This window comes from Clinocottus analis, unplaced genomic scaffold, assembly GCF_023055335.1.
Source record: "Clinocottus analis isolate CAN_PGR_092001 unplaced genomic scaffold, fCliAna1.0.p SCAF_14, whole genome shotgun sequence".
Classification (NCBI taxonomy): Eukaryota; Metazoa; Chordata; class Actinopteri; order Perciformes; family Cottidae; genus Clinocottus; species Clinocottus analis.
The window spans coordinates 5,352,087-5,413,034 of NW_027175865.1; the positions used below are offsets into that span (position 1 = coordinate 5,352,087).

The 60,948-nt window shown below is 42.5% G+C and overlaps 1 protein-coding gene across 5 annotated transcripts; it reads left to right on the forward strand.

Moving 5' to 3' along the window:
* Positions 1-37,429: 37,429 nt before the first annotated feature.
* On the forward strand, positions 37,430-60,033 carry LOC137784750 (adhesion G protein-coupled receptor B1-like). 5 transcript variants are annotated; one of them, XM_068575643.1, is made up of 31 exons: positions 37,430-37,915; positions 40,825-41,696; positions 42,561-42,821; positions 42,937-43,101; positions 43,490-43,654; positions 44,452-44,616; positions 44,737-44,901; positions 45,003-45,104; positions 45,218-45,324; positions 45,463-45,657; positions 45,777-45,845; positions 46,868-46,976; positions 47,498-47,641; positions 47,733-47,802; positions 48,030-48,132; positions 48,556-48,599; positions 50,819-50,945; positions 54,283-54,386; positions 54,516-54,618; positions 54,755-54,905; positions 55,037-55,106; positions 55,212-55,278; positions 55,396-55,481; positions 55,660-55,831; positions 55,966-56,061; positions 56,181-56,220; positions 56,414-57,036; positions 57,159-57,194; positions 57,322-57,426; positions 57,644-57,694; positions 57,924-60,033. In XM_068575643.1, exons 2-31 carry the CDS (start codon positions 40,994-40,996, stop codon positions 58,119-58,121), a joined length of 4,596 nt encoding a protein of 1,531 aa, XP_068431744.1. In that variant the 5' UTR covers positions 37,430-37,915; positions 40,825-40,993; the 3' UTR covers positions 58,122-60,033. The 5 variants fall into 5 exon arrangements, with proteins under 5 accessions (XP_068431744.1, XP_068431746.1, XP_068431745.1 ...); XM_068575645.1 differs by having other exon boundaries at positions 56,184-56,220; XM_068575644.1 differs by having other exon boundaries at positions 42,940-43,101.
* Positions 60,034-60,948: the final 915 nt, after the last annotated feature.

Below are 60,948 nucleotides of genomic sequence, written 5' to 3' on the forward strand. Positions count from 1 at the left end.
TTTGTTCTGAACATGTGCCATGATTTTAAAATAATTTGGCAAATTACAAATAATAAAACACCTCTTCACTTTCAGTGACGTATTGCAGTTTTATTCAAAGTTATTTAGGGAGTGCGAATCTCCGGAAATGTTGATTATGGACTTGTAATGTGCAACAGAATGTCTTTTTAAAGAAAGTGTTGTGTTTAGGTTGTGATATAAAAAAAATACTACACAATGTCAATCACTTACATTCACTTTGACATTTGGTCCTCAGACCTACATTGATTAAAATTCACTAGTTGGTGTTAAGGTTATACTTTATTATACCTGTGATATCAACTTATTTGAAAAAAATATAGTTAATTTACTCAAAATGGATTCAAACAGCTCAACAGAATGACGAGCAAACATTAAAACATGTTGTCCCGGGTAAGCGTGTCTAACAGGTCATTTCATAGCAGTTTTGTTTTTCAAAACATTGTTCAGGAAAAATGTGATTATTGCAATAAATAGATAAGAAAAGCAACAAAAGTTCACAATTTAATTTTTGAATCACAGAGGCTGGTTTACGAGCCCCCTGGTCTATAGTTCACCAATAATATCATGAATCAAGAGTATTATTTTACTTTGATGTATAATTTTGTCATTTGGATGGTCTATAAATGTATTTTATCAGTCTGTTCTGTACGTAACATCTATTGAACGGCTGTTGTTCTGGGAGAGAAATCCCTCCTCAGCGGCTCTTCCTGAAGTTTTTTTGCAGTTTTTGACAAGCTGCAGTGAGCAGAGATGTGTGTGCATGTACAGTTTGAGCAAATATGTTACGCAGCTTTTGCAACACTTGACTGGACTGTAAGCGTGTTCCAGTTGAAAAGTGACATTTTGAGTCACAATTTTCAACTCTTGTTTTTGTTTTTCCCTATGAAACCACTTTTCAGAATAGAGCGCAATTAAGTCCAAGATGTATTCATTTCTTTTTCTTGTTACTGTCCGTGTGCGAGTAAGGTCAGGGAGACTGTGTAAACACTGTGACAACCCCGAGCTGTTGAGATTGTACGGGATGATAACTGTTCAGCTGAGACTGAAGCTCTGCTTCAAATGTCAAATATCTTTTTTGTATTTGTTAGATAACCACATCATATGTACAGTCTGGTAGTCTGATTAAATCCGACCTTTGACACGGCGATGACTAATCAGCTGATAAACAAGCAGATGTTTTGGTCAGTGTGAACTGAAGTCTGTGTGTCAGAAGTTAGCGGTGTATTCTGGTTTTTTTTTTTGATTGTGCATGTATTATCATAGAATATGTATTTGGTAAATAGGACCACAATCATGCTATTCATAAGTTAAACAGGAGGCGAAGATTTTTCACATACGGTCCATCTGAACTTTAACAAATGGGGAAGGAGAGAGCAGCCTGAGAGCCGCAAAGAGTTACTCACTGGTGGGAGCAGATTGAGCTAGAGATGTGTGTGTGTGTGTGTGTGTGTGTGTGTGTGTGTGTGTGTGTGTGTGTGTGTGTGTGTGTGTGTGTGTAGGTGTGTAGGTGTGTGTGGGTACAAAGCTGGTGCACATATCATGTTCATGCATGTTCATACTTGCTCTCACACACACCCATCTCACCTCATCTCTTCACTTTTGATGATAAGAAAATCCAAGTTCAACTCCACAGGACACCATTAACTAAAAGGAGGATGGTTCGTTTGAACAAAACGGTTCAAATTCTCAATCCATTACGTACATTTTGCTCGATAGCCTGCTGGGAACAGTTTGACTCAGATGAACACTTAAATCAATTCACAGTTACTTTTAAGGACCCCTTTCTTTCTTTTATTCACACTCATTTAAGAATGTAAGCCAGGCAGGGACCTCATCATTTAAACAAATGAAGGAGCAGAGTGAGTAGGGATGATGTACCGCACATAACACAATAGAATATGAAGCCAATATGAAGCCACTACACCTAAGAAATGCACAAATGGCAGTAAACAATGACGGAAAAGCCCATCAGCTGAAAATGTATTTGTCTTTGGCAGCACTTGATATTGCCTATATAGAATATGCACTCGTCATGAAGGTAGAAGCAATCTTAGACCTTGTCTGCTAATATGCCTGAAAGTCTTTATAAGTTGCTGTTTTGAAAACCTTTTAGTGAAACGTTTGCTACACGTTGCAGGATTGTGCTATAATGGGTTGCTGACCATCTCTTACCTTCACAACTGTCGCCTCACATCATTGGTGCTACAGACCCAGATGGATAAGAGATATAGGAGAATAATCTCACTGAAGAAGAGAGCAAAAGGACAACGCTGACCTATGACAATTCCCTGTTGTCACAAGTGGTCTTAACCTCACCAGAACACTCAATCCTGCACAGCGGTCCAAAACTCCTCTCCAGCAGGCTGCAGCTCCTTTATGCATCCCACTTGTTTCTCTTGTTAATTTGCACATTCAAGGAAATACTTTTTTTTTTTTTTTTAATGTCCAGAGCACACAAGGTATGTTTTCATTCACAAATTCCATCGGCATGACTCACAAACAAAAGACACGAGCTGCAAGTTCTGTTGGCATGGTTGTTTCAGAAGGTGACATTTCAAAAGCTGAATTGATAACATTTCAGAGGCAGCTACATCCAGTTCCTTCCTATGTTATTTTAGAAGCCACGACAATGGACAAATCTACCATATCCCACTCATGGAGTGATTCATATATATTTATGCATATTTATGAGGGAGTAATCCCGTTAAACGTGGCTCTAATGCTCTACTGAATGTATTACAAACCCCCAAAAGCTGCTTTTCTCTTAAATTATGTAACCTTTTGAGAGTGAATATCCGTTCGGCAGGCATTATGTTAATGGCACTAGATTACAAAACAAGCAGTGATGCACCGTTGGACAATTTAGCTGTTAACTCAATTACAACTCCAGAGGGACGATTAGAACGGCAAGCAGGTCTCCACAGGGAGGTTTTTTATCCTTTTCAATGACTTTATCTTCAAGCAATTCATAACACTTTATTTTTATTGTTTTATGTTATGTCCCGCCACACTCAAGAGAAAATACAGTAGTGATATTATTGTATTATTATTATCCTGCATTGTTTCCTGCACACAATTTCGTGTGGCATGCAGGTCTACAGTCATGTTGGATGAGTGCACATTTATTATTGTAAATGATTTATACACGTTTATACAACTTATTAGCTGCAAAAGCACTCTTTTGGAACAAGTGTGCATGTCAGGTCGCTGCAAATGTGATTTTAGGTGTCAATGATAACTCACTGTTGCTTAAGTGAAAGATAAGACAGGTTGGTGCTGTGTAGAAGGAGAAAGTGCTGCTGGTTTTGCAACTCTTATTGTTGGTCATTGATACAAGTCATACAATTACTTCGTAGCCTTTTAACTAAACACATGTAAAATAATTAACTTTACTGAGAAATATTTCATTAAAAGTTCCAAATGCCAATATTAATATCCCATAAGAAGGATTTGTGTAACTGTGTCTGCTGTATGCCCACACCAGTGTGAGTAATTATGGAGCTATAGATCTTTTAGTTGGTTTTATTGTATATTTGAACATTCATTGACAAGCGTTAGCATTTTGCTTCTCTGGTCCTCCATTCATTAAACAAAGTACTTTTTTTCCAAGTTTAGCCGAGTTTAGACAAACTTCCCTTCTTCAAAGAAAACTGTTAGTCTGAGCCTCATCATATGAGCCTATACTCAATATTGACTATTTGGTTGCTTGTCAAGAAAACATAATAGTGAGAAGAAAGATATTTAATTTTAACATGAGTAAGTTTAGTTGTTTTGGTCTCACTTGTCTTTATCATTCCCATTGGACTAAGAATATCACTAGATGTATTTCCGCCCTCGCTATGACGCAGGAAAGCTCCATGAAGCAGGAGGGGTGTTGGCAGGCTTGTGATTCTAGCGTAATTTTATGCTATTTCCAGACGCCAAACCCAGACAAAGTGCGTATGAGTGAAGGTTTAGGGGAGATGATGTGAAGATGTGGGCTACAATCGTATGTGCTGTTCTTGGCTGAAGCTAATATCCGCTTGGCTGCTATTTGAAAGAGACACTAAATAGTAAATAGGATGGATTATGAGGGCGGTAGATGATACACACAATTGTTGTCGTACATTCATCCTTTTTTTCAGATCTCGTTACCTGGAACAGCCCGTCTGCATCGATTCCACTCAGTTTCTTTTGTTTTGTGCAGGATTTAAAGAGATTCAATGACAGTATATATGTATATGTATAATGTATAATATTGTGTCATCGGTCCAAGCAAACATTGCCAATCTATTTTTTAATGTTTGATTAACCAGAGGAAGTTTAAAATCCACTTATTCATCCATTTTATTTGTCCTCTAAGAAGCAATTTGAGGCAAATGTAACGCATCTGAGCAAAACGCGGTCAAGTAGAAATGAATAAGTTGTAAACAATTGATCTATTGAGTTTTACCTTACGCTTTTAGTTCTGTTATTACACACTGCAAAGGTGTTTTACCCATGAGTAGCCATGTTAAGGGGAGAAGTAGTTATTCCACGCTTTGTTGCAACTAAATTATTGTCACGTTAAGCAAAGGGGAATATATTGATGTTTCCATTGTAAGCTTATTTTTATTATACACCATGCTACTAAAAGAGAAAAAAACATTTTGTCTCATGTAGAGTTCTTAATCATATACTTTGCATGTTGCTACGAATAATTAAGTGAGTTATCATTTTAAGTTTAAACGAATCAAAATCGCAGGTCTGAGTGAGAAGATCCAGAGCAGAAGATCGATTCCAGTCGACGGCGAGCCTCCCAGCTTGATTTCCAGGAACCTGGATCAACATTTCCACTGGATGAGGTTGAGATGAACTTTCTGTTCTGGGGTAAGCAGCAGGTGACTGAACTCACTTGTTATGGTTGTGCTGCGGGTAGACAAAATGTTCCTCAGAACAAAGTTGGGTTACACAAGGTGGGTTAAAGTGGGTTACACAAAAAAAACTACAAACTCACTTACAAGGTTAAAGACAGTCCAAAAATACAAAATATGATAATGTAGTAAAAGAATAATCAACTCAACATTTTAACCAGGATTATTGGTCTGGTCTGCCCCAGGCTTTATTTAAACTTACTGTTCTGAACAAAATAATTATTTTGAGAGGCCCTCAGGCAGCAATCAGTTTCTACTTATTGCAGCACAAGATGATCTTCCCTTTAAGCAAAATCTTGTCTGAGTCTTGTTAAAAAAGAAACCCAGACTAGTCTCCATAAATCAATCCACAATGTGTCAAAGCTGGACATAATTCATCTGGTATCGCACCATTTATTACATAGCAAATGTACTTGAAACTGTGCATATATATACGACTATAAAATGTGATTACCACGGAAAATATGAATTTGATGTCAGATTATTATGAATGCATTAAACCAATCAGTTTCAGAGATGCGTCAAACCAAAAGTCACAACATCATTTCAGGAGTCAAGGGCATCGTTTTAAGAAATTATGTAAAGTGTAAAATAAAAACATCTGGGTGAACAACACATGACAGATGCTTCCTGCTTAGAGATGGAGAATGGCGAGTGCATCTCACAGTTCAACCGACCATTTACACCGTGGCTAATATTGCAGAGTGACCTTCAACAGCTGCCTGTGTTACTTCATGCAGAGTGACACTTTGCAATGAAGTGCTGGTGAAAAGAATCATATGAGGAAATGCCAAGACAGTTCAAGGCAACAAGATAGAAAGATCAATGCCACTCGCATATCTGTGTCTTCTAAATATGAGGCTAGAGCCAAAATATGGTTAGCATAGCTTAGCGTAAAGACAGTAAACGGGGAAAAAGTCATGGCTTTATGACGTGGATGACACAATTCATCCACCAGCACCTCAAAAGCTCGCTAATTAGCATGTTATATCTTGTTTGTTTAATCCGTACAAAGACTGAAATTTAAAAAATGACAAGTTGAAGTTTCACAGTTTTTTGCAGGACTGTTTCTTGGTGCGGAGCGGTGACTTCCTGTCATCCTAATTCGCCGCAAGGAAGTAAATTATTCCTTTCATCGAGTATAGTAGACAGAAGAAGCAGAAAACATAGATTTTTGTAATGATCACACATGAGACTCAGGGAAAGCAGGTTCCCAGAGGTAGTGCAAGAGAGCAGTCCAATACGAACTGTGGACATGGCTATGATGGGCCCCGAGTATTATATCACTGCACCGCCCGACGCATGTGCTAATGCTAATCAGGAGGAAATGGTTACTGATCTTTTTGTTCAACCGTTTGTACTCTCCTGCTTTGATCTCGGCACTGTCGACCTCCCTCTTCTGGTTAACACCGGTTAATCTTGCGTTCCTCCTTGTTGCTCCGCTCCCATCCTCCGCTCTCTCCACTTCACCCACATCGAGGGCACTGTGGTTCCCCCCGCTTCTGACTAATCCCACGTCCTGGTGTGTGACTCTGTACGAGCAGAGAGTATGCATATGAAGTGTCTACCAGGGGACGGATCAACGCAGTCCACATGGCTGCCCACTCTTTGTTATGAGGTTTTTTGTCTGTTATTGACCCCGTGGCAGCAACATTACCGGCGGGTCCCTCTGGGAGATGCTTGGGTTTAGCAGGCTGGACAGCAAGTGATAATGGGAAAGACTATCAAAAAGATAGGTTAAAAGAGAGGTCACATTAGACTTGAGAGGACAGGAGAGAAAGAGATGGATAGTGGGACAAAGTGTTAGTCACTCCGTGGCCCCTCTTTCATAATCATAATCAGGCAGGAAAAGTGGCATAATGAATATGAATTGCAGTGGAATACATTAAAGCAGCCCATCTATCCCACACACTGCATGGACCAGACACACACACACACCGCTACACACATGCGCACGCATTCACAATGATGACAGGAAAACAAAGGTAGCATATTCAGGGTGTGGGAGACGGACGTTGAAGAGCCTGGTCTTTGTTATCTATGTGTTATACAAATTATGGAGCCCACCCCAAAGTTGTTGGCCCCTTTAATGGCATCGGATGTGCTCGCTCACCTCTGCAGTCTGAATGCGCTGTTGTGCGTCAACTAAAAGCACATGTTGTGGCACTAGTTTTATGCAACTACATTGAATCTTGATATGATTTATGTCATGACTTTTACAAGGCCAGCAAAAAGAGCGACGGGGACGGACACAAGCGCAGAGGGACACGGGAAAACAGACGGATGTTTAACAGTGATTTTAATATTCAAGAAAATGTTCAACACAAATCTTGCAGGGGGAGTCGAAAAAATGGGCAAAACACAAAACAAGATGAGGTAATAAGAAAAAGGCACAAGAGCTCCAACCAGAGTAGCCAATCATCACATACTCACTCCGCGGTTATTATCTAGCATTTCACTACTGTACTCCGCTTGTTTACCACCATGTTTACCCCCATGCTTACTGTGCTCTCTGAGAGATTGTCCTCTTCAATTCGAGCCATCTGCTTTCTGTTCAAAACCCTGGCAGCCTGAGCAGACTTTGCAATGAGCTTCAGTGATTACCGAAGGTTAAAAAGTAAACAGGTCTTGTATGTGTACGGCTGGAACGAATGTGTTCATGAGGGCGAGTGAGCGCATAAACGCATGCATATTTGAAACGCAGAGAACGATGAAACACATGAAGAGGTCAAGTGAGTCAGACGTGAGGGGTAGAAATGAAGGGTGTGAAAGATAAGAAATCGGCTGATCACATTTGCAATTATCTGCTGTTCAGAATGAGGGGGTCCTGAACAGTGAGTTTGCGGTGATAGTCTGAGGGAGTAAAGGGTGTCGGTTCTACAAGTGAGTGTGAAGGTTGAGTCTACTGACTATGCCATAAGGCTTTAGTCACCAGGCGGAGTGTGAAGGTCTTGTGGGAGTATCCAGATGTTACTGTGAGACCCTCGATCCAACTCCCCCATTGCCTTGACATTTTTAATGGTTCATTTGCACAATTGGATAAATACATGTGAAAAGAAATACAAGACTGTATACTGCTAGGACAAATAATTAGATGATCAACAGTCTGTAAGGCTTCTTGTCGCTCTTTTATCGCGATCAGTACATTTGAAAGTTGTAACTGTCACTAGATTTGATGGCAAAGATTTGTTGTAAATTCATCACTTGAGAAGTAAACTTGAAAATTCACCTGTTTTCCAGACATATTTACCTACATAGTAACCTTGTCTGAATTACAAAGAGCCATATCTTTAACAACTAAATGAAACAACCGATGTTAGATACTCCATATCTGTGGTGTGGTGGTCACACAATTTCAGGAAAAGCATTGCCTTAAAACTCTTGCTGACAGTGGCAACTTAGAAAACCTGTTGTACTGTGGTTTGTTGGGATTAGTATGCATTTCCATGAACAAATAGGATAAGAGTTGATGTCTCGTTGGGCCATCACTGAGACTCTAATTAAGAGGGATCCACTTAAGGACAAAGGTTACAGAGCTCGTGTCCACCTGTAGACTCTCTAGGACTTCATTGTCAGGGACCACAACTCATCTGAGAGTGAAAGTCTCTGATTACATATGTATTGCTGTTGGATGAGAGGTTCAGTTTCATTTGCACCGAGCCGCTGCGATCACCGTCCACAAAGTAAGGTGAGCAAGCAGGACGAGAGCAGGTTTGATGGATAGTTAAACTAAGTTGGCGTAAAATCCCATAAATCAACGGTCCCTTATCTCTCACATTAAGTTCACACATTGCATATATTGTAGACCAATCAGGAATACAATACTTAAAAGGAGATTACGGGATTGATAAACAATCAAAATGACTTTTTCATTATTAGCCCATGAAGAATTATGACAACTCAGATATTAAAAGTGAAAAGCTGAGTTGTTTGTCATTGATTAAGATTGCATGACGAGCTTGGAAAAGGCCACCACGGTGATTCCACCGCTGCCAATAAGTGGAACAATCGGAGCAAAAAAAGACTGTAATCCCGTCATATCCTGTTCCTGACACTAAGCTCGTGACATGATTCCAGTTAAAGGGCAAGCTTTCATTGGATTCTACAAGAAAAAGACAACATATTGCTGTGAGGCTCAGGGAAATGGTTGACGCCATTCCGACGCAGGTGCACAGAGTTGTCATGGCAATAAAGGGATTTCCTGTTCTCGAGCACGCACGTATTATCATCTGATGGGCTCTGCTCCCCCACAGGTGATCCCCTGAAAAGTCACCTCCTACACGCAGAGAAGAACCCTTCAACACATGGACAATCCCGGGTAGTTGCCATGGACATGAAAGCATTACTTCACCTCCTCCCACTGCAGTCTGTTTGGCACACAAAGGGTTGCTCATTAAATTAGGATTTGTTAGCTTTGCTTTAGTCATTCCTAGCGAAACACATGATAACCAGTCGACACTTTGCTGTACCTCTTCTATTAACAAACAACCCACTTGTAGTCCACCTTTATGCTTATAATTGCAAAGTAAGACAAATGTTTATAAAGTATAGCTGGACTGAGGGCTTGTCGATAATACATCCATGGTCCGTGTGCATTTGGTTTGTTTGAATAAAGTTACATCAAATTAAATTACATGTTTCTAGCCAATGAGGCATTGCCGCCTTGTCAGGCTTCACTCGACAAATCAAAATGTATTGAAGAAGTTGAAGGTCCAAAATTCACAACATGTTTTTGGAACAATATTTCTACCACAGTCCATAAAAGTGTACTCTTAAACTTTCCCCTTAAACACAAAGGGAGGCATATTGTAGGGACAGCTGTCGCTCATGGGGAGAGTGCTAGAGCAGGAGAGTGGTCCGCCTGAAACCACAAGGTAGCCAGTTCGATCCCTGGTCTCCCCAAAGTGTCCTTGAGCAAGACACTGAACCTGCAGTTGCTCTCCGGGCGCCTCACGGCAACACACTGCTCCTTACTAAGGATGAGAGCGAGACCTACTTTTCAGGGATACTTTATTTTTTCTTTCTGTTAACAGACATTCAAAGCATAATTTGAAACCTTAATAGAAGCTTTGAACACAAAAACATTCAACATTCGATTCAGCCCTCGTTGCTCCGTCCGATCCACTTAGTTTTCCATTCACCGAGTTAGGGCTGGTGTTTTTAGTTTTTTCTTTTACAGCACACACAACAGACTGCAAGCAACAATATTTTCTGAATTTGCCTAAAGGTGTATTAGATTGTTCCGGAAGAAAATGTAAATACCAACTATGTCGGTCAAAACGACGGACAACTAGAAAGTCTAACGCAACTAGAAAGTCTAATGCAACAAGGCCAAACATCGAGATTATGAAAGAGAACACCAGTGTTGTTTTGGCCATCTCAGATTTTTATTTCATTGTTTGGACCCAGTGGTAAAGCTGAAGTGATTCCCTTTATTTGTTTGGAACATGTGGCCATGTTACCCATTGCACCTTTATTCACAATGCATTGGTAAATATAAATACAGTGATCATCAACCCTTAGTGTTGGTTCTCGAGGACATTTCCAATGTCTGTGAGTTCTTATCACTTCCACCAAAGAAAGATTTTCTCTCGAAATACATAAAAATAATTAAATCCAATGTTAAGCAAAAAGGATAAAAATCCTAAACATTTAAAGTCTTTTTTTCTTCTTCTTTGCATACCTCTGTCATTTTTGAACCTGTACTAACAATAATCCAACTAATCTAATAATGTAATGTAATATATCTGATAGGATTTTGAACATTGTGATGCATAATGCTCCCTATGGTATTTGTGCACTTCCTGAGCTTACTGCATCACATTATTACAGTGTATTTCTAAAATTGAGTCAACTAAACTCACTAAAGTAACTTCCGTTCATTCAGCTTTAAAAAACAAAGCATTCTAAAGCCCAGATCTTTTTATACTTGTAAAATGATGCCCCTCTTATCTGAGAAAATGTTATTGCAGTCATTATCCTCTTAAGTTGAACAGGAAGTGAGTAATGCAGCTGGATGACACAACCAGTACTTTTCTTCTTTGAGCACTAAACTGAGCAGTAGCTTAGAAAAAGTCAGTCTGAATAACATATGGAAATACAGTAATCTGTATTTGAAATCATCTATTTGGACGTGTCACAATTGGTAACCAGGCCATACAATTAACATTACTGACTGTGCAACCCCAAATATTTTGCTGTTGCTCTCATTTGGTCAGCCATTAACTTTTAACTGAGAGGAAAAAATCTCCTGCGACATTTTTCAGCCTTGCATAAATATGCTAAGAGGCTGGGGAGGCGGTGTTAGTGGAGGGTATCAAAGATGTTGACTTTGTGCCTGTCAGGACGTAGGTTGTGGCGCGTCTGGTGCCAGCAGATCAGACAAGCTGAAGACCAGACTGTGAATCCAAACACTTGTCTGCGTCCTCTCACACAGGCGCAGACATTTTATGCTGCAAACACAGGAACAACTAACGACCTGGCAGAGGCCACGTCTGTCGTTCTGCCTGCTGTTCTCATTAAAGGCCTGCTCGCTTTGCCTCAGCCCTTTTCTTTAACACTTTCATATCTCTTTGGTTCCTCAGTAAACCATTCGTGACACAGTCCTGCCCTGGTGCAAACATACAAGAGTACATTTAATTCATTGTAAGAGGACAGCTTTGTAGTTACTCAAATGCACTTTTATTAACCTTGCACAACGCATGATTTACTGTGGTTGGTTTTATTACAAGTTAAGTTCAAGCAGCTAAAAGAGAGGATCACTTCTAGTGACCAATCCATAGAGAACAGCTGACTCTGCAGTTACCAGCATTATGGAGCATTTTTAGCCTCTTTTAGCTCCTTTTTTTGCTTCACTCTAACTTTTCTGGTGAACTTAATCTCCAGACAATGCAGGCAGCTCTGATAACTCTCCTGGACACCAAACATGCAGACAGACAAACAAAGTGATAAAGTATTGAACACAGAGGAGCATTTAGCAGCTATACAGCCAGATATTTCCCTCTGGAGTTGGTGGAGATCAAAACAGAGTTTAATGAGTTATTATTGAACTTCCATCATCAGGTGACCAGGAACAGTGTCATTTCCAATGTTGTTCTGTATCTGCTGAATCTTCAGTTGCTTCCCTGATTGTCATATGAATCCGATACGGTGACAATACAGTATATCAATGTTGTTTTGGCCAAAACATAAATGAAGGCAGTTAAGTGAAAGTTATTTTTCCATTCATTAAAATCATAAACACAATTTTTTTTTGTGAGAACTACCAATCGGATAAAGCATATTAAATTATCCAAGCAATTAATTACAAAATATTGTGAGAATATGTTATTGAAGTTACATTTCACCATTCACTGCATATCAACCACTGCATCATTGGATATTTTTAAAGACTCGGCTGTAAATCAGTCATTAAAATCCTTAAACTCTGAGGTAGCACTGAAGCAGAATTTTTGAGTGGTTCAAAGTTTCAGGATGGATTTAAATCAAATCTTTTGCATTTAATTGGACCGCTAAAAAGTGAGTTTACTTGGATTTTAGCGTTATACATGTCTACAGAGGACTGTTGCCTCCATACACCTCACTCGCCTGTTGTGAGAACGGGTGGAGGACGAGGAAGAGATGAAAGGGGAAACTTTTCCTATTTGCAACGTGGAGCAGCACATGCAGATCAAAGGCCGGCCTCCCTTCATGCCGCTAGCGCCTAAGCTCCCTGCTACAAGCTGACAAAACTCCATCGGTCTTATTGCGTCATCCCGCAGACTTTCCTCAACATAAACTGCCTGTGTAGCAGTGACGGAGACGGTTGAGAATGCTTCCCTTTCATGAATCAGTCCTCAGCCACATTGTTCCGGAAATGGCAACAAAATGTTTGCCCGCTGATACCCAAACACACATATTTTCCGATCTCTCCATATTGCTCAGTTAGCTACGAGCCACAAAGGCTGAAGTGTGACTTCATATGACTGGTGTGGCGAGCTCATCGCCCACATTTGATCAGACGACCCTTTTTTGCAAACGCCGCCGAGTGCAGGACGCATTTCACGACAATTTCGTTGGCATATAACAAGAAACAAATTAACAATTAACATAAATACATAATATTTAAACTAGAATTTCTTTTGCTTCTGCATGCTGCAAAGTATTATCTTCCTTTTCTTTGCAGAGTGGACATCATCATTATTTCATTAAAGCAGGTATTTTTGTCTCGCAGGCAAACTTTACTTATCTTGGGTTATTTAACTGATTTTGTTTTTTATTCTGAGGCTAGGCTAGGCCTTCGTCATTCGGCTGGACACGTCAGCCACATGTTTACTTTGACCTATTGAAAGCCTCAAGAGTAACGAGCATGGAACCTTTCATATTTTTGATAAGCTGACTTTGCTGTTCCAGGAAGCTCTCCTGCTGTCTCAACTCGTCATCAAGTTTTATTTTTACATTATTTTTGTCCCAGTTGGCTTAGCAACTGGAATATGAATAACATCCTAGCAGTTATTTTTAATGGACTTACCCTAATGGTATTATCATGTTGCCTAGCAAGAGGTTTATAAAGGAGCCAGCACATCATTTTTTGCTCACCATATGAGATCTCTCATCAGTCTCATGTTTCCAATTGATAATCTTTTGAGTCTACTAGTGCATTTAATCACCTCTCTGAATGGAAAACCCCTTGTCAAAGAACATTCATGCATTTTTTGTTTAGGCCTAATACCTCTATTTACTCAAACTCTAAATTTAAACACAATATTTAATCATGACGACTGAAATGGAAGAAATGGAGGCATGGTGACTCAGTAGTGTTGACTGTTGACAGTATTGTTGACTTCCAGCGAGCAAGGCGGGAGTTTAAACTTCTCCAGGGCTCACTGGAGGATGAAGCTCTTCAGTCCTGTCCAGTCAGTAGATTAGTCAACTGGTTGTGCACTGGGTTGATTCAAATTCAAGTATTTAATTTAATGTACATCACAGCATTACCTCATGATTTTTTTTTTGCATTTTGCAGATTTTGTCAGCATGCTGGTCACATATCCAGAGCCTTCTGGATAAGTGAAGCAAGGTCATCGTTCTCCTCGATGTGCCTCGCCGGACATCAGTGTTGTGGAACTGTGTGGATGAAGATGCTTATTTAAATTTGAAGTGGCAGACGATCATCCCTCGAGCACAATTAGCATTTTACTGTGACGCACTTGTGACAAATTGCTCATTTAAAAACTTCAATTGTAAACTAATGTGTTGTATTACTCATAAGAACAAAAAGTAACTTTGTTACACTTTAAGGATGTCATTTTCCTGAGAATATTTAACAAGTCGCAGGATTCAATTACAAAGCAAAAATGAAAGCAGAGAAGTGAATTCTCACCATGATGCAGTAATGAATGACTTGATAACACATCAAATACAACAGCTTCTAGGGACAAACAGCCTTACACTTTTAAAGAAAGCTGCTGTTGGCAGATCAGGTGCTTCTGAAATGTTTAAAAAAAAGGAAAAGCCAAATTCACACGTGATGCTCTTCTGATAGATACGTGCTGTGAAGAATACTTATTCTGAGATGCCTTCTGGTTCTTTCTCACCACAGACTGCCAAGCAAGAAGAGAAAATATTATTCATACTGTAAACTTGCCAGTTCATGCAAAATGACCATGCATAAATCTTGTGAAGTTGTCATGGCAATAATAGAAGGAAAAGATGAACTTGTAGAAATAGAATAGAAGTAAAATGGACATTGAACTGTTTTGCAGGGTCATTTGAGCAGACCAAAAGAAAAGGGTGATTGTTGTTCGATTGTTGTTCCACATAGATAGATAGATATGTACTTAATTAATCCCCAAGGGGAAATTTGATGTGAAAGTAGCAGCGCCACACACTTCACAGACACCAAATGTAATAAACTAAACACACTTGTTAGCAGTGGCGGGCCGTGGATTTTCTACCTACGCATTCAGTGGCCTCCGTAACCCTCTGTGCGAAAGGCGTCATCAGTAATGCACCAGCAATTCCAAGAGTCTAGGTTCTAACTTCTAACTTCTCTTCTTCTTCTTGGGTTGTAATGTGGAGAGAATAATCCAACAAAAGGTGCATTTACCGCCACGTACTTCCCTGCGCCACTGACCAATCACAGCGCACGTTAATGGTCACGGCGGGCCATGTGCCAAAACACACTTCCATAACGCTAGCGGGCCTCCCTGCGTAGTTTAAGCCGCTCTCTATTCTATAGAGAAACAGAGAAGAAGTGAGCTCTCATCAACCAGCTGCAGGGCCGCACAGCCGGCCTGAAGCAGAGCAACCGAGGAAGATCGCTGTGGCACTCTGACCATCCTGCGACGAAGATTTAAATGGGAATGTCCACGCTCCTCTTTTTCTAGTTCTGTGGATGAACGACCGCTTTGCTCTTACACATGCTATTGTTCCGCATCTAGAACATTGCTAACAGATATCGGAGGACACCAAAAAGGGGATTGTTATGAATGAATCACCAGGAAGCTCCCGCCATGCTGTCGTTTTGTAATCTTCCCTCGCTGCCAGCGAGCATGACTGTGATGTCATTAAAGATGGCATCAACTGGAGATTCCATAGCAATCTGCTGAAGGTCGTCTTTCCCTCCCACAGCCTATCTGTCTTGCTTTCTCTGTTTCAAGTGGTGCTCCACGCTACTTCTGCTCCTCCACGCTGATTGCCACATTAAAGCGTAATCACTGTTTCTCAATGTTGCCCCTCATCGTGACAACAATCACCAGGATTCACTTTTCCTGGTTTTGTCTCCTTCTCATTTGTAGTCCACCCTCCATGCGTTGATATATGATGAAAAATATTCTGTCTCTTGAGCTTACAGACACTGTACTATCCTGGATCTGCCGCATGGAAAAGAGGATACTCTCTACTGTGTGCCAGCTGACCCCGTCACCTCTTCTTCCCTTCTGCTTACCGCCTGCTTCAACACGCTACTCCTTTGCCCGCCCTCACACCACATAGTGGGCATCACATGAAGGCGACCCACACATAAGCCCAGATATAGTTAGCACACATCTATGACGAAACAAACCGTAAGGATACCTCATGATAAATGTATGAATGGAGGAGGGTGGGAGGCAAAAAAGAAATACCACCCTGGAATTAAACAGAGTTGGTGTGAGCCGGATATCTCTTTGTGTGGTGGAGTCTCCTACACACATTCTGCTCTTCAATGACTCGCATGTGTATGTGAAGAGGAGGGATTCCTAAGTGACTATTTTAGATATGTGTATCAGATAAATCACCAACTCCCTGACATGATATTTAAAAAACACACAACACACACTAAGGTATGTTATATAAATGATCTGTTGACCTGCAGCAAGTAGGATGTCATGAAGGGAACATGAATAGTGCACAGGGGTTTTAAAATGGTTTATCATTTTTGGCTTTTACCAGAACACACAAAATAAAGAGTCACTTTCACCCCGACAAGACATTTCATTTATTTAAATCAGTTCATATATTTCTTGTTTCCCTTAATGAATTAAATGTATGTATGTTTTTTCGGTTGGCATATAATTAGAAAAAAATTACATTATATATATATATATGTATATATATACATATATATATATATATATATATATATATATATATATATATATATATATATATATATATATATATATATATATATATATATATATACATATGACACATGCTATGTCCAGAATTTCACAATAGGTACTAATTCTGAGGAACCTGACCAAAACACAAAAACACAAAAAAAAGTCTTTAAAATACTTAGAAATTTTGCAATTGAGATGACCCGATAAGGCCTGCAGATATGAAAGCATATTTGAAAATGCACCTATGAACAAGTTCAATACACACTGCCTAAACCATGAGATATAGACAACTTGAGCAACTCTTATTTTAATGTGCATCTTCCTTGTTTGTTCTTGCGTCCTCCATGATGCATTTGATATAGTCAGAATCATTATGACTTATTTGCCAATCACAGATGCATCAGACGTTAATCTGGCAAGCACAAATTATTTTAAACTCCTAACATTCATTAAAAGAATGACACATCATGTTCTCATCATGCCACAGTCTGTGGTTTGCTCATGGTTTAAGCAGATTGGGCACAAGTAACACTGCACATTTGTCTGAGTATTGTTGGTCTCAAAATGCAAATGTGTGTTGCACCCACAGCTGTGAAATGTGTGATGCTTCTGGCACCACTGCTTGATTTGACATAGTGTAATGGGACATTTATGTTTTAGGCTTTTACACTTTACCTGATAATTATTCACAAGAAAATGACTTTACATGCATGAATGTATACATAAAGATCTGATAAGACAGTAAAATTACGGTTACATTGTAACAATGACAATGTTTTATCTGTTATTATTGTCAACAAATCCCATAAAAAAACAACTTCACTGATGTCTGGCTCATAAATAGCTGCACGAGAAAGTTGGAGAGAGTTATAAATCAAATTAACGCTGGCCATGTTTATTGTATTTAGGGAATACATCACAAAATTCCACATTGGTTGTTAAATGTTTTTAATTGATGGCAGCGGAGTTTATTGCTTTATACTTATGTTAGGCTTTGGATGCACAAACAATACGTGTCACCAGGATTAAGCCATTGTTGTTGTTTTTTATGAAATAATACAAAGATAAAATATTGCGAGCCTGATGATTTAAAAATAGTTTGAGGTTTTTTTTGTGAGTTAACACACAGCAATGAAAAGATGTGCGGTGACTGAGACATGCAAGTCATTTATAGATCAGAAAAGCCATTATCAAAAGTTGAACAAGTAAAGTCCTCTTTCAAAAATGATAATTTTACACTTCTTTGTTGCACCTTTCCCCTCTGGGTTAAGTTTAATCACTCTGATCGAGGTGATAATGAACGACAGCTTTATTATCCTTAAATCAGAACTGGAGTCAAACGCTGGGAGTGAGTCCAGCTGGCAGCAGATGTGAACGACTCCGGCGCAGGTCCGTGGCACATTATCCTGTTTGCTACCGCTGCATTTTGCTCCCTGGTTAGTGCTTGTTGACAGCCTTGTTTTGAGAATTGGACAGATCTCAGCACAATGACTGTACGCCACTTAATAGGGCTTGGCAGTTAGTACCATGTTACCACAAGTAATGCTCTACGGCTGGACTGTCACTAAATCATTTGGAGCTTTGTGTGGGAGACGAGCAGCTAAAATCAATGCAGAGAGTGTATTATTGCAGATATATTGCTTGACACCTCGATTAAAGGGCATTAATGCAATAACTTCACAATAAAAAAGTTAAAATCAATACCTGAGCCCGTTAAAAAGAAAATAGGGGACCATTATCATCACTATTTAAGACCATCTTCAGAACTTTGCCATGGAAAGTGGATCGTGATTCCTATTCGGAAATGAACAGCTCTATTAAAAAAGAGCATGTGGGCATCACAAAAAGACAGAAGTCACGAGTCTGAGAGAGTAGGTACCCCAATTTCATGTCAGTACTGGTTTTGATATGAGCGCCACGACCTGTAATTCAAGCACAGAAAAGCAAAATCATTACAGGTAATCTTGGTGTAAAGCTGAGGCGGTCCTGAATACACAGACTTCACATTGACTACACCTTATCTTCCTGGAAAATGAGGGTAATTACTGGAATTATCGGTCCTGAGGTTATTTAGTACAGCAATTACTTTGTACCACTAAAAAAAAAGGAGGAAAATGCAAAATCAGGCTCAGCTTTAAAAGTAAGCTGTTGCACATTTGAAGGGCTTCAGGTTTTCCATTTTCACGTTAACCAAATCTGCTTCATTATTTTGATTAGCGACTTAAAGTTTTTTAATCCATCCTACAACTATATCTATGACGCCAGCAAATATGATTGCTTCTTGTTCCACGGAACAGTTGGGATCCGTTTCTTGGATCCATTTCTCGATTATTAGTTCTGACATAACTGACACAGAGCAAGGACAAGAGGCAGAGCAAACAGGGGCAGCCAGCTGTGGAAGAAGCCGTGAGGATTAAACAGATTATATTGATAAACTGAGTCCAACTGCTCCTTCTTCCAACAACTGAATTACATCAAAGTCTCTACAGCGATGGCCTTTGAATATCGGCTTAGTGTTTGAGTTTACTTTGTACTCCGTGTGCGTGGTCGGTTGCACAAGTGGGTGTCGGTGATTCGTGTAGATATTCAAGTGCCGGTATGAAAGTGTGCACAGGTGTGGGAGTGCAGGTTGTACTTCAGCATGCATCCACCTTTTCTTTTACCACGATAACACCAGACATAGTCAACACACCGTTTCGCAAAGCGGGGCGGCCCACCTACATTTAAACAGGTGGACTCTTTGTAAGTCGCAGTTAATTCAAACACACATTTGGAAGGATTGATTGCACTGTTGGACACCCAGACTGCTTTGAGGGCGGGGAGAGGCTGTCCTGTTTTTAGAGGAAAAGCATGACATTTTAGGAAATACACTTGTATGCTTTCCTGCTGAGAGTTGGATGAGAAGATTGATACCACTATGAGGGAGTGCATCGATCTTTTCATTTTAGTCTTGACAAGAAAGTTAATAAACTTCTTCCAGAAATGTTGAACTATTTCATTTCACTTTCAGTTGTATACATCAACTATTTTCTATATGTAATATCTATCAATATGGACATTACATGCTCCTATTTGTGTAATTTTCCATAGTCGAGCAGCCTCTGAAGTCCTCCATCTTGCTTGCGTCCCAAAGTGAGAGCATTGGGTGGTAAATGAAAAAGCAATAAATAAATCTTATTCAGGTCCCCCAGAAGACCACGTTGATGACTACACGAATACTGAATACAACCCTGTGACGTCTTGTCTACCCAAATGAGTCCATATTGGAGCCACTCATAGTGACTGTGTGGGTGGGAGGCCCCTGCCTTTGTTTGCCAAACCCACTGATGATTCAACCCTGATGGCACATTCTCCAAGGAAGTCGACTAAGTTAGAATGGTCCCTTGCATCAGGGACCGGTCGTCACCATCCTGTTCTGGGCGTTTGGCCGAGTTATCGTTCTCAAACCACGTGTATCGTACAAGTGGTATTCTGGCTGGGATGGACAGTCAGGCCTGAGACTTGGACAGTGTGGGAAGAGGTACAAACTAAATAATGCACTCCCCGCTGTGCTATTTCATCACCACACGGAGTCCCACGGGGAAGACTTCTTCGTCACTGGTTGTCTGAGTAACACCTCACAGTATGGCCATGGTGTTATTTTGGGCAGAGGTAGGATATAATCCATTTACAAACTGCGTAAATTACACAACAGTAAAGAGGAGGACTACAAGTGTAGGTGATGGTGTCAGGAAGGTCAGAGTAACATAGGACATCACAGAGCTGGGGAAACAAATCAAGGACCCCGAAGGTCATTCAAGAAAAAGTTGTATGGTTCTGAAATTTTAACAGTTCTACTTGCAATTCATAGTGTTAAATGAGGTTTGGTTCAAAAACTGCAACGATGTGGCATTGTGGTTTTTCTTTTGTTTCTGCATTACTGTCTTACCAAACAGAGAGGAACCCTGCTGAAGAGGGTTTTTTACAACTGGTAGCTTAATGTTTTGTTTGTTTTTTTTTGCCTTGAGTTGGTTTCAACTTATGCTGTCCTCACTGAAGGTTGTTGCAAGAGAAGTATTTTTCAGCTATACAGCCAGCCTCACAATATATTTATTCTCCATCACCGTATTCGCCAAAGAACAGACAGGTTGTTGTGTTTGGCAGAATTTAATGTTGATTCGAACACACAACTATTAGCTTTGTACTGGATTCATGTGTTTATTTGTAAAAGTGTTTGCATTTCCTGTGTGTGTGTGTGCTTGTGCGTCTTTTTCCCCAGCTACTTGCAGAGCAATAAGATCAAAATTAGACGTAAAAAAGGAATCATTAAGTTTTCACATTATATGCCTTGGACCACAAACAAGTCAAAAATACTCGGCCCCCAGCTGAGCTGTGAGTCATTTTCCTTTGACCCTGCAGCGAACGGATGGCGACTGTCCCTGATTGAAAACAGCAGACCGATTGCGCCAAAATAGACACAAACAACACATTCATTTTTGACGTAGGGTTATGGGGAGAAAAAGTCCTGCAAAAAAAAGGTTGGTCTTGCTATTACAAGTGAAACACACTAAAATCTAAATACTGTGACAATGTGAATAAACTAATTGAAATAGCTTCTGCTTGTCCATCGATCAAATTGCTTTTGGCCTCTTTATCTTTCTTCAGACCAAACTGAATTCCTAAAATACATAGTATTTTTATCTGTCCATAATACACTTTTGATACACATAATACATACATATACATTAACCAAAGTGTGTCATTGCACAGTTGCAGTGAGTCTAGGAATACAACTTAATGCTCTGAACTGTTCAGAGCACAGTCAACTGTCCGAATGATACGTAAGCAGTAAATGGGTCTGATATTGATCCACACTGAGCGAGACAAGTGGCCAATCATGCATTTTGTATTACCAAGCTGGTAAAGCTTTCATAAGTGTGTGTGGAGGTGTGTGCGTGTAGGTGTCTGTGTGTGATCTGGGTCCTATTCACACCTTTTACAAACCGACCACGAAGAGTAAACATGAAGTTATACAGACTGAAACTAACTTGTTCATTAGACAGTTTTGGCAAGCGTCATCCTGCATTATCAGACATTTTGAGAAATCAATTTGGCTCAAATCAGTGTTTCAAAGCTCATTATCAGCATTATGAGTTTTATTAGACTATACATAGGTTGCATGTTGTGATGAGTATTGACAAACAGGGAGAGATAGGAGCACCTTTGCGTTTTCCCATTTGCGAACGTTGGACACGCGGATGAGTGGAATCGCTGTCCCAAACTTTTTAAATGGACTTGATGAAAAGATGTACACTGAGTACAGGTCCAGCTCTTGACTGATTAATCATAGAAAATCTCCTGGCTGAGTGCATATGTGTTGAATTGGCATAAATAGGTTGTAAACCTGGCCTTATACAGATCAATAAGATCGTTTCCTGAACAAATGTCACAATCACCACATGGATTTTTTTTTGGGAGTTTCGCTTTTGTAAACATGCTCAAATCACATATCTGCTATCATAAAATCCAAATCTAACCAGGCAAACGCACCTGAGTTAATTTGAACAAACCCAACCAGGTGTGAGAGCACCCTAAATATAAACAATGTCAGTTATATACAGGAGTTTAAGACATTTTGGTATAAGATAACATATGTATTGTTACACCAGATGATGAACCCAATTAAAGAGGCCAAAAGTGATCAAAGTGTATTAAGTGTTCAGAAGTGTTTCGAGTGTTTGTGGTCTACTGTAAGCTCAGCTTGTTGTGCAGCCTGACAGCAGAGGAAAGAAATGACTTGCGGTACCTCTCCCTCAGACACCGGGGATGAATCAGTCAATTAAATTAAACCAATTATTTGAAAGTGTAGTTAAATGGCGCCCACACTTCAGATTGACGATGAACCTGCATCACATCCGTAATATGCTGCTGCTCCCTCAAGGCCCTTTGGACTATAATATACATCTCTTAATCTTTTTTCTTTGTGACTACATCAACATTACTACCCCAACATCTGTTGCACAGAGAGCACTCTTTCCCAGTTGTCAATTTTAAGCAAATAAATCTGCCTATCATGACGCACATTTCCAAGAGCCAACGGTACATTTAAACAGGAACAGGCATGGTGAGCTCTATCTGGCTGCCGAGGTGAACTCCCTCTCTGGCTCTTTTAAAGATGCTGTCGTAGCACTTATTGCTTCTGCTTCAATCGGGGGGTTTAATGGCCGTACATACTCCCATTCTCTGCAAGAGTATGTGCGCACATGCAGGAGAAACTAGATGAATCAGTGACGGCGTGAGAAAGCCTCTGTGTCTGGAAGTACACTCACACTGACATTACAGTATACCAGAGGGATTTTGTAATAATCATTTCCTCTGTGTATGTAAGTGTTAGTGGACAAAATATCGGAAAAACATTTCAATTGAAATGCTTTCAGAACACCAGCACCATTAACTACAGAGCAGCCTCAGAAATGACTATTAAATCACCACCTTTGGGATTCTGTCGCTTTACTTTGTGCATGAATTTACTTTTTCATCAAACAAATAAATCATATTTGCTGTCTTATTTTCACTTTTTAAACGCGAGGCTTCACATCGACCACTCTGATTGAACAATTATTCCTTCACTTGATAATAACTTTTACTGACAGCACAACATTCTTGCAAGCACGAATACAATAGTCAACAAAAAAACTTAAGCCTACTTTATATTTCTTTGAAAAAACGAGCGTCAGGCCCCACGACACTGCAGCAGTTGGATCGGACATCAGAGCGAGGTGACGGTGGGTTTTCCGAACAAATTCAAGTTTTAGGCCTCCCTGGTTATTTATTTAAATTATTTACATTCATTTATAGCGTACTGATGTGAGGCATACTCCGGAAAACGTTACAAACAAATGAAGTTGTCCAGCCTGGGAGTGCACTGGTTGCACTGAACTAACTGGAGACTTGAAGGTCACAGGATACATACACAAAAAGGGACTGAGCACAGTGATGGATAAGTAGCTTTTATGTAAACTCTAGCGCGTCTTCATCAGACTCCGATCTTTGCCCTGGTTCATCCAACTATGGGTTTCAGTATCCACTTTGAGATCTGTTGTCTGAAGACCTTAATCTATGAGATCACATTGCTGATGCTCATGCTAAAAACGGCAATTATGCATGTGCTTTGGCAACCTTGCCTCATATTAAAAATGTCCTCTCCCACTCTTTCTTTCAATTTGTTCTCATAGCCTGAATGCAGGATGTGATTAAAATTGCATTCACAATGTTTCTTAATGCATCCTAACAGAAATGAATGTAACTGTAATGACCTAATAAATGCAATTATACTCATTTCAAATGAAATTTGGTGGCACAGACAATTTAAAAGGAGTCTGATGTGTTTTATTAGTCTCAAAATGTAAAAAAAAACAACAAAAAAAACACATTCATTGTCAACATTTTTATCTACTAGTGCAAAGAGAACAAACAAAACGCAGGGGGACCATTCCCTATTGTTTCACAAACAACATGCTGAGACAGGATCTACAGACAGAAGACCTTTGTTTAAATTGGATAAACCACGATGCTCCAACATTTTCGCATCCATTACTGGCTGATGTAAGAGACAGCTAGCACAGTCCTGCTTGTGTTCTTGTGTTCTTGTGTTGATGTCCAGACACTTTCTTTGTTTTGTTGTTGTTGCATCTTTTCTGCAAACTAAACATGTTATTTGAAGTACGCCGTTTCAAGGAATATGTCTGTCTCTGAAAAATGAGTATGCAGAGTAATTGAATTGCCACCACTTTGTGCCATCAGTCGTAATGTTTGTTGTTACGTCTGAAAATAGACAGCAGAACATTATGGAGACTTGATTTCTCCAGATAGCAAGGTCAAGTTCACTGTGATTAAACGGACCTTGGTTGAGCCATTTAGATGTAAACAAGTCAAAAGAGTCCAACCTTTCTTTTGTATCTTACTGAAACTACTTAAAGTAGACTTTCTAAAGTTCATTTTTCACATATAAATAGTAAAACTAGTATACAGACAAACAAGTCTGTTTCTGTTGTAAGGTGCTCCCTGCAGACCCTTTTCTTATATTTGTCTTTGTAAACAAAAAAAAACATGAATTGTATGAAACTGGAGGTAAAAATGGCACCCAGTAACGTGTTGGTTAGAGACATGGGATGTCAAACGAAGAAAAAGAGAAAGTCACAATAACAATAAACCCAGCTGAGCAGGAGGAAGGGGAGGGGATGACAGGGACAAAACAAGAATGTGATTGGAAAATAAATAGTTTGGCTTTGTCAGACAGACATCTTTTCTCTGCCAACACACTTCAAACCCGTCGCTGTGAGTGGGTTTGAAGTATTGCGTCTGTGTGTGTGCCACACACAGACGCAATATGATCAGATGACTGAATGTATAACCATGATGAGTAAATGATGGGGGGGGGGATCCACAATCAGGTTGTCAACTTAAATATGTTACTCTCAACGGCGAGTGAAAATCCCCCGAACACGCATGTTGAGAAAAACAGGGATGGTAGCATGGAAACACGCCTACCTTCGATGATGTCAGTGAGCAGACTGAGCTACCCACGGACCCACGCAACTCAGAGAGCAGCAACGCTATGACTCAACTCATTGTTGACTTTTTCTCACAAACAGCGGCCTTCTTGGTGAAATTCCTGTGTGTTTGACCTTTCCCACCGCTGAGGGGTTGGCCAAGCTGCAGCATTTGATGAGATGGGAGTGGGTTGTTTTAATTGTGTTCAATCGATATTGTTATATCAACAATATCCTTTTAGCATCTCAAAGCTTATTGATTTTACAGCCCACAACATTTGTATGGTTTGGGTTTACCCTCAAAGCTCTCAGTTTGTTTGCTCAGCACTTACAGGTGAGTAGTTGTTGGAATTAATAGCTGCTAAACAGGTATTTCCCTCAGTGGCTTAAGTGGACCAAAATGTATACAAAGTATAAACAAAAAGTATAATTTGCAATTGAATTCACCTGATGGAAGAAATACTGGGTGTGAAAATGGGTAACTCTTTCATCATATAGAAACTAGGCAATAACATACTCCGTACAGCTTTAAATGAATAGTTTGACGTCGATAAAAAAATGTTTAATTTGGTTTAAGTTGTTGTTCTTTTGAACATGAAAGTTGCTTCCCACAAATATGCTGTGTCTGCGCTCCACTGAAGATATTATCTACACTCTGCAAAACACTCTCAAAGTGAAACTCAAAATGAATAATTTTAAGTTTGTTTTATTTCTGAATTAGGAGTATCCAAGGAATAACGCTCTCTCTTTCTCTCTCTCTCCAAGAAAATTTCATTTTTTTCACTGCATATTCCTTTTCAGGGTGAGAAGGCAGACTCCGCGTAATGAATGCACTGACACACAACCAAGTAAATGCATTATGGGCAATTAAGAGGCCTCGTTTCACCCCCTTGGCAAGTAGACGTGTCAGGTAAGTGTAGCGCCTGATGAAAACCCAAGACTGCATGAAAATCATTTCGCATCTCGCTTTTAGGAGACAGTAACCACATATGGAATTTCACTTGGTGATCAGGGCGTAATATGCATGACATAGTACATTTGTTTACAGACATTATTCAAATAAAATAAAAATATGAACATTTACAATAGAATAGATTTGGCTCTATTGCTTTTTCACAGTTAACCAAACAACGTTGGCATAATGCCGCCACAGAGTGTTATTTCAGAGAGCATGATGGGATCACGGGAGCAAAAGAGGCCGGCGTCTAAGTGTGATGTATAAAGTATACGTATCATGCAACGACTTGCATCCGCAACAGACCCGTCTTTAACAAAGTGTGTGAAAAAGACTAATGTGAGCACCGTGCTGCTGGGTCGAATAAATCAAGATATATAGACTTAATACCAACAATATTTGTCTTATCCGTTTATTTCAACAAAGAGTTGATTGCGATCAGTTTATCCGCCACTGCGGTCTGCTCCGCTGCAGGTTAATTGTCAGAGCAGCAGCTTATCTTTTACCTGAAAGCGCCCGGGGCTGTTGACCTGCAGGAAGTAAGGCAAACCTCCAGAGATACCGTGCAGTGTCATTTTGACACAATGCACTCATAGTGCACACAGGAAACACCAATATACCAAGAGGAGCTGAAAGCTGAGTTGGCCAATAGAGTAAGGCAAATAAAAAACATTAAGATTGGGATATGGCTCACCTTTCTGCTGGAATGAAAAGGATGCCGGTTAAGCTGCTTGAAGCTAAGCGCCCGGCCTTCAAATTCCAGTCCGATGTGTTTGTCATTATTGTGGGCATTTCTTTTGTCGACAGGGAAATCCCTTTGGAGAAAGTAAATCTTTACTTTCTGACGGGTTCCACTGTGAGTCTGTGTCGGCGATCGTTAACGTGGAGCGGATGAGGCCGACAGGACGCGGGCCAGGTGTATTCAAGGTGGAATTTGGAAACCAGCAGGACGAAGTGGCTGTGCTGCGTCTGAAGGAGAGTCTGTGGGATTGCGAAAGAGACTGCCGCAATTACTTTCACTTTGCAAAGTCACACACGGAGAGGATGATTAACTTGAACTTCAGAACTCTTCTCAGTGAACTCCCGTCGGGGAAACGAGCACAAGGAGACTATGACTATGAAAAACTGGAGTTGTGCTTTCGGAAAGGAATCTTTTATGAAGCAGATTGTATTCGCCAGGCCTGAGAGAAAAGGCAGGATGTTTTGTTTAAGATCCAGCTATCTATCTATCTATCTATCTATCTATCTATGGATATATATATATATATATATATATATATATATATATATATATATATATATATATATTGTATGTGTGGATAGGTATCTATCTATTCATCCTACAGTAGTCTTCTCTTCAAAAAATGATTTTCCCATCCAACAAAACTTCACTTGAAATTACGTTTAACCCAACACAAACTATGTTGAATTGTATTGTGTATGGGAACGTCCATTAAAGGAGACTCCCAGGCTGCTGCGAGAAGACCACAGGAAACGAAAAATCCATATGGAGCCATGTTTGTGTGCAGGTTTGTGTGCACACGTGCAGATCACCATGACCTTTGTGCTCAGAACGGTTTTGTCTTATTGTGAGTCAAGATGTGAAAATGTGATGTGTTGTTACAAAAGGATTTCATTCTCTATTTTCTTCTCCCTTTCATGTGTTATGTCCACTGTGTGTGCACACACAGAAACAGGTCCAAAAATGTGTCCTGTGCTTTAGCGTTCTTTCAAAAATATCTGAAATATGGCTTGCCATAAAAATAAATCACGTTGGCACAAATTGATATATCAAATCAGAAGGGGGAACATTAACAATGTGAATAGCCTTTTATTTTTGTTTTGCTTATCTTCCTAATGAATGGAATGATTTTGTATCAGTTTTTCGCTTCTGTTTTCACGTTAGCAATAGATTTACAGCCTGCATGTGTACTTTATTTATGCATGCATGAGCTTGTGCATATGAATCTGTAAATGTTCCCTCAATAAAGAAAACCTTGAAATGTAGAAGTGCACCCGTGTTTGTCCTTGTTGCACAAATTAGAGGTCCTTTATCAGAAACATCACACAGAAGAAAAGAGAAGGTAGAAAAGAGCTCATCATACATGCACTGCCTGCTTCTCTCCACTACACAAGAACAGAAAAATGGATTTCCGGACAGTCCAAATATGGCCAGGCGACGATGAGGTGTGCAAGGGATGAGTCATCCTTCAGACTCCCACACTCCCCGACCTTGCATGTGTGCAAGACAGAGAGGGAGAGAACACCGCGTGAGACAGCAAGAGAATAAAGAAATAAAAGATCTGGAAAAACTGTGTACGGCTAAACCTACAAACCAGGTAATGGTATTAACATTATGACATCCGCACATTTTCACTGAAGAAAAAAATAAATCAGAGAAGAACAGCAAGGACTGTGATAGCGTCTCTGCACTGGGATATGATCCCTTTTCCGGTTCTCCAAAACAAAGCACAAAACAGCAGCCTGTTGACCCATGGCTTTAATATTTCATTATGCAGAAAGTCTTTTGCCAATTGTGATGATCATCATATTCAAAAATCGTCAGATTTTTTTCATTTTTACCACCTTATCTTGTTCTATTGTTTTTCAAAACATAATGTTTGATATGCTAATGCAGTATTGATTCAAATGAAACTATGCTAGTGGAGAATGATGCTCTTTATACACTGGAAAACAAAAATGGCTAGAAGGATGAAAAATGAAGAGGGTACATTTATTAGCTTTTTAGCCAAACACAAGCAGGACAGACACTTTCCATTTTGGAAGAGAGCAATAAGATCATTATTTCCTACTAATAGGTAGCATGTTAACAATTAGCCAGTTTACTTTCATAAGAAACATATTTTTCTTCTTGAACTTTTTGAAGAAAGTTTGCAGTCCTGGCTCCTCGATGGTGGAATGAGCTCCCCATTGACATCAGGACAGCAGAAAGTGTCTTCCGCTCATCTTCCGCAAACTAAAAACTCATCTCTTTCGACTACACCTTGAATAAAGACAATGACAGCAGCACTTAGATGGCTCTTACTGATAGCACTTTGGAGTTTGACTTTATTTGAGAAATTGTTCTGTCTTGATTCTTGTTGTTCCCAGTTCGTACTTATGGTTGAATGCACTTTTTGTAAGTCGCTTTGGATAAAAGCGTCAGCTAAATGACATGTTATGTAATGTAATGTAATGTTATGTAATGTAAAGTACAAAAACACACAGCTTTGCAGAGGGTTATGTGCCAGACTACTTGTTGGTTTGCAATGCCTTTCTGGGGTATCGCTGGTTATCACTGGCAGTTTTCCCCTGTTTTCAGACTTTGTCTACATGAGAGTGATATCAATCCTCTCATGTGACTCTCTGCAAGAAAGTAAATATATATTGACAATGTCAAACTTTTGCTCACCATTATCCGGGAACCATGACTGTCTACACCAAACTCCATGGCAAAGTGTGAAACAGATCAGATGATCTCAAGACTTTCGAAGGACATACCCACAGACAGAGATTCCTTGATATAGTCGGTATAGTTGGATACAACCAAATGCAAACAGATGACTCTGTATTTATTATTCAGTTCAAATTGCTTATTTTTCAGAATAATTCCTGTTCAACTGCTGGTTTCTCGACTGTTTGTGTGCAAGGAGACAATGTTATATTGTTTTAAAATGTTACCAAACGGGGACATTTTGTCATCGCAGGTACACTAGCAAGGTGTCATATCTATATATCATATAGATCACACTCTTGCAGTCTGTCTTTGGGGATCAAAGCCGAGCAGCAAGGGACTGAGTGCCAATTCAAGTCTTTGATGAAGCCTCCACGCACACACAAAGACAGATGACGTTGTCTCGCTAATGACATTCATACCACACATACATATGTCGATATATACGTATGTCTGTGATATTTTTAGCCTGTCCTGCCGTTAGCAATGCCAACCTTGATATATTGTGATATTTCCTGGCTGTTGTTGTCTCCTATTCATGTAGCATTCCTCTTTAAATCTATTTTCCAATCTGAAAGTCCTATACCAATCAGAGATGAAGACCACTCGTCTCTATATATTGTGTCTATGTAGCTGTAGGCAGCAGCCAGTTAGTCTGGCTTAGCATAAAGACTGACTAAGATTTAACAGCAAGCCAGGTTCTGTCCAAAGGTTAGAAAAATTGAATCTTTAAAGCTGACTAATCTTTGAAGTTAAAAACTTTAACAGCGCTAAATTTGAAAGTCGGAGCATATCTTTTGCTTACAAACGACTCTCAAAATGGCGGTGGTTGAGGACGTGGCTCACAGCTGACGGTGCGAACAGCGCTAACAGTGTAAACAGCGGCAACAGTGTTGACAAAGCTCGTGGTCGCCGCTATACTTCTAAGTCAACACCGTTAGTCGAGGCAGCGTTATCTACTGTAACCAGGTTTCCCACTCTTTGCAGTCCTTATGCTAAGCTAAGCTAACCATCTGCTCTCTATAGCCTTGTATTTAATGGAGTGTACATTACATTATTCATTTAAATTTTGGGGAGCAAAATTTGTCAATTCCCCTGTTTTCGTGTCTGTTCAGTGTTCAGGATGTGTTTTAAGTTAAAGAAGAAACTACGATCTGCTTGAAGATTCTCACATCAGTGTCTCTTTGGTTTACCAAGACTTTTGTCACTCTTTTTAATAACTAGAGTCGAAGCATCAAGGCCAGTCTGGCTCAGCTTTTCCCTGCTTTAGGGACTTACTGGAGCACTCATCCTCAGTAACACCATGTATGTCTTTCCTGCAGCCGTATCAGTTTCTTTCCTGGGAACCTGTTGTGGAGGGGCCTTCCTCTGGCACACGCTGTATCGAAACTCCTGTGAGTCATTCTGCTACATGCCTACATCTCCCTCTCTCAGTCTCTCGGCCCCTCTGTTGTTTATTAAATCCACACCTGCCCCATCAATTCCTAATGAATCGTGTCCCTTTCGTAGATGTGACTGTATCTCAGAACAGTTCGGTGTGTGCTTTTAGCTTGCTGTTGTTGTTGAAAGTGATGAACAGCAGGGAAGCCTCCACCAGATTAAAATGGGCTTTGCATATTGGCACAGCGGCGTGTTGCCACTTGTGTGCCTTTGATTTGTTTCCGTCTGGAAATTGAAAGCTTTTGGATTGAAATTGGGAACCAAATATCTTGCATAATGCAATGTCATACTGAGCTCAACCCTCTCCAATGTATCTTCGGCCTACACGCTGCCTCACCTGTATTGAACAGATATAAGGGAATCCTCAGTCTTCTCTATGGTACTACACTCTGTTATTGGCTATACAGCACCAAATCATCTTTTGCTAGTTGGCTACAAAATGTTCGACAACTTTTCTGTCTAGCTAAGTCTGAACCAAATAAGCGAGTCTAAAAATATAAAATATGAATTCATAAGACACTCCGTGAGAAGTTATGTTGCCCTGCAGTGACTGTGGCTTCTTGGATAAGAGGTGGAAGGTGTCAAAATATAATTTGGAGAGCCTTTTGAAAATATGCTTTTCTTTCTCTCTCTCTCTCTTATGTCACTGAAAGTTGGATGAAAGACAACGTCTTTAGCTGGTATTTGTAAATACATGGTGTCTTCTATTCTATCTTGTACAGTTACCTTCTATTTTTACAAGTAAGATAGTTGGTTCCCCTTGTTCAGGAGAGCTTTTGGAGTGAAGAAAAGGGCGTCCTGTACTTCTTGTAATATACTTATGAACCTGTGAAGGTGACACATGGAGAGTGACTGCAGGTCAAGGGAGGCAGGAAGAGTCAGGAAGAAGAAACAGGTGATTGTCAGTGAAATTAGCCAGAGGTTCATTTTCTGCTCGTCTCTTGGGATGGAAAGATCTATTTTATTTTTTTAAGTGGCCTCCACTGGTGAAAGTAAAAAAAAAAGATTGTCAATCAATTTGAATATTGCATAATAAATATCACAAAAGGTATTTTCGAAGGTATTTCAGCATTTTAAGTCCACGCAAAGCAGCCAGGATCTCTCACGCCTGCAAACACCCACCCAAGAGTTCTGTTTTAGTCTCTTGTTTCACACTTTGTCTCTTATCTTTGCTATGATATCTCGGCAGGCACTGAACATAAAACAACACATGAAACACAGAATAGTTGTGCAAACCTGATCAGTACTGATCTGTGCAATGAGAAAATAAGCTAATCGGGAAAAATATGTATAATACATGTATTGTATTTGTAAAAGACAATTAAATTATGAAATATCTATAACTTTATGATCACATATGTACATAATCAACTAAACATGAGTAAGGACAACACTAATTTACCTTAAAAAAGATTGAGACATTGAGGCACTGGTCTTAAACATCAGTCTCCTGGTTGCCAGTCCTGTCTTTGATTGACAATCACAAGAGGGCTATTTATTGAGTCTTAAATTTGTGTTAACCGTAAACCTTTTTTTAGGCCTCTAACCAAAATCCAATTCAAAGAACCCATTGATTTTTAGATTTAGAATTGCATGAGTTTTAGAATTAATTTGTGCCCCACTCAAATGCACACAAAGAGACTTACAAATTGTGTCATGCATACGCCATTTGGTGAAAACTTAATAACATTAGGAGCTATTTGCAGTTGGATGGGGTGCTGTTGGATAAAGACCTTTTCTTTCAGAGGTGCTTGACATTTGATCGATGACAATATGAATGAAATTAATAAAAATACATTTGTTAGGAAATTGGTCTGAGAAATTGTGTCTGAGAAATGACATAGGTGCATTAAAACTCAAACTTTTACTGTTAAATTGAGAGTACTTTTTGTCCCAGGTAGGTTTCACCGGTGACTCAGAGGTTGATGAGCTACTGCAGTTCATCTTTATTGTACTGACCACTTCACAGAGTGCAGCTCTGCCTTGTTGGTGATTTCCAGACACAGGTCATGGTAATTGCTTTTTGGAAAGCAGCAACTCTACCGTCTTTGCCCTATTTCTGCTGTCGAAAAGTGAGAGCGAATTGAAGCCAGCAACATTTTTTTTTTAAAGAAAAAAAGTAAATTAAAAAAAATCTCTGAATCACTCTTCCGGTGACTCTCCCTCTTTTTTTCTCTTGCAGATTACCCGTCATATTAAAGCTGCAGCAGGTGTGCAGTATGAAACAGTTGGAACAATCTGCTTTTCAAACAGAACTTCACAAAGATTTAACACACTGACACAGTTGACTCGGTTATACAAGCAGTAGAATACACACTTTGCAACCCTGGATGTACTGTGAAGTTTACGCCAAATGGAAAAAAGTGCAGACTACAAACTGAACATCAGTAAGTTCAAATGGAGGCGTACAAGCTTCCTCAAGCCTCTTTGTGTTCCCTTTAACTGCAGCAGAGTGCTCTTGTAACACCAGCAGCCGTCAGATTGTGAAACACATTTTACCCTCTCGCTATACTGACCATGCAAATGACCTGGATTCTGCATGTAAACGTGAATCAGTACATGTCTGTATTTCAATATTCGTCTCCTTTGCAGTGTATGTGTTGTAAGGGAACAGCCAACTATGTGTTTTAAGTAAATGTTACTGTAACTGCCTGATTATAAATAGTAAACATATTTATTAATTGTTTACGACAATTTATTTCTATATCCTATATAGTGGTTTCTCTCTCATAAAGAAGCTCTCCTCTCTTCTCTGCTGGTTTACACTTGAGCAGATCACAGGCACAAGCTGCTGCAGCCTTCAGGAAGCATAAAGCGTCTAAAAACAGCACCATCTAGGGTCCAGATACCGTCACTGCAGCAAGGAACTGGTCCGAGAAGGCAGAAGAAGGATAAGATATTGTATCACTTATTTTGCTGTAACTTAAGCACGACAAGTTCTAAAAGGAGTCCCGGACTAAACGAAACGGGCATATTGTCACAAAAAAAGAGCTGAAATGGGGAGAAACAACGTTTCATAGTCACCGTTATAATTGTCTGACTGTTGCAGTTTTTACACTAAAATCAAACAATCCGAGAAAGTCTCTCGTCTCCCACCTCAGTGAGGAAACCACATCCTGTGATACAGCAGCATGCGGGGATTTGCCTTTTTCTGGGTCCTTGAGTTCTCCTTCCTGCCTCCAAAATACTCATGTAGTGAGAGGGCCGTCCTGGCGCCCGTGGAAAGGAGTGTGGAGGCGAGAGGGTCAGTGGTGATTCCTCTAAACCTTTTTTTTTTTTTTTTCATCACACTCATTTATATGGGCATTTGTTTATGTAACTGTGCCTGCAGCGGCCTACGCCTCCCTCTAAAGGGAGCTCTGACAAACCAGAAGGTGTTCAATGTTCAAATAAGCAGGTGCAACAACTTGCATGTATAGGTTTATAGGCATTACATTAATGTTATTTAGCATGTTATGTGTATTTTGTCATTAGACCCACATTATCTACATGCACATGCTAACACTCATGGCTCTGGATACTGAGCAGCTCTGGTAAAGCAGCTGGAGGTTAAAGAAACTGCAGTCCAGCAGACAGTGAGCAAAGAGACTCTCTGTTTGTGGTCTCATTTGCAGAGGGTCAGGAAACTTTCCCCCAGAGGGACTATCACGGTTTGTTCAGTTCATCATATTTAACATCAGTTTATTGACACAACTCGTTGTTACTCCTGGTCCCCTGAGGCCCCTGTCCGGAAGAAGGATGGTTCTTGAACATCAGGTCAAACTCTGCTCCTCACGTGCCAGTTGTCAGTTTATCTGATTACAGAACTAGACCTACATCCATTTTGAAGCTCTCTTTGGAAGAAGTAAGGAGTGAAATGTGAGCTAAGATTTACCAAGAGGATTCTTTTCTTGGGGCCACAGATGATGCCTGCTAGTTTGTGAGTGCAGAGGACTAATATCAAATGCAAGCTAACAGCAAGGTTTGGTGATTGCACGTCGTTACATCTCTACAAAGTGTGATAATGCCTTTTAAGGGATATGATCCACAGTGTGAGGAGACAATACAAATGTGGGATCAAGTCATTTGTGACAAGCAGCTCTATGTATGTATGACTTACTCATCATTTATGAAGTGGTTTTAGTGACACATTTTACTCTGAGGCTGGACACACGTGTGAAGTATGACCAGTTTATTTTTCTCTGTGCCAACGTCATAACCCTGCTTGTTGACTCCAATCCAAATGACAAATGCAATTTTGCTGCAGCTGTTCTCACAACTCATAATAATGCATCTTACTGAGGGGATTTGGGTCGGCTGTCTGCACACTGATATATCCGCGCTGTGAGGATGACAATAACGTGACAAGACGCGGTAGTAACTCTACAAGACACATGTTCTGCACTAGCTTGTAAAGAGACAACTTTTTAAATGGCTATTCATTGCATAAAGTGACAATGTTGATGATTAGAAGGCGTTATACCTCTCACTGTTTACAAAAGTATCATAATGACACATTGTGTGTGATGTGATATATATATATATATATATATATATATATATATATATATATATATATATATATATATATATATATATATATATATATATATATATATACACACATTCAAATATAACACTATGGGGGCTTGATTAATTTAATTGACTCTAATTACAATTTTCCAGAGCCTATGTCTTAAAAAGCATACATTAGCGTTAAGTTCAACAGCCCATAAACTATGGAAATTTAATTAACAATGATATAAAGAAGAAGAAAGCAAAAATCTCAAATGACTTTTAGAGGCTTTATCATATATTAATAGGCTATGTTTCCCCAAGAGTAGACGTAAAGGCTTTTTTTTGGAAATAATAAATGTTTGTGTTGACTGAACTCAATCAGAAAACCATTATGTCTCTGTAATACTGGCACTGTGTGGAGTGTCCAAATTGGCTGAAAAAAATCAAGCATAATTTCCCGTCCTGCAGGTCACCGTAACCACCAAGCTATAAGGGGAAGAAAGGCCCTGCCCAGGACGAATGCATGTTCTGACTCGAAGAGTGCATGTACCAGGCAAAAATAATTAACCAAGGAGGAAATTACTTTTTCAATTCACATTACTGTAATTTCCCCAACAAGTCGGCTCTAAAAATCCCCATGCCACCACAGAGACTGTGGGACAATAAGGAGGAAGTACAATGACTGATGATCACTCCTAATCAATTCCTCTGTTTCCCTGACTCATATTATTGCAACAGTTATGTATCATCTCTCTCTCTCTCTCTCTCTCTCTCTCTCTCTCTCTCTCTCTCTCTCTCTCTCTCTCTCTCTCTCTCTCTCTCTCTCTCTCTCTCTCTCCCTTATAGCTTAGGAGGAAACGAACCAACATTACACTAATAGGCGAAAGCCCACGTTAGGTTATCCCTTTCACAGTTTGAGAACTACCCAGATCCGCCCACATCCCCCAGAGAGAGAGAGAGAGAGAGAGAGAGAGAGAGAGAGAGAGAGAGAGAGAGAGAGAGAGAGAGAGAGAGAGAGAGAGAGAGAGAGAGAGGAGGGGTGCATGGAATAGAGGATGTCACCTTAATTCCTGTGTGCACGTGTTTGTGTGTGTGTGTGTGTGTGTGTGTGTGTGTGTGTGTGTGTGTGTGTGTGTGTGTGTGTGTGTGTGTGTGTGTGTGTGTGTGTGTGTGTGTGTGTGTGAGAAAGAGAGAGGGGGAGACAGATAGACAGACAGAGGGAGGGAGCGCATGTGTTTCCTCTCCTGCATTACTGAACCGTCCGCGCGCCTCGCCTCTACTTGTTATTGGACGAGGAGAGACTGTCAGCGATGACATCCACCGGAACAGGCGCGCGCTCTCTGCACAGCCGAGTTTCGAGAACACCCCAACATGAATATTCAATAAATGATTGCCTTTGAATAAACCCTAAGGAGATAACATCTGTATTCCATAACCCTTTATTCACACAATTAACTGGCCTGGATACAACATTGTCTCAAAATATATATGTGTATTAAATTAAATGCATTGGAGATAAAACTGTTTTTTTGTGTGGTAATTAACACATTAGCAATAATATTAATATTGCATGACATATTATCACATTGCCATGGGCTAAGCAACATGTGCCGTGCAATGTTCGCACAATGTGCATCTCACTGCATGTCACTTGAACAATGAGCTTCATCTTGTTTCATCTCCACTGAGCTGCCTGCACACCGAGCCCGCTGATCCTCTTTCCGGTACCTTTGGCTCGACGTTGATATCTGCGTAGTTTGCTGTTCGTACTCGTTTGTCTCTGTCCATATACAGATCCCTCCCTTCTCTTCACATGCAAAGCCCCTCCCCTCCCTCCCTCCTCCGTGCGCTGACATAGTCACTCTCGCACTTGCAGACGCGCGCGCGCGCTCGCTCGCGCGCACACAAACACTTCTCCCCCGCACACTCCCCCCGCCTTGGTGCTGTCTCATTCACTACAGTACGCCATCCACGCACATGACTCCGACTTGGAGCAGGGGGGGCGGGGTAAGATATATACTCGGCGAGGAGGCCACAAGCTACACTGAGAAAGGACCCGCTTGCAGTGCAAGGACCACAAGCAAGAAGACTCCGAAGCCGGGAGTAGAAGTACCAACATTTATCCTGGAGCCTAGAGAGAAGAGACAACCGATACCACAGTTTTTTGGTTCGACAGACTGTCTGCTGGAGCTCCGATACGACCAATTTGTCATTTCGCTATACACCAGTTTCTCTGGACATAGCGGTTAAACAAGGTTGGTAGTAAACTCTTTGGAGTTTGGTTAGAGTCACTATTATTTCTTCGCTTGTGAGAGTGGACTGCACTGAAACTTGGGATCGACCCGTCTGGGGTCGAGCTTGGACCTGGCGCATCCTTTCTGCAGCTTTGAACACTGCGAAAGTTTCGGCCACGTCTGAAGACTTCGAGTCGAGTCAGACTTTTTAAGACAATTCTCAGCGGCTGCTACCCGAGACCAGCTGCAACACACCTGGTTGACTGGATAGAGAGCCACTACATAAGACGTCCAAGACACGTGTTGAAGGTAAGGAAAGACGACGAGCCTTTCTTTCGTGCCATTGCCTTTTATCTGTGAATGCATGTTTCCTGTGAGATACTGGTTTGTATGTTTAAGTGTAGATGCATCGGACGTTACAAAGTGAGGGTGAGTGCATGCGTGTTGTCTGCAGCTTCGGAAGTTTGTTTCAGCAGATTTGTCTGCAGAGAACTCGTCCGTCGCTGTCCGTGGTGCTGAAACTCTGCACCGGCTTCGAGCAGCGGGCATCTATTGCATTGCTTTTTGCACACATTGGAGCTTTCTGATCACCAGAACGTCTGTTTCGTTTCAGATTGGATTTATTTATTGGTAGTTCCAACACCATAGTGTACCATTAATTTGGTGCTGTAACACCCAGTGATGCAAATCGGTGAGAATATCATAGCTGCAGAGAGTTGGAACGCAGCAACAGGTTGCTGTCTCGAACTTTCTGATGTTCTCGTGTCACTTAGATAACTTGACGTATTGGGCAGTGGCTGTGGAAGATGCAACAACGTATCGACCTGCATGATGTGAATCCATGAAGTTTCATGTCAGGCATCTGCTGTCCAATGAGGATGCATTTGCAGTGATGTCTTTGATCATCCCCAAACATTTCTCCTTTTATAGGTGATTAAATGAAACACTGCTTTGATCACGGTCTTTGACAAACTTGCACTGCAATCAGTTGCTAGACTGAATTTAAATGTCTCTGCTTATATCCATTTTCTTTAAGGAGGGGAATAGTCCTGCATTGTAGAATACTCCATCAAGACACACCACGATACATGTACATGCCTTTTTAAAGAAACCTGAATCTGAACAAACACACATATTAAACTTTGTCTCAAGTGTCTGTCAGCAATCTGCAGTGGTTTGTTTAGTTTTGCTGCGTGTTGTTTTTGCTGTCACATGGATTTGCAGCAAAGCGACCAGTGGTGCAATTTCCTGCACACACGTGCAAGTATTGGCACCGGGCACAGCAGGAGAGAGAGCGTGCGCAATTTGTGCATGACGGATGACCTGTAATGGCTGTAAACTTGGCTTTTATTCAGTTCGCTTCAGCAAAAGAAAGCATGGCAAAGAAAGGAACGAGGTCATTCAAACAGAAATTCTATTCACAATTTACCGGTGTGGCTGTGAAATCATACCACTCATAGCAGGAGTTCAGATGTATGCATCAGACAAATAGTTATCAGTTTGGCTTAATACTTGGAATTGAGGTTGCTATATATCTTTTCACAGCTTTCTGGTTCAGTCCTGCAAATAACTTAACCATCTGCACATAGTTTTCTGCAGCCAGTAGAAAATCCCGCATCTCATCCAATGCCTGCACATTTCTAATTTGCAACTTGTTTCTCTTAGTCATACACCTGAGATTAACTGTGTATCTGTGCTGTGACAGGCTGCTGCAAAACTGTGCACGGAAGCTTAAATGGAGAGCATACTGCTGATGGCAACATTGCAGTTCTTTACAAAAAAAAAAAGAAACCCTGTCTCCATACAACAAACAGCTCACTTTTTTGGGTGCTTGCTTTGCAGAATTGTTGTTGACGACAGCAAACAAATGATCAAAAGAAAGGAACAAAAAGGTCAGGAGGGAGGGAGGGAGGGAAAAAGTGAGAGACTGTGAAAAAGAGTTCTCCTACGACAGCTGGACCTCTTTCTTTTCACTGTGTGCCTCATCAGATGCCCATTCATGGAGCTTCCGGTGGTTGGGAGGCGGGAGAGATACACCCACCTACACAAAGCAGAAGTCTTTGCTGTGTTGCTCACGTAGAGAGGAGAGATGTGAGGAATGTAATTATGAGTTCTGTTCCTGAAAAGTGCAGGTGTTTCTCACAGTGAATGTCGTTGTAGGCATCAATTGTTCTGCAATGCCCCTTCTGTGATCGACCCCTCGGACACATACAGAACACGCAGGCATGTATTTGCAAGCATTAAATAACATCTTTTTTCATACGGACTTAACTGACTGCTCTACGTAAAGCAAAAATTACAGTGACAAAAGAAAGAATAAAAAAGAAAACACGAGGAAAAGGGAAAAATAATCCTGAATGCCTGGTAAAGATGTTGCTGAGCAACAGTGTTGCGTCCTCTCCTCTGTGCTCCCAAGAGCATCTAAAATCATTTCAGTCAGTCCGGTCAGGTACAGAGATCTTGCTATTTACTCTGCTCTCTCTCTCCAGGCAGGGTGAGTCATTCAGAGTTTAAGTGAAATTCACATAACGTAAGTTTGCAGGATGAATTTCGTGCATCAAAATGCATCATTTGAGTTTAAGGTTTTAGTGATGCATCTTTGTTACCCTGCATGCATTTGAATCAATATGCATCTAAAGTGACATTTGTCACTCTAGATGCATATTTTATTTAACTCTGGTATGCAATGCAGAAAACATTTCCAAAGCCATTTAATGTGCCACAGCAGTGTATGCAATCACACTTCAATATGGATACAAAGGAATTCATTCTCTTGTTTACTGCTCAATAGGAGGAGTGCATTGCACAAATAGTGGAACTAATGGGCGTCTGTGGTTGCTAGTGGCAATGTTTCTATGGACGTCAGACTGACGCACACGATTCGCAGTGCAGTTCGGTGTGTGGGAGGAAAGAGCAAGCGCTTGGAAATACCAGCCTGCTGTGAAGGACTGTAATTGCAGTGCTGAAGCAATTATGTCCCCAGGAACTGGATATTTCAGATCACTCAATCTGCCCCGAAACACTATGATACTGATCAGCGGCAAATCCCTGATGCATGAATAAGTGAAACAAATAAGTGAAACAATAGGTCCAATTAAAATGCATCTCTTAAATATTGGGGGTGAAAAACATGCTTTTCATATACTGATGTGTCGTGTTGTGTTCTGATTATTCAGATGTGGATTTTTCCCTCTTTTTTATTCCCTGTTTCTGTGCAGCTCCTTCATTGACACTGTCTGATTCCTGAAAGTCTACAAATCCAACGGTTCTTCAGAGGGGTTTCACAGATCCATTCAAATACCTGAAGCAAGTGCAGTAATTTGCATCAAGAAAGACCTGCTCAAACCAGCGATCACAGAAACAGCAACGACACCATAAGCCGACCCGATGGCGTGGTCAGCTCTTACCGGCCCCTGTGTGGCCCTCGCCCTGCTCTTCTTCGGTTTGACCTCCTGCACTCCCTCCGGCCCGGCCTCTTCCACCTGCGCCACCCTGGAACAGAGTCGCTTCTTCGGCGTATTCTCCTCGACGACCACCCTGCACTCCACGCCATGCTCGTGGACCCTGCAGAACCCTGATCCTCGCCGCTACACCGTCTACATGAAGATTACCAAGCCAACCGACTCCTGCGTGCCCCGCCAGATCAAGACCTTCCAGTTCGACTCCTTCATCGAGACCTCCCGTACCTATCTGGGCATGGAGAGCTTCGACGAGGTTGTCAGTCTGTGCGACGCGTCGACCACCATCACCTACCTGGAGTCCACCAAGCAGTTCCTGCAGATCCGCAAGGTGGCGGCGAGAAACGGCGTGGAGATGTTGGAGGGGCAGAATGACGTCAGTGAGTTCAAGGCTGAGTTTCTGGTCGTGGGGAAGAGGAACCCGAGCATGCCAGCCTGCCAGATGCTGTGCCTGTGGCTGGAGAAGTGCCTGTCCAGTAGTACCCATGATTATCCCTGTGGCATCATGAACACACCCTGCCAGTGCTGGGAAGCCCCAAAGAGGAAGCCAGGGAGCTGCTACAGAGGCGGCGTCTACGTTGAGAAATGCCTTCCTGTTTCCCGTGACAACGAACGCGATGCTGAGATCATCAGTAAGTTTCTCACATGTTTGGTTATTTACTTCTAGATTGAACTTGAAAAACAATGAAAGAAACGTGTAATTCTCCCACAGTTCTTCAAAATCTAGTCTTTGAAGAAACAGACACAAAGTATTCTCCCCTCCCGTTGGCTGTATGGTTTTGTAATGACATCCATTAGCTGGTTAAGGGGGATCGTGTTCTCAGGACACCGCGGCTCTGCAGGCGGTCTCCAGCCCTGTTTTCTCCCCGTGTTTGAGTGTTAGGAGATGCACGGGGTAATGATCCATGTGTGCAGAGCAAGGGCGCAGGCGGAGGATGTGCACTCCGCCGCCACAAAGTAATGAGAAGTAAATGAAAGGTGTTAGAGTAATTGTGTGTCTTCAGGCCTCATTGGCAAGACTGCCTGAACCGCACACTTCTCTCCATTTTGTCGGAGGAATGCGTGTTGCGTTCAACGCTTGGCAAGGAGTCGGGGCTTTGGGGAGGGATAGAGGGCATGTTTGTGTGCTCGGTTGGGGGAATTGAAAAGAGCACAAAGACCTCACAGTCAGCTGGCAGCGGAAATGTAAGTGCGGCTCTTGTGGCTGTCATAGCAACGCACCTGTCAGCCTTACACACCGCTCTGCACCGGTTCACACCGAGTGGTAAAAAGCAAACAATTGCAATTTCAAATGCATCAACTATCATCCTGAGTTTTCTGCACATCGAAAAATGATACTCATTTTGTTTTTTTGTGTTTGAATTGATAGAGGGAGGATAGTTGCTGGGTCACTCTTTTGCTCACATGAAACTTTCTTTTTTTGAAACTTTGTCGCTGGGAAAATATGAGTTTCCAACCTTGCTCAATACCTCTCCTCCCCTTATCTCTCCCCGCAGAGGGCTGGGCTGGTTGGGGTCGCTGGTCGGTGTGCAGCCAGGAATGCGATGGTGGAGTTCAGGTGCGCAGCCGAGCCTGTCAGCCCGAGGACAACGTGTGCGAAGGAACCGTTGAAGAGGGACGGGCCTGCAACCCTCAGCCCTGCATCGGTAACCCCAACGGCAAAGAGCGCAGCAGGAGCCAGGGTCTCCGAGCCATCGTCGGTTTGAAGAGAGACAATGCTGAGGATTCTCACTATGGAGTTGTTGCACCCCAAACAGGTGAGAAGAAGTTTTTCTGAATCGATGTGTTACACAATATCTGCATTGAAAGAGTTGAGAGCATAGTGTGCTGACCCTGTAATTCATGATTTTTTTTTATCATTTCTTTCAACAGTAGATTCTAAGACAGATGAGTGGACCCCCTGGAGCGCTTGTTCCATCACCTGCGGAGAGGGCTGGCAGAGTCGCACTCGCGTCTGCGCCACTTCCTCCTTCACCACACAGTGCACCGGACCACTGCGGGAGAACCGCCCCTGCAACAACACAGCCGTCTGCCCCGGTGAGTGCCTGCTTCCTCACCTCTCAAGTGAGCGTGACAGAGGGAGAAAGGGAGAAAAAGGTCACCGTGAGCTTGTCAATTTTGTCACTCTTTGAAGTACAGTCTGGAGGCGCAAGCCATTATCCCTTAATGATTTCCCTCAGCACCAGTCAAAAGGCGAAAGTAGATCAAGAGAAGCAGTGAGAGAAGCATTTTTAAACTTCCGCTCATTGAAAGCAATATAAAAGCAAAGTAAATCTCCCGTATAGAGATCATGTGAAGGACTGCTACACCTAGTGGAGAGTTTAAAAATGTGCCTGTTTGCTGTGTGCAGCCTGCAAATTCAAAACAGAAGTTGCTCTGCAGAGCTTCCGTCTTCATAGTATCCTCCTGTGTTACCCATGTGTAGTGGATGGCGCTTGGGATGAGTGGACCCCCTGGAGCCTGTGCTCATCCACATGCGGTCGTGGTTATCGTGATCGTACCCGCACATGCAAGCAGCCCCAGAATGGAGGAGAGCCTTGCCGCGGCCCAACAAGACAAACCAAGTTCTGCAACATCGCTGTCTGCCCAGGTGAGTCATGGAATTCAACTTACTGCAGACTTGTGGTTTGATGATTCACAGTGTGATGCGTAACAATTAAGATTAAAGTAAAAAGCAGATCCCATGATTTAAAAAGCTACAGCATTATTATTGTGACAGTTGATTCTTGTATTACCGTGTTTAAACATCCGTGACACATTGACACTTCAGCTAACTGATGCTACGACGAGCGATGATTAAGCCACTCATTGGCCTCCCCATCATCACAAACAACAACTGCAGTGACAGGTTGACATTACATCTGACGCATAAAGCCTCTTTGGGCATTAGTCAGCGGCTTTATAATAACCGCATGTGACTCATGCTGCGCTCATGATCACCAAACATATTAGAAGCTTTCTTATTCTTCCACCTACTCGTGTGCAGAAAAGAATTGACTCACTTTTGTTCTGTGAGTGTTTTCACACTTTTGTGCCTCCAGCCAAAACAGGATTCCTCTATCTATCCAACAGTACATTTCTTTGTTGCAATTCCATGTTACCATCAGCAGATGTCTCTGCGCTACAGCTGAATTACTGTTAGTTTCCCTGGATTTAGTTTTGAGCACAGTGGATCTGAGGATTAGAGACACATACAGCCCATGCTTGAAGGACAGATAACCAAGCTCCAACTCTCTGTTTCACATAAACTTGTCTTATGTAGGTCTTGTGAATCGTTATAGCATTTCCTGAGTGGGACGTGGTGTCTGTGGCCTGAAGGTCCGTCTTCTCCTCGCGCTCGCTGTAACTCTCCGTATCTGTATTTGTTTATCCTCTGCCTCCCTCCAGTGGACGGATCCTGGAATGAGTGGTCTGTGTGGAGCCCATGCACCACGTCTTGCTCCAACGGCACCATGCAGAGAATCCGAGAGTGCAACGGGCCGTCCTACGGGGGCTCCGAGTGCCACGGCAGCTGGAAAGATTCAGCCACCTGCTTCCTGAAAGAATGCCCCGGTAAAATAAACAAAACAAGAAAAACAAATTCACTCGTTCAAGAGTGACTCTCCAAATAAAAGATCAAATGAATTGGCCATGTCGCCGTCCAGAGTTCATGGTATGAAATGTCCTCTTTAGTTGATGGTCGCTGGCATGCGTGGACCTCTTGGGGAAGCTGCAGCAAGACTTGCGGTGGCGGCAACCAGCAGAGACAGAGAGTCTGTGAGGGGCCCTTCTTTGGTGGAGAGCCATGCCCCGGGGAAAAGGGAGAGCAGAAGCGTTGCAATGAGAAGAGATGCCCTGGTGAGTGACTCCATTGCAATGCACAAAGGTGGCCACACCACAATATGTTTCATTAAGCAAAGAGAGTACTTATCCTTCCACTTATCCTTATTACTCTATAGAGCCCCATGAGATCTGCCCTGAGCAGAACACCGGAGATGTTGTGTGGAAGAAAACCCCCGCTGGAGACATGGCTGCCGTTGTCTGCCCTGCTGATGCTGCAGGTACACACACAGCGATAATAGCGCTATGCTCCGTCTAGTTTCCTTGTACATGTTGGACTGTTTATCATCCTCCATTATGCCAACTACAAGTTTGTATTTTCTCTCATTAACAGGTCTAATTTTGCGCCGGTGCACCCTGGACGCTGTAGGTCTTGCCTCTTGGGAGAGCCCAACTCACATCAAGTGTGTCTCCAAGAACTACGAGAACATTCAGATGCTGGTATGCCCCGCATATGGACCCTAATTAAAATGTTAAATGCCTCATCTGTTGTGTCCTCACACGGCTTATTTCCCAGTAGTGAAGTCAAACCAGCGAATGTCAAAGATTCAGATTAACCTGTCGACCTTTCTTCTGCAGTCGAGGGACTTTAACTCCAAAGCGCAGATGGGGCAGAGCGTGGACGGGGTCGCCGAGGTGATTTCACGCCTGAGATCCTCCTCCGATGAGGGGGCCAAGTACAGCGGCGACCTCTTGGCTGTCATGGAGATCCTGAGGAACACCACTGAACAGTACAAGGGCACCAGTCTGAGATTGAGTAACGCTGATGTTGAGGTAAGCGAAACGTGTTCGTATCAGTGAATGATATAATGCAGCAGTCTTTGACACGTGCTTCTAAATCAGCTTTTATTGGGTACCTTCTCACACTTCTGCCTCCATTTAATGATCTGCAGAACTACGTCCAGACGATCAGCAACTTACTGAAGGAGGAACATCGTGACAAATGGGAGGAGGCACAGCTGGTACGTGATAAGAAAGTGTGTGTGTGTGTGTGTGAGTGTGTGCCGTGGGATGAGTTTGTGCAGGACAAATTCAAAGACAGTGTTGTCGAGCTGTGCATTAGAAGTTTGGGTGAAAAATGTGAGCGTATCAATGGCTGGTACCAAGTGCTGAAAGAATCTCAGACAAGTACAACACTAAAAGCATTAAATTACATTCCAACTTATCCTTCAGTTTGTTCATTAGTCATAGTTATAACCGACATAAACAGGACTTTGACTTGTTTGACCACCTGTTGATGTACTTTTCTCAAGTCAAATTAGTGTTACGTTGAGTGATAACAGTTCATTTAAGGAAGTTCCCTGAGAAAGATAAGCACGTGTAGAAAAGTTAGACGAAAAACAGACTCCCACTGCGGCGGGTAAACACATGTCTGTTCACAAATTGGAAACTGAATTGCGAATTTCAAAGGCCACTGCGACAAGAGAACACTCCAAGGTGAAAGGGGAGCGGGAGAGAGAGAGAATGAGAGGAGTGAGATTGAATCAGGGAGAATCACTACTCCCACTTAGCAATCTGTGAGTCTCTATGCCGTCCTACGTACCGATGGCTGTTGTAAGGAGACACGGACAGCACATCGCATGCGAGCACACACCTTTCGCCCACATCGCTGCAGTCCTGCGTCAGAGACACGCACGTCAGGCAGCCCTCCCTTCCACCGAGTGAAAAAACCTGAGTATGAATCAACAGTCTGCCCATTTATGGCCTTAAGGAAGTTCTGCAGTTGCATAGCAGCAAGCGTTGTGGTTTTTCTTTTTTTCTTCTTGTTTCACTCCACTGCTCGGAAAGAATAAGTACACGCTGATCTGACACAAGAGTAGGAAATCTAGATATAGGCACGTTATCAATAAACGGTGGTCTCGCCAAAATGCTCAGTTATGTTAATTGTGTAAATTGCATACCATGGATGAGCCCCTTTTTACCCATTTCCCCTCATTCTAACCTTTCCTCTTTTCCCTTTCTTTTTTCCCCCTCTTTCATCCAGATGGGTGCTAACATTAAGGAGTTCCTCCGCCTTGTTGAGGACTTTGTGAACATGATCGGTATGCAGATGAGCGGCTTTCAGGACATTTACGAAGTCACCGAGAATTTAGGTGAGCCCTAATTTCCCGCTGCCAGCTGCTCTCCCCTCATGTCTAGTCAGGATGATTTGTCCCCTCAGCAGCCAGAGAACGCATCAATCTTAATCTCGCGTGAGAATCTGAGTCCATATAGGCAGCAGCAGAATGCATCAGTTATCGCTTTGACAGTGTCAAGTCCATCAGCTACACCACATTACTTGTGCCATCTCCAAAATGTTGTGCAAGTAGCTTTTGCATTGCACACGTGTAAGCTACACAAATTCATCAATCTGTCAAATTCTGTAAATAACTGTGAACTTTACACTCTTGAGTCACTCTCTGTGACTTGTGTGACTGTTCGGTCACAGTGAAGGTGACATTTTCTCAGGACGTAATTGAGGATGACTACTCCGCTCAGACACACATGACACATCAAACCAAAATGTCCTTGGCATTATTCGACTTTTCAACCAACACTGTGTCCCAAAAAGCTGTGACCTCTAAGTGCTGCTGACTAACAAAGCCTCCCATCTCTCAAACTCTGTCCTTCTCAGTGCTGAGCATCCACAAGCGCCCGACAACCACAAACTCCAACTTTACCTTCCCCGTGAAAGGCTGGAGGGGCATGCTGGACTGGGTCAGGACCTCTGAGGAGAAGATCTCAGTGTCCCGTGACGCCCTGTCCATTGAACAAGCTGGTACGACTAGACAGACATTGTTTTCTGCATCAATGCACCTATGTGCAGTCTTGTGAATTTGAGTCTAAGGAGACTTTTTCGCTCTTTCCAGATGGCAATGACGCTTTTGTGACCGGCATCGTCCTCTACAGAAACCTCGCCTCTATTCTGTCCTTCCAAAGGTAATTTGATTGCTCTGCTTTTAAATGAATCCAACTGGCCCTCCGTGAAATACATTTTATCGTCACCAGATGGCGCCTCACTCACTGCACATTTACGCCTGTGATTTCACATACACTTTTTATTGTACGGCCTTGCGGAGTGCTCATGACAAACCCTGACCATATTGATTCAACCACAATGACTCACGTGGACGACACTGACTGTGTAATGTTCTCTTCCTCCGCAGCAACTCCACCCTCATCAACTCCAAGGTGGTGACAGTGATTGTCAACCCCACCCCGTCTCTCCTGTCCACCCCTGTCGAGATCGAGTTCCCACACCTCCGCAATGTAAGTCCCTAATGGTTACCCGGTCTAATGGAGACCTACAGGAAATATCAACCCCCCTTTGGGTGTTTGCTCGGCGCGGTGCACAGACAGAGCCTGACATTCTGTTGACATTTGCAGTGTCACCGTGACTTTTACTTATACTTGTGTCGGTTGAAACCCGGCAAAGATCACAGCTAAACCAAACGGCCAGTTGGCGATGATGAGAAATCATGCGCAGTAATTAGTCCCTGCAGCTGAGAAGAAGCTGCTTTTAGTTGAGCGTGTGCATTACGGCAGAGGGTGGCGAGAAATGTGGGCAGGTGGCTGGCAGCAAGTTGTTGCATCTCACACGTTTATAGTACGCCACCCCAACCTACGCGTTTCCCTTTTCTGCAGAGAATCCTCACACTGACTTCTCCATCTGCCTCTCTCTCTTTTTTTTAGGACACCATGAATGAGACATGCCTCTCTTGGGACGAGAGTGAAACGTAAGTGTTGACCACAGTTGTTTTTCTTCTTCAACGCGTGTCCAACCATCACTCACATCTATTCTCTGTCCCATGTGGCCTTGTAAGCCACTCTAGCGCTTGTTGTTGTTTGTAGACGACGTCAGTCCCGAATCTGTCACTGCATATGAACATGCAATTCATGTGCCCCCCCCCCCTTCATGAAATACACTCACCGGAGAGAGCGAGCAATAGTGTTTCATCCTGTTTTCATGTCAATGGTTGGAGGACAAAGCAATGCCACAACATGGTGACCCATCTCTCCCAGCCAGAAGCACTCGGCCTCCCTCGGCTGTCTGACATACTTACTGCATGACACACAGACATAACTGACAACCTCAGTGATCCTCAGTGGTTCTAGTTTAGGGACACTTCACTTTGATCTTCACTTTAAACGAACCACATTGTGCGGAAGGAAAAACTCACAGGCATCACTTGGAACCTCATTACATCCATCAGTGAGTAAACTCACCGCAGCGTCCTTATAGGTCACACTGCGGAGTGTCAATCTAAAGACAATGACAGCCCTCCCTCCTTCGCCTCTAAGTTATGTTCATATGTCACCGCCGGGGTTAATGACTTTGGCGCATGGGAGTTTATGAAGATGCTTAGATGCATTTGAACAACTTATGACAGGAGCTCCTGCTGGCCTTGATCAATCAGCCCCAGGACCACTCTGCCCTCCTGAAGAATACACAGGTGGACCATTAGCATTTAGATGGTTTTGTACACTTGTGGCGGACAGATAAGAAATGAAAACGCAACTGAATGCCCCCCCCCCCCACACACACACACACACACACACACACACACACACACACACTACACCTTTTTACATAACCAGAGTCCAAGCATAAGCAAAAGCAAAAATGAATTGAAGGAGAATCTATACCTCTGGATGGAGGGCAACGTGCCTCTGGTCAAATTAAATTCATTTTTGACAGCGGATGTGATTAATGCGGGGATAGAGACAGTGGAGAGGAGGAAGCTCTGGCTGAGAGTTTGGGTTCAATGCTTATTTGCAGAGCTGCATATGTCTGATAACAGATAATGCTCTATTAGCTCCTCCACCAATGAGCTTTAACCAGATGGATACAGATAAAATGCTCTGCAGCTTTTTGTGACAAGAGATAGGGAGCAAATGATCGGGCCACACTTGCGTCTTTTGGCTGTCTTTGCATCACGCAACATTTAATCCATCTGCATGATACGACGGCCGGAACATAACACACATTAAACTGTTCAGCCAAGCCTGCTTAGATTCCATTCCAGTTAACCGCCACGATGACTTTGCCCCGCGGCCGAGCGCCCATGACGCTCTGCACCAGGCTGGACTAGACCGGCTATGATGCCCCTCTATATTCACCAGTCAGTCACAGCCTGAGGGGGCCGCTCATGGCCTCGACCTCCTCTGGGCTCACCAGCATCTGCTGCTAAACCCCAACACACAAAGGCAGATCTCAGTACAAGTTGGGAACAAAATGTTGGGGATTCTGGGATCAGAGTATAAGTGCATCTCATTTAACGGATGGCCTCAATGAAGCCCTTATTCATTTTAGTTTTAATCCATTAGGGGAAGAAATTTCGAGGATGATCACCACAGATATTTTAGAAATATGTGAAAAGTAATTTATATTTTGTTTTAGACCGCACAAATGCAAACAGGAATCAGTGTGAGTGTAGATTGTGGAAGATTCTCTTCACATTCCCCTCCATCTTTGTCAAAAGAGGGAACATGTTGTCCTTTGTCCCCCCAGTGCACAGGCCAAGTGTTGCCAATCATCTCATGTCTGCTGAGGAAAGATTGCCCACAATAAGAAACGATTCAGATTATGCTAATAATGAGATTTATGAAGGCCTATCATCTGGTGCAGGTGGCAATTAATCACTTAAATGTGAAAAGCCATCATCAAGGCTTTCCTGCATGAGATATACAACACCTCGGGTCATTGGAAATAATATGTATTATTCTCACACCGGATCACACATATTTAAGTATTAAAATGGTATATAGGAATGTTTGTATCTGCACTTGGCTCAATAATTAACATGCAACTCCGATTGGCCATGTTCGAAATGAATATATGTTGTCCACCATACAGACTATATGAGAAAAATGTGACATTCACATGAGAGATTTGTCAGAGCTCCCCTCTCCTAACCCGTCCTTTCCCTCTCCTTCCCTCCTCTTCTGTGTGCAGTTCTTCTCTGCTCGGGTCTTGGTCTGCTCGCAGCTGCAGAGCGGTCCCCGTTCATTCATTCAGAACCAAATGCGTGTGTGACAGCATCTCCACCTTCGCCATTTTAGCGCGCGTCAACTTCGACTCGGTAAGTCTTCTGTCTTTTAAAACAATGTGATCGTGTGTTTCTTAGTCAAACATGGCTCTTAAATGTCTCGCGTGAATGCGGCGCAGTGTGAACGGACACAGGACTTGTTGTTTTCGAGCGGTTCGCTTTGGCGCTGTCCGCCAGCGGCTCTTTGTCTCCGTGCAGGTGCTGCCGATCGGAGAATTACGGCTTTGCTGCTAATGTTGAGGGGAAACAAGCGAGCAGAGCAACATGTTGATGTGGAGGAATTTAATTTCGGTTTTAAAACGAGGACGTGATGAACTGCACAATTGGCGTGTCGACTGTGCACGAGCGCATTAATTGGTGCTTATTTGCTTGCAATCAGCTGCATAATCGACTGTGCATATATATCTTCGCCCCTACGGGGAATAGCTTATGCAGTTGCATGCATGAAAAATATGAAAAATGGAACCTTTTTTTTTTTTTAATTCAATCACTCAAAATGACTTTTTGATTATTGTGTAATTGGAATAATTTCCGATGATGCATGTTTTGTGTAAATGCATGTCAGGTTAAGTAAACAGTGTTAGTGCAGGGGAACTTGTGTGCTCCGGGTGCTTTGATTACCGACATTTGTCATTACGCATCGAGGTATTTCATGCGCAAAGACAATGTGTGATTTTCCCCGGTGTTGGCTCGAGAGCTGCTCTCCAGTTGCCGTGGCAACGGCTTCTGCAGCACAAACTGGGCCTGTGTGATTCTTGATAGCTGAGATTCTGATGAAACACACACACACACACACACACACACACACACACACACACACACACACACACACACACACACACACACTTAATCTCTGAAAAGCAGCCCATCACAAAGGAAACTGTCTGTCCATCTCTGCTGTGCATCTGACTGCTGCTGCAAATCAACAGATGTCTATTAGTTTGATGAAATGCACATTGTAAATGTGCATTTGGTTAATGTTCTCCTCTTATTAAGTGTGGCGAAACAGCTCATGAATATAGACTGCAGTGTTTTTCTGCTGCTAAGCCCATTCTGCTGCTTTTCTTTCTCCCCAACCTGTTGTTTACATGTAAGATTTGATTTGTCTTGCTGTTGCCAGTCTGAACAGCGCCTCCCATATTTGTCATAGACTGCACATACCCCCCTCCTTTCAACCTCCCGCAACAGTAAAAAGGCAGCTGCGCCAATCATTCCAGTCAGCCAGTATCTCAAAATTCTCGATTACATCCCCCCCCCCCCCCCCTCACCCAGCCTTCCTCATCCCCCTACTTCCTCTTCGGCCACAGCAGAGAGGCTGAAAATGCCAGAGGCAGACCAATGAGAAACAGACGTCTGGTAATGCATAGATGGTTCCTTCCACCTCTTCCAGCCATCCTTTGATGTGTGCCATGGACATTTTCAATAACGTCTTTCTGCAAGCCGTATGAAGAGCAGCAGCGAGAGGCAGAGAGAGAGAAAGAGAGAGAGAGAGCAAGAAGGTGTGAAAAACAGTCAGACACTGCAGCGTCTTAGCGCTCATTCGATATGGTCTGATTTCAGGAGTCCTGTAGCCTCATGTGTGCTAAAAGCATGATGGTCCAGAGGGAGCAGCACACACAGTTACAACAGATGCCCTTGACCGCTGGGTTAATCAGATAAAAAAAAAAAAAATTCAGCGGAACGTCCGCGTTGGTTACGGGTCTTTCTGCACGTTTGTTTAAAATGAGAACATGTGATTCGGTCAAGGACGGGCAGAAGACATGCTTCATATTTAGGTCAATCTGGCTGTCTGGATTTCATTCAGAGGCCCATGGTGCAAGCATCAACCCAGATATAGAGATTGGGAAGGGAGGGAACAGAACATACTGTATCGCCCTTGTTATTCTTCTCTCCCCAGACTCAGTAAAGGCTGAAGCAGAAAGACAGCTCACCGCACCGCTATCATGCCATCTGTTTTGGGGCGCTTCTGATGTAGTTGGATAGATTTTTTAACAAATTTGCCACACTAAATTAGTCTTTGGCTGCCCGTGGGCCGGACTTCACCAGCTGTGCTTGGGTATCAGAAAAGCCTATGTGGAGCACATTTTGAGGTGGAGAGAAACAGTCATTGGAAGCTCAGTGTTGCGCCATTTAAATCCACGACGGCAAACGTAGTTGAAACCATCGCTTCAGTTCACATACGCTTGCAATATGAGAATTTATGGCCATCATGAATCAAACGAAGGCCAAAGCAGTGTCTGTTCCTTCCCCCTCTGTCTGTACTAATTTAATACCTGCAGATGTATTGGATCTTAGGACATTCTCACCTTTTTGAGCCACTTAGCACTTTCTCACCCTTTCCAGCCTCAATGCATTATCAAAAATATAATCACACATTTGTCAATTTGTCATCCAGCTCGCCCGTTTTGCACTAGTGACAACTTGATCAGCGCTTGATGAGAAACTCAAAACCGTATTAAAGCCATAGAGTGTAAGACGGATAAGGATTACGGACGCAATGAAACCACACAATTAGCTGCTGGGAGTTTGCACGTGTCATAGCCGGCTTTGTGAAGTCTCAAGGAGCTGAGATTTGTGTGTGCAGCAGTGACCCATCGGCCCTCTAGGTGATCGAGCAGCAGGAAAAATGGGCAAAAGACGATCCCTCCTCGGTTTCCTCCACCAGAGATTTGGTGCAAGGGCTGTTTGAAACACGGGACGGTCACCGCCGCAGGCAGTGGCAGTCGCTAAGCTGCTGTCAGAGATCAGAAGGCAAGCTGGTGGCAGATTAATGCTCAGGTGATAATGGTCCACCTGTCCACTCCTGCAGAGACGGACAAGGAGCTGCTTGTCGACCCAGAAACACCAGACTAGTGGAGGGGAAAAGGGGGGGTAGGGGGTAAAACACAGCTAAAGGCGAGAGTAAACGAGGAGCTCAGGATGTCCGTCAACGATTAGAAGGCTGCTGTAGCAGCTCATACTAATGACTGACCACAGCAACCCCCTGAACTGCCCCCTGGGAATTGAACAACCCCCCTCTTTGCTCAGTGCAGAAAGAGATATGTGCAGTATCCTCCTCGCCTCATTTGCTGACTCAAAAGCTCACTGGAGATACGCAGTGACCCTGACCATTCGTTTGGTTTGCCGCTCCATCTTTCTGACGTTCACCTTGGGGTCACCTTGCCTCAGCCGTGGCCTGATTGTGCCATTCAACTGTTTGCCTACGGGGAGCTGTCTGCTCTTTCAGATAGCGCACACCCAGAGGCTTTGCTGTTGCACGCACGCGTGTGTGTGTGTGTGTGTGTATGTGTGTATTCCCCTCAGATCAAATGTGTGTTTTTTTTAAAAATCAGGTCTAAGAGGCATATTTGGTCTTGTCTCCTCTCTGCAGATCATGGACAAGGCACTGCTCCCATCCGTGACTCTCATCGTTGGCTGTGGGGTCTCGTCTCTCACCCTGCTGCTCCTCATCATCATCTACGTCTCCGTGTGGAAGTAAGTAACCCCACCAGCAAGGTCCGCCATGTTGGCCTCTAACATTATATGCTGCGCACTCTGGTTTCCCTCTCCTCTACCCGCTCATCCCTAAACTTGTTCTTTTCCTCTCCCTTTTCCAAACTCTAGGTACATCCGCTCCGAGCGCTCTGTTATCCTCATCAACTTCTGCCTCTCCATTATATGCTCCAATGCCCTCATTCTCATCGGACAAACTCAGGCTCGCAACAAGGTAAGGCACTCTTCCAGCAAATCCTAACCTCTCTTTTAAACCTCTCTGAAAATCACCGCTTTGGGGATTTTGGAAGCAGCAGCGCCAATGACACAGATTCCTCATCTTTCCTCTCTATCCCTCTGGGCTCCCACAGGTGGTGTGCACTCTCGTTGCTGCTCTCCTGCACTTCTTTTTCCTCTCCTCTTTCTGCTGGGTGCTGACAGAAGCTTGGCAGTCCTACATGGCTGTCACTGGTCGTCTGCGCAACCGCATCATCCGCAAGCGCTTCTTGTGCTTGGGCTGGGGTAAGAGCACCTGTCTTTCTGTTCAGCTCTCCTTTTTTTCCCACCTCGGTTGCATCATTTTTCTCGCAAGCTTTTTATCTTCTCAGCCTCTAACTTGTCTACCTCCCCTTTGCATATTTTCTATCTTACAGGCCTTCCTGCACTGGTGGTGGCTGTGTCTGTGGGTTTCACCAAAGCCAAGGGATACGGCACTGTCAACTAGTGAGTCTCAGCCTTTTTTTTTGAGCTTTCTCTTTTCTCTGCATTTACTCTGAAAAGCTCTTCCATCAGCTCAGGCATTAATATTCTTCTCCTTCTCTTTTGTAGCTGCTGGCTGTCTCTTGAGGGCGGGCTCCTCTACTCCTTTGTTGGCCCTGCTGCAGCTGTTGTTTTGGTAAGTTTTCTGACTTTGGCGTCCCAATCCATCACAATACGTACATAGTCTGCTTGTATAAATGCATTACCTATTATTACATTGTCTCATCCATTTGTTTTCCCCTTCCAACCACAGGTGAATATGGTCATTGGTATTCTGGTCTTCAACAAGCTGGTATCCAAGGACGGCATCACCGATGTGAAGCTGAAGGAGAGAGCAGGGTAGGTCTTATTGATCGTCTCTGTACACCAGAGCATTGCGCTTATCGCCCTCATCAGTGCCATTACAGGTATATTGATGATGTGCTTTGATATCAAGCCTCACAATCAAACAACAGGAGGGAATAGAGCTCTGACAGCAGAGAAACAGAAGTCTAATCTGTTGTTTTTCTCCATGCAGAGCATCACTGTGGAGCTCCTGTGTGGTTCTGCCCCTCTTGGCCCTCACCTGGATGTCTGCCGTCTTGGCCATCACCGACCGCCGCTCTGCCCTCTTCCAGATCCTCTTTGCCGTCTTCGACTCTCTGGAGGGTTTCATCATTGTCATGGTTCACTGCATCCTACGTAGAGAGGTAAGGAACAACCTTTAGATGAGATAAAGTAACAGAAATATAAAGGGATGTTGTTTCTAGTTGGTTGTTTTTCTTGATGAGGTCACTGCTGTGATCTGAATGCAATTTCCTGACGTTTTTCCTTCATCCATTAGGTTCAAGAAGCTGTAAAGTGCAGAGTAGTCGACCGCAAGGACGACGGCAACGGAGATTCTGGCAGTTCCCATCACAATGGCCACGGCCAGCATATGGTAAATTTCTTGGCGTATTGCCTTTTTAATGTCTTGAGTGCCTTTTGCATTTGATTCCTAAATGAATATGTGCATACATTTCATGAACTGATAGAATTTTTTTTGTATTCTTTTATCAGCAGTCTGACAGCGAAAAGGATGGAGATTCAAGCAGACAAGGTGAAGCCCCTTTTACATCAGCGCTTTCCTCATGCTCCTAACCATTTTGCCATTTGCATTAACATTTCTGTGAGCCTTGCACTTAAAACATCTGATCATGCATAAAAAGAGAACATATTTATTTGACCAATTTTTCAAGCATGGCATGGTTCTTTATTGGTTTTTAACTCTCTTGTGTCAATTCTCCTAAAAGGAATGAAGAGCTCCTCTGAAGAGAAAATGCCTCCTCCTCAGATGCCTCTTCCCATGGGCCCCAACTTCCACACCCTGCCATCCAACCCGAGTAAGAGCCACATGCAGGCAGTTCCCGAATATTCCAGCCACACCCTCACCCTGAAGAGAGAGAAAAGCCGACTGACGGGAGGAATCGACCCATCCTGCGGGAAACCTGTGTACGTCTGCGAGGGGGAGCTTTTCCAGCAGCTGGACGCCGATCTCGCTCGGGCCCAGGCCGAGGGAAGCATGTCTGACGGTAGCAGTTACGTCCTCATGCCCAACACCACCTCCACCCTGAGGTCCAAGCCCAAGGATGACCAGATGAAATACAACATCAGCGTGGAACAGATGCCACAGGCCAGACTGATGCACCTCAGCGGGCCCTTCGCCGAGCCCCAGGCCGCCTTCGGGATCAAGTCCATCCCCCACGACCAGGTCAGCGTGTCGTACTCGGAGAGAGACTCGCCCATCCAGAACATCCACAACATGTCCAGTGAGTCTCACATCACCCACAGCAGCCTGGAGAACACCTTTGAGTCCATGAACTCCATGATGTCCAAGAGTGAGACCATCTCCACGCTGTCCATGAGCTCCTTGGAGGTAAGAGGAGATGAAATAGTGTTGCCTCTTGCAGAAGACTTGTTTTATGCATTCTTCATGCAATGTACCTCACATATTTCTGAAACTAAACCAACTTTCTTTGTCTTTTATTGTCTTTGCAGAGGCAGAAATCCCGTTATGCTGAGTTGGACTTTGAGGTAAATATTGTTTGGAATCTGTCTTTTTAAAGCATTATGAATGAAATGTGATGTATATTAAATGTTTTATAACAGGCTTTTTATGCTTTGAGAGTAAAACGTTCTTTTTTTTCATTGCCTTCCCTAGAAAATAATGCACACAAAGAAACGCCACCAGAACATGTTCCAGGACCTGAACAGGAAGCTCCATCATGCCGAGAAAGACAGGGAGTCACCTGCTTCTGACAGCAAGGTAACATATCATCATCATCACATGACGCCCATCGCTCATTTGCATTGCATTCATTATTAGGAGATGCAGAACAACACACGTGAAACATAACAGAGGCAATTCTAAAGTTTGCCTCACTGACCTTTTAAAACAACCAGTGATTTGTGTATTGAACTATGGTTGTCATTACTTTGAGGTCATTTGATTAAGGATGTATTCTGTTCCTTCCTTCTTACAGTCTGTGAGATGGAGTGTGTCTTCAGGAGGAAGTGACAAAACGAACCACAGTGTGAGTGTTTATATACAAACTCACGATCTCAAATTTTACTGCCAGACAATTAGATATTACACTTGCCTCAAGGAGGAATAATTTCCCCAAATGACAACATGACTTTTTCCAATATTAGAAAAGCACCTCTGATGTAATGAAACCCATTTCATCTTGATTAAATCAGTAATTTGCTATGGGCTGATGGCTGACACCAGTGTTAAAGTGCCTCCTCTTTTTACCTCAACAGGACAAACAGCAGGGTCCTCTGGAGAGGCCGTGGGAGGGGGTCCGGGGAATACAGCAGTCGCCCCCTGCATGGGTGCGTAAAGACCTGGAGCCCCTTGCCGCCTCGCCTCTGGAGCTGCACTCTGTGGAGTGGGAGAAGGCCGGCACCACCATCCCTCTGGTGGGACAGGACATCATTGACCTGCAGACAGAGGTCTGAGTGGGAGGAGGGGGGCTCGGGAAGCCACCTGATTTCACCTCGTTCACCTTTTTTGGTTTAGGAATGGGATCCTTTATGGATAGAGTAGAGGAAACCGAGGATGGGAGAAAGTAGGTCCCAGAATCAATGTCTTCAAACCCTCAACCAGAGCAGGAAGGAAGAAAGAGAGAGGAGGAGTGATGGAGGAGTGGATGTGGTGGTGGGATATTTAATGTAGCTTCTCTGTGAGGACCTAGTGTCAGAGTGCTCTGGATGCCAAAGGGTTAGTGGAGCGATCAGTGGTTTCCATTGACCAGGACTGGCTATGGTTCCATTAACGCTTCACTGGGAGTTTCCTGAACTCTTCAGCCTGGGTTCAGAAGATGTGGTCGACATGTCTGTGCTTCTTTTTTCCTTCAACTCGACTTTGGAGAAAAACAAGTTGATGTAACGCGGCGTGTCCTCCCCGCTTCTCGGGAGGAACAACCGCAAACTCTTGACTGCTCCTCTTCCAGCCAAGTTCCCTTCCAAAATAGGACGAAGCAAGAGAGCATACGCGACCAGTTTCATGCTTGGAGTCCAACACACTGCACTTTGGTAGAAGGGCACACCTATTTTTTTGTGTGTGTTTGTTCGTACTGCTTCACACCTGAACTGCTTCAAACAGCCTAAAATGAGCCTCTTCCATGAGAGAAAATGACTCTTCTTCTAGAGAGCTGGCTTAATCACATTGGTAGAGCTTCTCACTGCTGTTTTCACCATGGTTATTATTATTATTATTATTACAATAATTATTTTCAATGTTATGATTAGCATTGTTATGGTCTTTATTGAGTTTATAGCCTATATTTTTATTTTTCATCCCCCTCATGACTGTCAGGCACAAATTCTATTGTTTTTGTGCTGTGACATCGAGCATTAGGCTCCAAAAGAGAAAATAAATTCAAAGCATCTTCAATTGTGAGCCCAAGTGGACTGCATCGGGACAAACATACAGAGGAAGGATGGAGGTGATTAGATACCCAAAATGTCCTGACTTCTCCTGCATTCTGCGTCAATACCAAAACACCAGCACTAGGATAAACACAGACTCTCACAGAGGAAGAGCAGTGCACCCTGGGGAAACGCTGGGTGGGAAGCCACCCCTCTCAGCTGGCACAAGATGCAGGCTCTTCCATGCCGTACATGTGGATTCAAGGGGTCAGCGAGACCTTTCATCAGTGCCCTTTTGTTTCTCAGCCATGCAGGACTCCTGGAACCGAGCAGAGGCTCCTGGCGCTGATATGACTTCCAGTGCAGCGCCAGGTCCTCCAGACTTCAACACATTAGTGTTTTCAGCCATCAGTTTGAAATAGTGCAATACGATGGGCGCTTGATGATCAAGCAAGACTGATATTATGATTGAGGCAGAATTTTTTTCTTACCAATGTTTCCACACTTTTATACCATCTTCCTCCTATTTACAGAGCATATAGATGCATTCTGAGAATATTGTATTACAAATCTGTATTAGTAATTCAAGGAATTTATTCGCTAGAGATTTGTTAGCGCAAGACTCCATATTTGGAGTTATTTGTGTAGATAATTGTACTTATATAGAATGAATGATAGACTATGAATATAAACTGTGCTTCAGGATATTTGTTATTACTCTCCGCTTTGTAGCGATGGGTAATTGAACCTCATGTCTCCGTAACAGTATGTTTTTGATAACCTTGTGAGTAACTCGATAGTATGTACTACTAGCCAAATTCCCTGTCCCATAATAGTCCTATGTCCGACCCTCAGCCCCAATCATACCTCGAGTTACTTCGACTGAATTCCCATTTGTATTCTCTTGTCACGACTTTGTTTGTTCTGTTTTACCTCCTGTAAGTGTTCAGTTTTCATAGCACAAAATGAATGTGACTTTTTTCAAAATAAAACACAAATATATAACATGAAGAATGTGATCCTTGATTATTTATTGGAAGGCCAATGCAGTACAATGGTGAAATACAAGTTGCAGATATTTAAAGGACGACAAATGGACCAGCACCTAAAAATAGTAAAAGTCAAAGCGCTATGAAACAAGCTGAAATTACTACATGATTGATTTATTAATTTCCGGGCAACTAAATGCAATGTGACAATGTGCAAAAAAAAAAAGCTGATTTTAAACTCATGCCGTTTTGAAGCCTCTGGCAAACATTTTACTGTCTAAATATACTCGCGATTTGCAGGTACAAAAACCGCATCTCTTAAGATGATAAAAGTGCAATTTTCCTTTGTTCTATTTTCATGCTTTGCAGGGAGGCAAACCATTACGGAGGGAAACAAACTGTGAAGTTGAGTAATGAGAAAACAAATACATTTGACAGGGGCCAGAATATGATTGTGACCTCTTTAAAAATAGGACATGTCGACAGTTTAAATTTAGTTTTGCCAGCTTTGTCTGCAGTGTTGCCACTCTGCTTTCTCTCTCCTCCACATAACCAGCCTCTTGTTCTTCGTCTTAATTGAACCAGCTGTAATTCTGCTGCAAGGCATACACAAAATGAGATTTACATTCTCCGTTCGTTAAGCGCTGCTCATTCTGTGAGGTCAGCTGGAGAGCAGACGGGCTTGTGTGCAAATGATGTTTCACTGTACTGGTACCGAGACAGACAAGAATAACATGCAGTGAAAGGGGAAAACATGCAACATTTTACCTGTGTGCACTTACAAATAATCTATATTCACCTACATTTGTTTTTCTTAAGCATGAATCTGCATTCTTGCTCGTTCATGACACATAACTTCCCTTTAAGGTACAATTGGTTGCAACTGCCAATTATTCTGTATACCCACATTAACACACATAAACAGT

What these genes read in the sequence shown, in the direction of transcription:
- LOC137784750 (XM_068575643.1), top strand. Translation starts at nt 40,994, where the DNA reads ATGGCGTGGTCAGCTCTTACCGGCCCCTGTGTGGCCCTCGCCCTGCTC. An exon ending in AGTTGTTGCACCCCAAACAG is followed by an intron (nt 42,822 to 42,936) that starts GTGAGAAGAAGT and finishes TTCTTTCAACAG; the next exon opens with TAGATTCTAAGACAGATGAG. An exon ending in ACGAGAACATTCAGATGCTG is followed by an intron (nt 45,325 to 45,462) that starts GTATGCCCCGCA and finishes TTTCTTCTGCAG; the next exon opens with TCGAGGGACTTTAACTCCAA.